General features: G+C 35.4%; 1 pseudogene; it reads right to left on the minus strand.

Moving 5' to 3' along the window:
• Window positions 1–8077: 8077 nt before the first annotated feature.
• On the minus strand, window positions 8078–48650 carry LOC149179310 (bifunctional riboflavin biosynthesis protein RIBA 1, chloroplastic pseudogene; annotated as a pseudogene).
• Between the last annotated feature and the right edge of the window lie 23439 nt (window positions 48651–72089).

Below are 72089 nucleotides of genomic sequence, written 5' to 3' on the forward strand. Positions count from 1 at the left end.
TAATACCATGTGAACCTTTCTTATGGCCTGGGAAGATGCAACATAAATAACAAACATAAACTATGACCATACTATAGATTCTAGATTATTCCTCAGAAAAATCTCTAGACTACAATAGAATTTCATTCAATTGTATGGAGTCTAGAAACTATTTTGAGTATGGACAACTTTCTTGTTTATGTACAATATTCCAAATGTCAACAAGATCAAGCTTTAGAGAAACCACATCCTAAAACCCTATTTCTGGCAAAGGAATGGTAGTCAAGGAACCAGAAGCAGACATCAAAATATCATTGGACTCCTATAAAAAGGACAATTCATAGGCCTTTTATAACTGACTTCAATCTATTTTAAGCCCTTATCGATGCCAAGCAAGAGGATAAGTCAAGAGACTCGTTAAGGATGCATCCATAAGCATACTAGCTTCAGTATTTGAATGAAAAAATCATATATAATAATTATCAAAATATACATAAAAGTTTTATAATAATCAAAGATAATTCCCATGAATACTATAATCAGCATCTGCACAATAATTCGTATTAACATGAGAAAATAGTATATGGCAAGAATCACTTGAATGTGAAATCTTTGTAGATGAACTCGCAACTTGCATTTCTTCAGAATACCTAGCAGTCATTTCCGTAAATTGAGCTAAAACCTATCAGAAGCAAGCCATGCAACAAATTTACTTAGTAAATATTCCTTAGGTGCAATGATTAGTTATGAAATAAACTTTCCACTTCATGGCCAAATGTAAATACTCACCTCCCTATATTCAAATTCAAACCTAGAAAGCTAAATTCATTTAGTCAAAATTTGGGCCTCCACCTCACGAAGTTTCTCTTTTTCTTTAGAAAGTGGTACAGAACAACCAACTTCTATTATATAACTTACACTTTTAAAGACATTATCAACTTGAAAAGGAAAAAATTACATCGATTAACATAAAATTACATCCAAATTGTTTGAGCTTTACATGTATTAACAGTTAGGGAACAATTTTTTTAATAGGTAGATATCAAAACTCCCCTAATTTCTGTTCGATCTTTATTCTTAATACACAAGTACAAAAGTGGAAATCAACTTAAAATGGAGTATTGGATTTCAAAAAATATAAATTTTCTAACAATAAATAACAAATACGTATGTGCCAACCTTTAACACAGTCAATTCACATGGCTAAAAACCATCAAGCTTCTTAAAGAATGTAGCATTTGGATACTTGGAAATTGTCATTTGAAGTATAAAAGTTATGAAATTAGAGAAGAATTTGTTTAAAAGCATAAAAAAGTGAAAAAACATACACACAAGCTATAAATATATTCTCTTGAGAAGGAATACCTAGAAAAATAAAAGGCAAGTCAAAATAAGCATTAATAACAATAATTCTCATGTCTTAATCTTACTGCATTTGTAGTGATGTCTAGATGATAAACTTGGAAGCGTAGGAAGTAAATCCTACTTGATGTAATTTTCCCTATATTTGCACCATTTTCTTGGAATAAATTATGTTTGTTTTAATGCAGATCCATATGAGCTAGAAACTAGCATGACGATGCAAATCAATGCAAAGAACGTATCTCAAAAATATCCATAGAATGAACTGGCCAAAGCACCCTCAAAAAAAAGTAGTTAGGCTCAATCATATAGTCATCACCTATGATATAAGATTCACGCTCAAGGGGAACATGGTTTTGAAATTTAGCTGAGTCAAATTTTGATTACTTATGCAAAAGAACCAAATAATTTCCTACTGCAAGAAATAATAGAAATCAAAACTGAAAATAATAAACAAAAAATAAATTGAAAAGTATGATAGCTCACAATGGTGGAACATTACATCCAAAATGCTCCATTTCTTTTATGTTTGGTTCTAGATAGTATGGATCATGTTGCATGTATTCTAGGACCACTTCATCACTAATGGCCTTCAGAGAGGGTTTCAATATGTGTAAAGCTATAACAATTTTTTCATTGGAACCAGTCAAATTTGCTTCATAAATTGTGGTCCAATTTTCTTTTTAAATTATAATTATATTAATCCATGATACAAATAAATAGATCAGAGGGTCATCACACAAACAACAGGACTACCTGAAAATTCTTGTCCAAGAAAAAGAAAAAAAAGCATATGATCCTGCATGCCAAGAGAAAGGAACTCAACATCATGAAAAAACACAATAAATTTGACTTTCACAAGCACATCCAACTTTTGCTTAGAACTCCTTAAAGTCCTCTCAGCTAAAAGGGGAAGGATCCACCTAAACAATAACTTTACATCTGTGTTTCCAAAAAGAGCCAAAAGAAAACCCTACTGAGTATCACAAGGACAAGAAACAACAACCATACTAAGAGCCACAAGGATTTTCATCTATCACTAACCATCCAAGTGCCTCCAAAAACGAAATCAAGAAATGACAAAAAAATACTTCCTGAAACCATGACCAAAACAATTTCACAGCCCAACATCTCCAAAATACATGTTCCATTGTTTCATCCTTGTGACATGGAACACAAACAATGTCTGTAACACCAATTTTATAAAACCTAGGCTTGATAGCTAACCCTTGTTGGCACAAAATCCACCCCAAATCCTTGTGCTAAAAAGAGGAATGTACTTTCCAAATGTACTACACCTCCAAAATTGATGCAGATGCTTCGATTATCTTTTATAGCTTCCTCAATTTTTTGATAGTGACCTTGAATGTTGGAATAATCTTAGTTACATTTTGTTGAATAGTTTGTGTTATTTGACTAATCCTCATTAAGCCATTTGGTTGTGGCATCTGCATTTTTTTTCTTCAACTGATATATTCACATTCCTTGGTTAATAATATATTTATTTCATAGGTGCATATATACAAATACATATTTTTCATCTATCACAATTTTCACATTGATATTTCTATCATGTGCTTTATGTTGCATATCCTCACTGTATGTGCTATCTGGATTGCATCACATGTTTGGAATTACATCAAAAATACCACCTATAATGTTAATCTTTGCACTATGTGCTATGTAGATTCTTTCATGAGCTAGTTAACTGTTTTATTTTATTACTAGATACTCATAATCCATAATTCCATTGACCAAACATGCAGTGCACATGGTGTTGTATCCTTGAAGTTTCTTTTTGGACTTGATTTTGGGTCATCAGACCATCAAACTGAAGAAAAGTTGAAATATGTGTTTTCCATGTTGGACCTTCATACAATGAAAATAAATGACCATATCACAAATGTTTCATTGCACACAGGGACTACCTTAGAGTAGGTAGCAGACCTTGAAGCTAATGTGTTTATTTAATAATTTTTCATTTTAATCTAGTTCTTTCTTGTCTTTATTTATTTCTACTAATTAATAGTTTATGATGGCAGACTCAAACATCTGTCAGGACAATTCTTTGTTTGTTAAAGAAACCTACAGGTATAATTCAACTGCCAAAGATAGTGCCAAAAAAAGAGCTTCCTTATTCTGCAACTGTGATTACAGTTTCATCTTGGGAGTTTTCACCTCATCGATCTATTAATCCTAATGAATATTTCAGAAGAGTCTGCACCATCCAATGAAAACCCCAAAGAATGAGTCTATATTATTGAAACAATTGATGATTCTTATTTTATAGGGGGTATTGCAGACAAATTTATGTGGGAGTGCCCAGATTCATCACCAGATAAGCCTACATTGCCTATGTCTTTATTAAAGAGGCAGGTATGAAGTTAGACTTGAAGAATTTTTGTAGTGTGCTTTCAGCATGTGCCAACTTGGTAGCTATGGAACGGGGAATGTAGATCCATCAAGAAATAATTAGAATTGGATTTAAGTCTGATGTTTATGTAGACAATGCTCTTATAAACATGTAGGCAGAATGTGGAAGGATAGACAAGGCCCTTGTAGACATGTATTTGACAAGATTCTTCATTGAAACATGGTTTCCTAGAAAACAATGATAGGATATGTAATGCATGGATATGAAAAGGAAGCCTTCAAAGTTCCAAAAAGATGAATCATTCTGGAACGAATCCAGATTCTATGATCTTTATTTGTGTTCTTTATGCATGCTTCCATGCAGGCCTAGTGGATGTGGGTTGCCAATACTTTGATCATATGATTCAATGATATCATATTAAACATGAAATGGAACACTATGGTTTCATGGTTGACTTTCTTGGTCATGATAACCTCCTGTGCGAGTAAATAGGCTTTATTAATAATATGGAAATAAAACTTAATGCCACAGAGTGGGTTTCTTTGGTTGGTGTCTGTCTAGTGCATAACAATTTCACGATCGGAGAGCAAGTTGATGGACATCTCTTTGAGTTGGACTGTAAAAATATTGTACCATATGTGCTTTTATCAAACATCTATGTTGTGGTTGGAAGGTAGGATTATATTTATAGAGTACAAAAAATTATGAAGGATAGGGAGGTACAAAAATATGTCTGGATGCAGTTGGATTGAGGTCAATAAATAGGTGCATGATTTTTGAGTAGAATACAGATTACATCCACAAACAAAACCAATTTATGTGGAGTAGAATATATTACTAGGAAGATGAAAGCAATGGGATATGTCCCCAATACAAAATCTATATTGAGTGATGTGGAGGAGGAGCAGAAAGAAGAGGCTCTTGGTTACCATAGTGAAAAATTTGCAGTTTCGTTTGGGCTCATCAACACATCTCCAAGGACTGTGATTCTAGTTACCAAGAACCTTAGAGTCTGTGTTGACTTCCGCTCTACAATAAATTTCATCTCTAAGATTGTTGCACGAGAAGTTATTTTAAGAGATATGAATTGTTTCCATCATTTCAAGGATGGCCAGTTTTCTTGTGGAGATTATTGGTGATTCCAAGTAAAAAACATGAAAGTCAAAAGCATGTATGGTCTAGAGGAAAACACAGGGTATTCGACATAGTTTTTAATTACCTTTGTCTTGTGGTCAAAGATAGATCAGTGGAATATATTTTAGATCTCTTCTACTACATGTGGATTAAATTTGATTACTTGCATGGGTCTTGAAGGCCAGATTGGTCTTGTTTTGATATCCATAATGGATTGTTCGAAATGAGTTCAAAGTACATAGATTTGGGATTTCTATATTTTTTTCATTCTACATTTGGTGCTAAAGTAACACCTTTCAAGTTTGCAAATAAGGTAATAATATGTTTTAATGATTCCTAGTAAATAATTCATAATTATAATGATGCTAACTATCTCTTTGAAATTTTGTTTAATTTCCAAATATTTAGAAAAATATTGGTGAACAATGGGAGCTTAATGTCAGATACAGAGAAATATTTTGTGTTAGTAAAATTGTTTTCCAAACACAAGCCCTCTGAAATATTAAGACATGTAACACAATTTCATAGCACTCGCTGGTACATGTGAAGTTCCTGGAGTTATCATGGAGCAATTAGGGGCCAAGGAGAGAGGCAGTGGCTAAGCGCCAATATAGATTTCTTCAGAAAGATTTGGGTTCTTAATGGATTATGGAAGATTCAGTTCTTGGGAGGGATCAAGGAGGAGATATGATATCCTTACAAATTTTTTTGAAGTGGGCATTTGGGACATCAACCCCTCACCCCACCCTTTAATTTTACTTCCTACATTAAGTATGTTCATGGTGATGGAGAATGTACCATGCAAGTCATTACAGAAATCTTCATCAAAATTAAAAGTATCACTAAATCCTAGGTAAAGAAGACTTTTCACGTTTTTGGTGCTACTCTTCTTTGCATAGAAAATAGAATTGATAAATTATATATAGGCTTTCCAAATGTTGATTTTTTAGAAGACATCAAGGTCACTTTAGCTACATTGGAGAAAGAGAGAGGGAACATTTTGGCATGGTAAGAAGCTAAATGGAGAATAAACAGTAGAGCCACTTGGCTCAAGGATGAATATGAGAGTACAAAATTCTTTTAGAGTCATGCAAAACGAAAGAAGGTGAAAAATACTATTTGGAAGATCACTAATTTGAAAAGAATAGAATATACTATATTTGATGATATCTAGAGAAACAACACCATGATCAAGGGGAACATGTTCACCCACAATAATATCACTAATAGGTTGAAAATGTTCAACAACAAGAATTGGGGTTAACACTAAAACAATATTTTACTTCTCCTAAAGCCATTGAGGTATGTATACATGTTTGGATATTTTCTTTATTTGAAAAATTGGATGTAGAAGGGCCATCTTTGTCACCTTCTGTAAATTGGTATCTCTACTATTGTCACTCAGGCTCTATTGAGCGATTAAGAAAGAGTGCACCGTCTTTTGGAACAATGCCCAAAATTGAGGCAAATGCTCCAGGTATATTTTATAACTTCAACAATTTTTTGATAGTGACCTTGAATGTTGGAGTAATGTTAATTACATTTTGTTGAATAGTTTGTGCTATTTGACTAATCCTCACTATGCCATTTGGTTGTAGCATCTGCATTTTTTTTCTTCAACAAATATATTCACATTTCTTAGTTAATAATATATTTATTTCATAGGTGCATATATAGAAATACATATTTGTCATCTATCACAATTTTCACATTGATATTTATATCACGTGCTTTATGTTGCATCTCCTCATTGTATTTGCTATCTGGATTGCACCACATGTTTGCATCAAACTCTTTTATTATGTCACTAGTGCTTAGATTCTATTTGTACAAAATAGTACATATCTCAAGTGATTCGCACTTGGAAAAATCTTGCCCATGTCCATATCAATTTATAAACGTTGGAACATATAATGAAGTCCTCATCTTTATAATATTATGAAAGAGAAATAGCTACCAATAGACTCCAGGGTTCCCAATATGTTTTCCTTTTCCATTATGGATAAGGTAAGATAATGTTATTAATGTCTACGAATGACCAAAAAATTAGGTCAGTGGGACTAAAAAATGCATCTAATAGTCACATACTGTGGGAGTGCCAAAGCATCTCCTAGAACCTAAAAGGAGATTTGGGAACAACACTATAATTGGGACTTAGGGCTGAAAACTAATGCAATTGTCGTTGGATTAAATCCATGAAACCATTGCTTTATTGCTAATCCAACAATACCATAGAACCATGACCCTTCACATATTAGTGGTTTCATGGCTCATGGCTCATGGGTGCCATATTAAATCAATGAAACAACTTCTTTATTTCTAATCCATCAATACCATAGAGTCATGAACCTTCCCGAATCGATTTCTCTTATGACTTCAAAGATTAAAAAGGAACAATAAATAAACTTTGGAGCATGGAAAAAAATCTTACATGCTTCAACCCATCTACAAAATTGGTCTTTTATTTCATTTTATCAAACTCAATATCCGTTACCTATTAAATATGAAAATCATATTTTTGTCCCTAAATTCATTTTTCTTTTCTCCTATCTCTCCTATCTTGGCATCTAGAATTATAATAATCTTTACCTTATCCTACCCCGTTGATACTAGATAGGACTAGAACTTCTAATTTTGGTCCTGAGCCACCATGTGTAAGGGAATCTTTGAACAAAAGGATAAAGTTTCCTTTCTTTTTTCCCTTTCCTAAAGGTTGGATGACCTTCTAGATATCCTTGACGAGGCTTGGAAATCATTCTTTGTCCTCAACAAAACCCATATTTCCAACATTTTAGGGTAGTGGTGATACTTCACACTTGGACTTTGAAACCGTTGATATCTTCTAATATTGTTTCTTCTGCCATCTCGGATTAAACCTATTATAAATTAAAGTTGGCACTAATGTGGATAATATATTTCCATTTTGATTAATTTGTCCACACAGATGTCCTTCTTTGATCATTTGGATAATTTTGTCATATTGTGAGTCCTCATTTCTTGTTGAATTCTATTTTGATTGTTATTTTTTGTGCAGGTGAAGTCAATATTTATTGTACATCACTATTATTTGATATAATCATGAAGACCTTGTTCATATATGATGACCATCCATCTCAAGCAGTTGTGGAGCATGCCATATCGAAAGCACTAAGAGAACCAGCATTTGTAAAAACATTTGATGCTCCTCTTGCTCAATTTGCTGAGAAACATGTGAAGGTTGGGTTAAATTTAGTATGTTATAATATTTTTATATTCCTTAGCATTTTTATTCATGGGAGTCAACAAGCAAAGAACAAGCTCCACATTAGCTTCAATATTATCATGGTTTTCATCGTGAAGTTTGTAAGATCGCATTTTGTGTCCCAAACCAATACCACTGTCCTCATGATCACTCAAGTAAACCAACACTCCTATCCTAGCTAGCTCACTCTTTTTCATAGTTAGTGCTAGTTGTTTTCCACAGTCACACCTAGTCAACCCAAAGATATCTCCCGTGAGGAATTCAGAATGAACCCTCACCAATACATCTAGTCCATCACCCATGTTACTCTTAACCATAGCAATATGTTCCATGCCATTCAACTTTGAACGGTAACAATATGCCTGAAATGGTCCCCACATTATAGAAAACCTAGAAATAACATTTTGTTCCACCAACTTTTCACGTTTCCTACTATACCTAACAAGATCTGCAATAGATATCAGTGGTGAATTCTGTTCCTTTGAAAATTTTTGCAACCTTGGTAAGCGAGGCATTGAACCATCATCATCAATTATGTCATAAGGCACTGGAGTAAGATTTAATCCTGCTAATGTTGGAATATCTGCAGATGCTTCTGTATGACCATATCTCTTTAGGACTCCCCCTTCTTTGTATTTCAGAGGGAAGGTATGACCAAGTCTCCTAAAATCACCAGGTTTAGAATCTGGAGACATGAAGACCAAACTTTTCTTCACTCTATCTGTTGTTGATACATTAGTAGTTGTACACTATTTTGCATTCACAGATATTCTAAATGTAGTAAGAATCTTCTCTTCATTTCCTTTGTCCGATACCATAAGTGACACTTCAAGACTTCTTAGGACTTATTCCTTTATGGCAGATTATTTTTGTAGTTGATTCAAGCTAGTTATAGTTTCTACTTTAGTGTCAAGTTCTATATTCTTCACTTTTGTATTATCCATTTTGTTTGATTCGTTTGTAATAGTCATATTTTTTTATGACACTGCAATACACATGAGCTGTGATGGGGTTGCAAGATGTGTTGGGTTGAAGCGTACTCGGAACTTAATTGTTGCTATTCTTGGATTCATTGCAACACATAGGTGACTTAGTCCCATCTTCCCATCGCCTTTCTTTAAACAATCATCTAACTTGTGATTATTACTAGTTGCCTCTCAAGGAGAAATATCAGACATATCAGGTAAAGTTGTAAGGACACTATTAATTTTTCTTGCCAATAGATATTATGGGTCTGTAACAGAAGAAACAATAGCTAGTGTATGTTCAAGGTTGCTAGATGGACTCTCTATATGTAACAGAAGAATAACAGGTTCATACATAGGCATAATATGCACATGCTTCCCATGCCTAACATCTAAGCATTGATGAGCCTGCACTACATCCCCTAATCTTATTTTAAGATCTTATCTATTTTTTTTTCCTTCTGACCTTATTCTCTTCACAAGTGTCATCATCCAGAATAATGAAATGCATATCCTTTCTCTTTTTACTCTTAACAAGGGTGTTATTTCCCTTAAAAAACTGCAATTCTTTCATAGGCTCCTCTTGCTGTAGTCCCCCACTAGATTCTTTACCTGAAAGTACTTCAAGAAAGGCTTCAATATTAGAAACACATGGAAAACTCAAGAAATGATTATCTTTTAAAATAATTGGCCTGTCGAGGTAGATAATTGTGGGTCTTAAAATTGATTCTAGTTGCATATGTGTTTTAGGTAGATCACGTAATGGAAGATGCTTGTCCTGAAAGTCCTCATAAAAGTCCGCCTTTATGATAATGGAATTCTCGATGGGATATACAACATGGAAAATTTCAAAGGCCATGAGTACTGATTCAACACTGGGATTTTGGGGTTCTCCTCTTAAAATGATTGCTTCCATACTATCCACATATAGACAACAATTTCCCAAGGCCTATTCTATGCATGTGGAGAGGAGCTTCAATTTGAATGGGAATAGAAGAGAATGTCTAAGGTGCATATGTATTAAGGCTTCCTCTACTCTGCTGCATCTTGTTCCAAAGAAAACTTCCTAGGTCGTGAAGATGATTAGAAATACTTCCATATAAAGCTAAAAATTCAATTGAGATGTCCCCTTAACTAGAAATAGGGTCATATACGCTTTCAGTTAGGAATAATAGTAATGCTAGATATATCTCCCTCTGCTTTCGATTCAAATATTTCAACAGTGGACTACAATTATTCAGGGTATAGTCTCTTTGGAAAACTGAAGGAGATTCATTGGTTGGTTCATACTTCAAATGATCACCCTCATCCACTGTAAATTTTCTTTCAACATATGTTGAATTTCTGTAGTGTTCAAAACATTGATGTAATTTATAAACAACGAACTCAAATTTACAAAGCTCACACCAATCTTTTCTAAAAAACACTAAGGAATCCTTCTCAGAATAGTTTTGTTTCCTTCCTTGTAGATCAATAAAGGCTTCATTGGACAATGATGTTGTTGTTAATTTCTTCTTCTCAAGTTTTGAGACACGCTTGACCAAAGTCTTATTTAGACCTTCCTCATTATTTACACTATGGAGGTTTTGCTTTATCTACATATTCTTCTTTAGCTTAATGACATCAAAGGCGTTCTTTACCACAAGAAACTATTTTTCAAGCTCTTAGCCAATACCATTTACAGGATTCACATCAATTTCCATATTCTATTTCTTGGGAAATCTTGATTTTGGCTAATGTAGCTTTGCACATTTTTCTTTAGTGGGAGTTAATTGTTCTTTTTCTCGCACATGGGTCTTTTCAACCAGGACTGCACCCAAAACTTCTAATTTTTTAAATTTTGTTTCTACTACTTTTGCTAGGTTTTCTAACACTTGGATCGTTATCTTGTTATGCTTTACAATTTCTCTTCTAATCTCAGTATTTGTTTCAAAATACATAGTCTTTGTTGAATTTTCAAACAAACTTTCACCATATTTAAAAGGGTTCACATATTATGTGGGTAAAGACATTTGAACCATTTTATTACAAAAATTAGAATCCTTGTATGGGCTACAGGAACCTTGGCCAACTAACTTATGACATCCCCGGTCCTTATGGCCACTTGTCTGCTTCTTGTATAGCCATGATCATGCCTTTGATTTGCTTCAATTGTGGCATTTTTGTTGAATTCTTCTAATCTTTGGATCCTTTTTGCTTACTTCTCTTCTAGCCTCTTCCAAGACACTTCATCATGTTCCCAAAAATCTGCATACTTTTCCCAAAAGAATTCTTGCGGTAGTTCCATTTTTACATACCATTTACGGTGGCAGGACTTCTGCTCTGATACAACTGTAATAATCTAGGGCATTTTTTCTGACTTTGTTTTTTTTAAAGAACTAGTGCTTCCAACAATTGCCTCTCTTGTTTTTGGATGACATAAATAATTCATTCAATATATATACATATAAATAAAAATTAAAACTTTAATAAGGGAATATTCCATTCAACAGTGTAATTTTAATCATTCCAAAGTACCGATGTAGGTCCAAATTCCATGCATCCAAATTCCTTTGTAAATTCGACCAAGTTTATTTTTATTCTAGCAATGGTCCCCTATTCAAAATTTGTGCTATCTTATATCAATTCCACAATCCTAAATAACTCTATATATAATAGTTGACTTGCTTCAAGACAAATTGTAACTAAAACCCCTTTGAGACAGTTGTCAACTCTCCTCGTGGATCTTCTCCAAACTTTGACTTAGGATCACTGTAATGTGGGTTGTAATATTTTATTTTTGTTGTTTCTGTTCTCCAAAACCCTTCTGCTTGTATGTTTTTGTGTGTGCTACAACATTTTCTGTTTTAATTTGTAGGGAATTGGTGACTAAGTTTTACTTTATTTGTGTGAGATAAAGCACAATGTTTATAATTACAATATTGAATGCAATTCTAGTTTTTATTACAACCATATAATGTAAATTCCAATCGGATGTAGAAAGGAATGTATATGCAGGAATTTCTACTCATATAATCGTTAGATTGAACTGAAGTCCATGAAAGAGAAAGAGAGATCCACCTTGTATGATGTGCAAAGGGACTTATTGAGAATTGGTTATACTTTGAGCATGAGGGTGTTGTGTTGATCACATTTTTGTTGAGATTGTGATGAAGCCAATGACATCATTTCATATAGTCAGCACTTAACTTGTTCCAATGCTTCCTATGCAAGAAGATGGTGCAGTCTTCTAGGAAGAAAGAGTGATGAGAGATAGAATTATAGTTCCCTGTCAAGGCATTCTGTACACTTTTAGAATTAGAAAAGCACACCTATTTTATGTGTGTTTGCACACAAAAGGGAGGAATTTAGCACTCAAAATAAAGCACATTTGGGGTGAGATTAACTATGCAAGAGAAGAATAACACATTATGGACAGAGGAAGAGAGTCGTCTCTACATCATGTCTCCTTGTTAGATGGAGTCCATCTGTTACTACAACAAATAATTCTTTCACGAGAGTTGCATCTGTGCAAGCAATTTTGGCTTGTGTGCTTTCATAGGGACTAGTCCGATTATGAAAGGCTAGTAAGAGGGTCTTTATTCATCTCCTTCACTAGGTAAGTTATGGTCTTGCATGTTTTTTTGTGTAGTTCATGCATTCATGTTTATGACATTTACAAGCTAGGGATGTCTCGTGAAAATGATTCATCTCATTTCAGAAATCATCTAGGCGAGGCAATGTTTTTGGCTTCACAATTCATTATTGTTTATATCTCAACCATTTCTTGTGTTCCTAAAATGCTTTAGGTCTGTCTTACAAGTGGGTTGGAAAATGGGTGTGTTATTTATTCTCAGAGAATGCTCTTATATTTATAGTATTTTCTTCTTCTACATGTACCAACAATTTTCAAACTCTATTGGAGAGCTGCATAATGGAAGTTTCCAAATGGAAAATAGTGTTGCATTAATTCAAGTTTTACTTGATTATTGTGCAATAATTATCCTCTTTTTGAGGAAAACAAGGTTATCACTTATTTTGGGCCTTGTGCTTTCATCACTCTTCTACATAGGGAGGTTTTGAAGAGTTTTTGAAATTATAAACAATGAAATGACACCAAAACATTTCTAACTAAACAAGGATTAGCATTAATATCTTGTTAGATAAAGGTTTATTTAATATATAAGATATGCTTGCTTAAACCTCTTCTGCACAGAAACAAATGCACAATTGGCTAGATGAATATTAACTTCTTATGATTTTATACATTTTATGATATACAGACAATTGTTCTAGAATTGTACCTTACAATGGTTCTCAACTCAAGGGAGAAACCTCCAAAAGCACTTAGTGAAGCTTTTCAGCCTCTTTTAAAGCACATGGTGCATGAAGAATTGGAAAACTTGTGGTGCCAACTTCAGTTAAGATGTTGAAGCGCAACCCAGAACTTGCATTGGAGGTTGTCTGTCTCCTAAAATTGACAAAACTTGACTTGAGAAAATATGTTGGTGATATTCTACCCACAGTTCTACAACAGACTCGCCACAATAATGAAAGTAGAAGGAAAGAGGCTTTTGAGATAATTAAAACTCTTAGTTTGTAGTCCAGTGATCCAGATGCCATAACAACTATGTTCAATTCCATCAAAGGAGTTATTGGGGGTTAGTCATTACCTTTAACATTTTACTTGATGTTATGGGTATTGGTTTTAGGCATTGTTACCATGATGTTTTTAATTTTTTATTGGTACATTTTGTATCTTGTAGGACTTTTGGTTCTATTCTTTGAGTATTCACTATACTTAGAGATGTATTAATCAAATAGTGTGTTGTGGATGGAAACTTAATTTGTGATGTTATTGATATGAATATGTTGTAGCGGCTACAACACACTCCAAAATTTTGGCTCGCATGCAAATTTTAGAGCCTACCTTGGATCCTACGATCGATCACCCTTGGTCACTTGTTTGTAAGATGATGATTTCAAGCTTCGCTCCTTGATCTTAAGAGTTGTTTGCGTTATCATCTTTATGCAGCATGTGTCATCTTTAGGCATAGGGGTTGTTGTTTTTCCTACAGAGGGAATGTTGTCTTGCTTCAAGGGAATTGTGTGCATATGAGTGGTTGTCATCATATAAACATGTTTTACACTCACCTCATGCACTCTTGTCATGAAGGTTGTTGCATCAAGAAAAGCGTGTCTTATGCATTCTCGATGGTCTACATTGTGTCACTAAGTGTCTGCGTGCTATCAAAATCAAGTCCTGTCTATGTTTACATATGTTTCACTCATCTCACACTTAGCCCTTTTCCCAAGAAACTGAGCCTTCCCAGAAATGTGCACTTTGCTTCTGCAACCATCAATCTTCCTTCATCGCCTGTTGAAACCCCGCAGTGCATAGATACACCAAACTCCTTTTCCTACTGAAACCCCACAACCCATAGAGGCCCCAACTAACACTGCTCTCCAAAAATGCCTAGAGCAGTCCAGCTGCACTGCACTCAGAAATTGCACAGAGGTGTCCTCCTAGGACCTCTGTCCCACAGAAGTGCCATAAGCGTAAAAAATGTACAGTGTTGTCCAAGTTGTCTTGTCTGTCTTGCATGTAGAAATTGCAAAGATGGGCCTCCCATGGCCTCATTTCGGCAACAGTCACTTTCCACTGAAATTGTGTAGATATAACTCTCAGTGACTACAAGAAAAGGTGACATGATGGAATCTCTTCCAAGGAGTTGAGGAGAAGGACCAAGGAATTGAGTAATGGAAAAGATCAGGACCGCATGCAAACTACATCGGATGCATGATCATCTTGAGGGTAAGTATGGTAAGTAAGGAACATCTTTCTAAGTACACCTCTTAGTTGAGTTTGCAGGATTGCTTTTCATTGTCATATCACCCTGCCCTCGGTAACATGCATGTGCACAAATGCTAAAAGCCATCTCATGTGTTTCTTCTACATGTCTTTTGTCCTTTTCACTTGTTTGACAAACTGTCATCTTCGACATGTTGATTTCTATGTCATGCTTGCAACCTCATTCCGGTGATGATGAAGGTTGTGTTTGAGTTGTGTTCGCTATGTACAAATCTATCATACTCACACACAATCTTGTATGCGTTAGTGCAAGTGTCGTTGCGGTCATTCAACGATATATCACAAATTGTCGCACTTGTCTCTCGCACTGTCAGTCTGTCACACTGAGTATTGTTGTTGTCTTGATGGTTCAAGGTTTCTTGTTGTTGATTCATGTTGAGTGTGTGTTTGCAAGATCATGCATGCACAAGTTCATTCATTCACATACTTGGTCATTTTGCTGAAATTCTAACGGCCAGATCACCCCCAAATAGTCAGACCTTCATGGGGCTGCATTGCACAGTTTCAACCCTCAGTGGTAATGCACTGTTATCTACAATTACGCAAAGCTTGAGGTTGTCTCCCAAGCAGCCTACATTGTTCAATCATATAATCAACTGAATCGACTGTCACCCACAACAAAGCATAAGTTGCTCATCAATCCATTTCAATCTGCACTACCCACAAGCACATCAACCAAGCCTCCAACTGGTCAATCAGAGACTTTGACTGGGTAGTGACTTGGGACTCACTCCCCAAGAAAATTGTGCAAAAGCTGCAAAGCATGCCCACTTCACTGACTGAAGAAACTACATAGACAAACACCCTGTGTCCATCATTGTCTCCCTTAAAAAATTGTGTAGGTTTTCCAACGAGTCAGCCGACCTGCTTCTCTCATGAAAACTGCATAGTTTTCATGAGAAGTTCCCCAGCTACTCAGCATCCCGCTCAACTTAGAAATTGTGCAAGGATTTTCAGCAAGCCAGCCTCCCATCAATTGTGCAGTTTTTTCCAGCAGACTCCCGTAGCCCGCTGCCAACTCCCCAGAAAAATTGTGCAATATTTCCAAGTAAGCCTCCTGTGAACTGCAACCAGCTCCTCGAAGAAATTGCACAGTTTTCACTACCAACCCCTCTATTGAATATAGTGCTTCCCTCAAAAGATTGCACAGATCTTCCCTCCACCCGAGTTAGATCCCGCAGACAGTCACGACTGATATGAATTTTCCATCCCAATCTCTAGTGACCTCTGCACAATTTTCACCAGTAGTGCCTGAAGCTCGCATCCTGGTATGAAATCTTCCTTGCATAGTTTCAAGAGCATTATCCTCTCTCCTGGTCACCTACATCTGGAAGTGAAGAATAATAAATCATGGTAGACTAGGATATTTCTGGATTTGATGTCATCTCGTCATGAGTGATTGCAAATATAGGTAGATGGATGAGACATGACGCGATGACGAACGAGATGAACAAGGAGAGCACATGCAAGGATATTTTTTCGCAAATGGATGAACGAGGAATGCATGCAAGGAGATTTATTCATGAATGAACGAACACATGAAGCATGTCAAATTACAAGTGAAGGAGGAACATGTACGTGCAAACATCAAGTGAACACCAAGACTATCAAAGACTTCGCACACCTTGCCATGTGGAGATGAAGCTATGTTACACCAAGAGCACATCCATCACTCAATACCATTGTATCTCCCCATGGACACTAGTAGCAGCATGAACATACCAGCATTATTGTCTCGAGTCGTGTCATGAGTCATCTCGGCCACATCACTATTGTGGGCCATACTGTTGTAATCAATGTAATGTAACGTGGAGTCCAAGAGACCCACATGTAAATCTGAAGAGTCACGTAAAGTTGAAGATTCATGTAAGTCAAACAGTCACACGGTCCAGTTTTACCCTTGGCTCTAAACACCCATCATTTGTACACAGAAAGGACTTTTCACCTTAGCTCCTCCCACATAGCCTTGACATTCTGTAATATTTTCTTTGAGGAGAAAGATGTGGCTCCAATGCCCCGTTTGTGGGTTTAGTCATGTAAGGTGTACCGATGTGTCTTGGAAATTTTACTTAATTAAGAAGCTTGTTAATAGGCCAGCACATTTTCACACATGTATTGTAATTGTTTGTAAGACTATTCTTTGAACACTTGCAATGCATGTCGCTTTAACCTGTGTTAAGACAGTTAAACTATTTTGGTTGTTCTAATACATATGCTTATTAATATGTGTTGTATAAGTTGTTAATGTTATCGTGCCCATGTGGGTTACCTCATTGAACACTAGACAAAACCATTCCCGTAAACTTGTTATAACGACCGTCGCACTCGTGTGGACTATTCTGCTGGGTGTTGTACGTGTTATCCATTCATTGTGTGTTTGTGACTACAACATATGTGTGGAATACTCCGCTAGAATTTATGCATGTCCTTCTGTGTTGTGTGTCTCTAATAGAGTTGGGACTCTTCCCTTTCGACTAGAGACTCACTTCCACCCTGTCCCTTTGGAGTGAAATAACCTTGACACAAGTAACACTATCACTCACTAGGCATGCGAACCTTGATGTTCAAAGACAAAGCATACCACTCTCACGTCCTAAAAAGCAAGAGCTAAGGCATATCTTTAATATAATGGCAACCGGGCCATCATACCGGATAGGATTCCTACACCAAATGGTGTGAGGTCTAGTTGGGACTTCATATCGAGGAGATCCCCAAATGTTGGTGGGTCCAACACCATCAACCAAATGCAATCTAATATATTCATAAGGTTGGAAGGGAAGGGAAATTTACCTTTCCCTACCAGAGGGTTGGAATGCTTAATGCAATTCAAACATTGTCTAGTGCCCCTGTTAACAAAGCCTTCAATATTTTGGCAACCACTATAGCAAGTTATCTGATATCTATTTATAGATAAGATGGTATCTCCCAGTAGCCACACTTATCTTTTATTTTTTATTTTGATAAATGTATGATATCATTATTTTCATTCCCTTTTGCTTAACTTTCTTGGAAAAAAATATAGGGAATGAGGAGGCACACATTGCAATATTGTTGTCTTTGGGTTCCTGGATTGCAAAATCAGCAGATGGCTTTGTACAAGATGTTTCTTCTTTCTTTGCTATGGGACTTAAAGAGAAGGAAAATGTGGGAAGAGCACACCTTCGTAGTCTGAAATTAGCATGCCAAAACTCAGAGATTTTGATACGGGTAAATATTGTGGTCTAGCTCTAATGGTTCATAAGTTTCAAGTTATAAATGATCCTATAGCTTTAAATATTTTGTTTTAAATGAAATATTCCCATATTGAATTTTTTTTTTTGAAGATGTTATTAATTGAATCAATTTATTTGTATTTTTCAACTAGATGATACCTTTGGTGGAGCCATTGGTACAACTTTCTAAAAGTGGCGTTTCTAAGCCTGCACAAAGACTAGAGGGAATGTATTCTCGGCTTCTTGTAGCAAAGTTTGCGGCTTTGGATATGAAAGCTAGTTCATGAAATATTGCTCATATAAGGTCTTTCCTTTCTATCTAGAAAATAAAGAGAAATATAGTCGCACATGTTCACAAGATCGATGGATGTAAATTAACTATACAAAAGTTACAAATAATAAAAATACATCAATATCTAGATTTTGTTCTTATCTCAATGTGACAATGGTTTATTGTACTAAGGAGATCTATCTGGTTTGTCACTACTAGGTGAAGTCACAAGTAGACTCTAATGTCTAGCTGGTGCCTATGATTGGAAGTGATCCTAACATACACTTTTTTAAGAGTCTACTATATCATATCTCCATTACCTTCCTTTGTATAAATTATGTTTATCCCTTATGGACTCATATGTTGTGCATCTTATCAGTATGTGTGTATCTTATAGATGTAAAATATATGAGGCATTCTCCATTCTCCAATCCTCTATTGATTGTTTCTATTTTCCCCTTTGATGCAAACAAGCATTGATCCCATGTGACCATAAACTTTCTTCCCCATGAGAGTGTTATTATGGGATGTAAGATGCATTCATGCATGCTTATTTATGTTTGTTTGCATAAGAGAGAGAGAGATGTGAACATTGATATTTGTTGCTTTCAGGAGCTGCACGACTACTAGGCTTCCATGTCTACATTGGGAATGGAGGAGAGAGGTGGCTCCCAGAGTGGTATTCTGAGAAAGGTGTGCATCTCAATCCTTTTCTATTAGTTTTGTGCCATATCAATTTCGAGGTTATGCTTACCTTGTGGAAATGGAAAAGATTGGATGTTTTAAGTTTGTAGTAGTTTAGGGACCTCTTCTAATCAATGCTATTTGCAAATGAATTTAATTTCTTTATACATTTGAAGTCATCATTGTATTTGGCATGATTAATAGATTATTGACTACATAGTTTGCCTATGAATTTTGATATTATAGGTATAGATTTTATTCTTAGCATTGAGGTGTTGAAAGCTGAAATTTCCACCAAAACGAACAACTTTCAAATACAACACTATGATCATTCAAACTGGTTCCACTTTAAACTCTATTTGTATTTATATATTTTTTAGTATATTAATAATAAGAAATTGTTATACAATTTTTAAAATAAATTTTTTATTAAAATTATCTATGTAGAACCAATTGCTTTTCAAGTTACTTATCTTTTTATTTAATTAATTAAATTGCTTACTTCGTATTTTATTCTTTTAGGATATGATATTAATTTTTTTTATCTTTTCATTAAACTTATTATAATAAGAGCCAGGTGGTGACAATGTGCAAAAAATAAAAAACAGTGACATTGTCACCATGTGGCTCTTGTTTATTATATGTTGTCCTTTTCTTTCCATTTGTTTTCACAAGTTATCGATAGTTTGAGTTTTTTAGCATGTAACTTGGTTGACATGATTGTGCCTAAGCTTTTCTTGAAGGTTGCATACTAAGTTCCTAAAGTGTTTTTTTTTTTTTTTATGGTGACATTTTATTTTCTTTGTTTATACAGGTCATCTCACCACATAATGGCCATTATTGCCCAACTGAAGAAAACTTGTTCAAGTTTCTTTCTTTTCTTGGGAAAAATGACATTGAAATTGCTGATGTTCAGGTATATGTCATATAAATATTTTATAGTTTCTTTTAATTTATATTTTAGAGTTCGTCATCTTTCATGTCTTATACTTTGCATTGTATCTTCTTTCATTTTTAGAAGAGGAACTCACTATTGATGGTAAGAACTAGGAATTGAAGAAAGAGGAGAACAATAACACTGGAGCGATAAATGCTGAAAGAGAGAGAGAAGAGAACTAGTCTAGTGATACCCTTAAGGCCAATATCTTGCATGAGACACACACATACAAATGGATGGTCAAGTATTTAGAGTTGGTGAATTCACCTGCAGTGCCTTGGAAACACAATGATAATATTTTGAAGTGATGAAACAATATTTCATGTGTAAATTGTAGTCCAACCAATATTAAGTTGGAAACTAATATTGTAATACTTGACATTTCATATAATATAATTTATGTAGTTGAAATTATTTATAGTTGTACTTGATATTATTTAGTATTGTAATTAACATATGTAACTTTGCATTTTCATATTAGATGAATGTGCACATTGTATGACATTCTTTTAATTTAGTCGCAAAATCATACTAATTAATTTATGTTGATTAATAATGAACACATAAAATCAATCTAAAACTACTAAATTAGTAGTTTATATTGATTAATGATGAACACAAATAAAATGAATATATGACGACTAAATTAGTCATTTATAATGATTATTAATGAAAGTAAATTAAATGAATATAAATTACTAAATCAATGGTTTATATAATGAATATGAAACTACAAAAAAATGACTATTGTTAATGATAAATTTGTGATTACAAATTATGACTAAATTTTGCATATATACGAATATTAGTAGTTAATTTACAGTATCTTTTAACACGACCAAAATTTAGTGATATTTCTTTGGTCATTAATTTGTTTCAAACAATGACTAAAATTTGCATATATATATGCCTATTAGTAGCTAATTTACAGTATCTTATAACGCGACCAACATTTTGGTAATATTTCTTTGGTCATTAATTGGGTTTATTGGGTGATCATGTAGTAGTATATTTTGTTGTGTATTTGGTCATTAATTGTGACAATTAATGACCAAATTATGAATAAATATACTGCTAGATGATAAAATTTCGATAACCAATTAATGACTAAGCTAAATAAAACTAAATGTTGGTTGCATTAAGATACTGTAAATTATCCACTATTGGTCACCAACTGAAAATAGTCATTTATATGCAAATTTTAGTCACTTTTTAGTAGCTAATTAGCCATTTTGTACTGGTCAAAGGAATAATGCCAAACTTTATTGAATTTCCATTAATTAAAACATTCAGACATATAATTGATGATTTTTCCAGTATAACATAAACTAGAGAAACTTTCTTCATAGATGATAGCTTGAATTGATACATTATTATTATTATTATTATTAACTTCATATAAAATTTACCATGATCAAGCAGTTATACATAATAAAATTCCAACCATTAATAATAGACAAATAATAGAGATCACAGTAAAACAGTGAGGAAAAATATACCAGAAGTTTGGTTAATGGCCAAGGCAAACTCCAAAAGGGAAAACACATCAAGATTTCCTTACTACAGAATATTTTGTTCATGAATTCATCCATTCAAAACAAGACATCAAGATAACAAGTACCTAGAATATGATCTCCCACAAGTGCCAAGCCACCAAGCAATCCTCTCTATTGTTCTTCTGATTTTTGGCCTTCTCCTCCTTCTTCCTTTTCTAGAAAAGAGATAATTCTTGATGAATAGATGCACAGATGAGGATGGGTCACCTATAAATAGTCTCCAAATGAGGGTCAAATAGGTTCCCTCAAGGGGAGAGGCCGATTTTTTCTATGAGGGCCAACTTGGGCACTTATGGGGGCATTAATTTAAACTGAAAATTTTCCTTTTATTTTTATTAATGAAAATACCTACCACACCTCTAATTTCTCAACAACAATTACCTTTGGCTTTGTCTTCCAAGGTTTGATGTCTCTTCCTATTTTAACTCTTCAAATTTCTTCTATCACTAGTACAAAATGAGAGGTTAGTGACTATGTGACTAAAAAAGTTAGTCACCACAATTATATCAAGTGAATTACTACTAGATTTGAGCAATTTTGAGTGATTGAACTAAAAGTGACTAACTTAAACGACTAATTTAGTCTAGGGATAAAATATATGACTAGAATCAAGTGACTCAACTAAAAGTGACTAACTTAAATGACTAATTTAGTCTAGGACTAGAATATATGACTAGAGAATAAGTAACAAAATTAAAAATGATTAACATAAATTAAAAATGATTAATGCTTTACTTGTAAGGACACATTATCATGTTTATACTTGTTCATGTTGGATTTGACATATCTAGGTAACATATCTATGACATAGTAAACACTCTTAAGCTTCACATGAGTACATGAATGTATGAAACACCTTGATATTTAAGCTCTTTAATAATTATGAAAAGGGTTTACAAATTTGCATCATGGTCAAATTTTGTTCTTGATACATTTATTTCTTACATTTTTTTAACACATTTGACATTTTAACCACACCCTTATACAAATCAATGCATGGGAACGTAAAATGACTTGGCTCATAAGGATAACAATTCACTATTTTTAAGATTATCTTAACAGTTTACTTGCCATTTTATAGATGTATGATCTGTTTTAATTTGAAATGTTAAATCTTAACACACATTAAAAAGATAGTGATCGAAGCCCAATAGTACCACTATTGGTGCACTCTACACACAATTTAGACAATGCACACAATTATTAAATATTTGATGTTGACATGATATGGAATTTCTTATTGTTCAGGGGTTCTTTAAAACTTACAATGATCTCTAGTCTTAATGGAAATTTGTTCTAAATACATAGTCATTAATATTTTCACATGCTAATGGCATTGCAAATGGTCCATTAGTTGTTATTACACACTTCAGAATGTTACAAATACATCATTTGGGTCACAATTATACATTTACAAACTACCCAACTCTAAATGGTGACAAATTGATGATAAATGGATGACATTTGAATGTTACCAATGTGTAAGTGGTCCACATTCAACTTTGTTGTCTTCATTGTCCTTAGTAACAACAAAAAGTTTGAATATTTCCTTTATTTATCATTGCAAACACATAACCCTTTGATGTATCCAACATAGTTAATACTAATATTGGTGTATAATCTCTTAATTATGTAATGGTCTCTTGATGATGATAACAAACTCTCAATCTCCTATGCTAATGAATATGATGAATGAATGATCTAATGCCTTACTTGTATAGGCTTAATTTATGATTAATTTTCTATTTTTATTGTGTCGGTGTGTATATGATTCACTAGAATCTCATGTTATATGGTTAATTGAGCATGTTTTATTTTTCATTTTTCAAGTATAATTTCGTTGCATGAATAAGCATAGTTTTATAATTAAAATCATTCAAAATTTGTTCATAATTCATGGTTTATTTGACTATTTGCACACTTATCCCTAATCTTTTACTTTGAGAGTGAGTAGTGTCAAATCACTAGTCTTTGTTAAGGAAATTTCCTTCATTACTCAATGACCTAGCTTAGCTTGATCTTTATGGATTCCCCCCTTAGACAAGGATATCCTTCAGTGTAGTCTAAAGAGTGAGAGAAGGCCACCAAGGTGACATTGGGTGGCTTGCTTGAGAGTTGTCTTTTAGGCATTCTAGGTGGGGTTAAGACTTTTTTCTATGAGAGTGTTTGAGTGACGACACAATTTAGAAAATGCTTACAAGAAAATTAGTTTGCCTTATTGCCATCACCTAAACTACCTCCAATAAAATCATGAGATTTTAATAACATCTAATTTTGATAAATAATTAATTCAATAAAATTAAAAAAAATAAGATTATTATTATTATTGTTATTTTTTTAATATGGAAAAATAGATAACTATATCGAGCTTGTACTTGCATTCAATGCTATCCACTACCACAATCACCTCCAAGTATACATGCATTACCTCACATGTGGTACACTAAGCCAATCTAAGTTTAAACCAATAACATTATAAATAATGCCTTAAGAACCGATTCCATCATCAACTAATCTACACCATGGATCAAATTAAAACTAACTTTTAATATTAAAAAATATAGCCATTTTATTTTATTTGAAAATCAATTTTAGTATCCGATTTTAGGAAACTCAGTAAAATAAAATTTAATGTGAAAAATGTAAGAAAATAAACCATGGAGCAAATTAAAACTAACTTTTAATATTAAAAAATATAGCCATTTTATTTTATTTGAAAATCAATTTTAATATTTGATTTTAAGAAACTTGGTAAAATAAAATTTAATGTGAAAAGTGTAAGAAAATAAAATTTAGTGCGTGAAATGCTATGAAAATAATTTATTATAATCTACTAGCCTATTATAAAATAAAATTCTTTTGCAAGTGAGAGGAGTATAAATAAATATTTCATTAAATTGTTATAACAAGTCGGATGCTACATGTAAAAATTGGCATTTTGATTATGGAAAGCAATGAACATGGACTCATATGAAACAAACAAAGGCTTCAGATTGGCTTTATTGCAACACATGCATGTTAGATCAATAAGCATCTGTATTTACATAATTCTTCCAGTCATCTTCTCACGCTTGCTCGGATCTAAATTGTTGAGATTTCAAGGTATTTTTCACTCTTTGTTTTTTCTTTTTAGCAATTCAATTTCTTGCTTTATTTTTGAGTTCTTCCTAAATTACTCTTATTTTTTCATCGAATTTTTTGTTCTTATTTACAAGGTTTTACCACCATGGTATAACTGTGTGGACTGAAATATAATCGATCACGAAGGAAAAAATGATTAAAATGTAGAGGTGGTAAATTTGGGGTTTGGGGTGCTTTGGTGGTAAACCTTAGGGGTTATAGATCGTAGATCCTTCCGTGATAATTGGCATTGTTTTACAACTTGGCACTGTTTCTGGGATGGTAGCATTGATCTAGATCTCCTTGGTGAGGCTAGATTTTCGATAGATCTGCTCCACATTTTCCTGTGCTATTTTCATTAAGTTGTGTCACCATAATGGTGCCCACTCCTCCCAACAAAGTGTAGGGAAGTGACCTATTTTCTACTGGTTGGGTGCAGTTACTGCCTAATCTTATTTGGAGGGGGTTGGTGCCAGGTGGGGATATTGTTGACTCCCACCCATCTAGCTATACTCATGGAATATGCAGCGGGTGGGGAGTTATTTGAGCGCATCTTCGAGGTGGGATGTTTCAGTGAGGATGAGGTTTGTTCCTCTGTTTGTGTGTATACGTCCAATCCTTAGGCAATAAGGAGTACATTGAACATAAATGTGGAGAATGAGGAAGGTGGAGAAACTACAGTTCTAGCTTGGACCTGCTAAGCATAATCAAGGGTTTAATATTTTGTGAGTAAGTCTAGATTCCACACATTTTTCTAAAACACCATTCGTTTTCAATCCACTTTATATGCATTTCTTTAATAAATTTAGTTTTTTTCTCCTCACATGGTTTCAATCCACTTTATATGCATTTCTTCAATAAATTTAATTTTTTCTCCTTACATGATTTGAAATTCGAGCATTTTTACAAATTATGAGCTTGTTTACACCTCAGATCTCGGATATATCTGGATCTAAGCATTTCTTCAGTATAATTTATTTCTGAATATTATTTCTCATTTGATAAATCTTTTATATAGTGATTTTGCAAATAAAATGTCTAAAATCAATTTTTTTTAGCCATCTAGAGCCAGATATCCAACTATCCATAGGATTAAACATGTTCCATAGCCCGCACGCCCTAGGCTCTGGAACTTCTGAATCTCCCCACATCGTGCTTTTCAAAGAAACTAGTTTTTATTATTTTTAAAAGCCTTCACCATTATCAGTTCTTATTTAGAATCTCTCAAACTTCTAAATCTCCCGAGACCGTGCTTTTCAAAGAAACTAGTTTTTATTATTTTTAAAAGCCTTCCACATTATGAGTTTTTGTTAAGAATTTGGGTATTCTTTGAGTGGTCATTTTATTTTTATCCCAAACTCTTAGACATTTGGACTTATGTAAGTTGGTCATTTTATTTTTATCCCGAACTCCTAGACACTTGGGTATTATTTTACTATCATTTTATTTTTATCTCGAACTCCTACACATTTGGACTTACGTAGATTGGTCATTTTATTTTTATGCATTTTAATAAACTTGTTTTTTTGTTTTTTTTGTTTTTTGTTTTTAACCAAAATTCCACTTAGACTCCCAAACACCTATAACACCTCGATTTCAATAAAGATTAAGAACATTTATGGATAAGGTATAAAGTTTTGTGTAAAAAATTAATGTATTTATGTCAACCTTTTAAATTTAAATTTGTATTATTTATACTTGTTACTATTTATCCACTTATTACTATTTACTTATTATTATTTTTATTTACTTACTATTTATTATTTATTATTATTATTTACTTTTTAACCCAATATGGGGTAGATCTCACATAAAAATGTAAATGTAAGCGTTAACATTTAACATTTTTAATCTAATGTCGGTCTTATTTAGAAATCAATCTAATTATTATTATATATAAACACAATATAAATGTAAAATATAAAGAGGTTTATGAACACTAAAATAATAGGTATTGTAAATAAATAAAATGTCTCTTTATACTTACTCCCAAGGTATGGTAAATAAATAAAAATATAAATAAATTAGAGGTATGGTAAATCAATAAAACCTCTTTTTATATCTAGTCCATAAACCTCTTTATATTAAGAAGACTCAAAAAAGAGGTTTTATTTAGGTGAAGCCTATGGGCCAAATACTATTTTAATACCATGGGCCAAATACCATATTTATAAAATAGGTATGGTAAATTAATAAAAATATAAATAAACGAGAGGTATGGTAAATAAATAAAATATTTTTTTTATATTTACTCCATAATTCACTTTATATTTATGAACACTCAAAAAAGAGGTTTTATTTAGGTGAACCCGATGGGCCAAATTATTATTAATACCATGAAAAAAAACATTATTAACCCTAATATTAATATTAATAAAAATAAAGATGGCAGACCCATGGTATTCACGTGGAATGTAGCCTATTTAAAGGTGGGATTAAACCAACATAGATCCATCTTTACTTTGGATATACTAAGTGTATAGGGTGAAAAATGATTTGATCCTTGGTAGATCCAAAGTAAAGATGAATCTATGTTGGTTTACTTATTACTATTTATTTTTACTTATTTTCTATATTTAAATTTTAAAACATGTGGTATAAATTACATATTTATTTATTTTTTATTTTTAAAATTTAAAATATGTTGTATAAATTACATACTTCACATTGATTACACCTTCAAATATTTATGCATGCTTCATAAATTATATATTTGAATTAGATTATAGTTGTCATTTAAAGCCATAATATACATGCCCTCATTTGAGGCTAATGATGGATGATTGTAATGATAACTTTGAAGGTTATGATTTTAATTTAAAATTGGGTCATTATATAAGGGGAATTATTTTTGTGATGAAAGATGTGAGGCTAGTCATATTGATTATAGTCCATGACATTAGGATCTTAAATTAGAAATTTACCTAAATATAATGTCAATTCCTTAAAATTCATTATGCAAGATGGACCTTAATATTTGACTATAGGAGTTAAGGTTAAATTTTAATCTCTATTTGACTTTATGACATCAAGTTGTCTATAATGACCAATGCAGGAAACATATACCAAGAATGAGAATGATAAATTCTAGTTACCAAGAACATTGTTATAGGAAAACAATGTTAGCCAAGAATGCGAAATCTCAATGTCATTGCCACGTTCGTTGGTTTGACCATGAATATCAAGTTGCATGCATGCTTGCAGAAGCTCTATTCTCATTGTGCTTAAGCTCTAGGATCGAGGGTCATGTCTAATAAGAGGGTAGCAGATGTTCAGGATTTCATGGAATAAGGAAATGCATGTACCAATGAGGATCATATGTTGATACATGACATCCTTTCGACTGTTGTGGCCAGAGAAAATTTTATGGAAGGAAACAATGCTCCATTATTCATTTTTATCATCTCATGTTTCTGAGTTAGCATGCTTCTATTATACCATTTCATTATGCCTATGCCATGTAAAGATCAAATTGAGTTAATTTTACATTTGATTTCCAATATATTCAACAACTGAATATATTTGTTTTCCCTGTGTAGGTTGGATGATGGGACGACACACTCAGAAATAGGGGCAATGTAAAAGCAACACTCCCAAGAGCAAGAGGCTGAAAATAACATTTGCTTATTTTAATTCAATGGCTGTAACTACAGGTTACTTTGTTACCTGATATTTTGAATGCATGATGAAAGGGTCCGCGAGAAAGAAGTATGGAAATCTTAAAAAGGATCTTAACTCATGCTTGGGTTGGTAGTTGGTCCTCCTTTAAGTTATTAAAAACAATCTTCTTATTGGTAACATATTTTCTGTTCAATGGTATTAGTGTCGATATGTATTTCACTCTTAATTTCTGAGTCTGTTTGTTGAAACTGTATATGATTTTCCATTTAAAGAGCATAATATGTTGCTGAAAATGACCAAAGACAAGTGGAATATTGCAAATAGTCCTTAAAGGAGTATACAAAATTCTTCTAAGCTCTGATACAAATATTGGGAGAGTTTGTGCCACTAAGGATTTTTTTTGTAAGTTGTTTGAGATTAGTGCTATATCTTGTTTCAATTATTTTTTAAGTGACAAAATTAAAAATGATTTGAGCATAGGTTATCCATCGATGTTTTTAATGTCATGATTCTTTCACCTCATGGTTATTTTGGGAAATCAAATGTTTTAGGAATGTCTGACAATAAATCGATTGATAGGTAAACAATTTTTTTATAATTGCAATGTCCATTCCATGATATCCTCTCTTTATTGTTTGATTATATTTTAAGTGTCACTTTTGATTTTTCTTTGTATTTTAACTATGAAATTGAAAATACTTGGTATCATGTCCATTTAAACAACAACCAAAGCTTGAATATGAAACTAGTATTACATGATATTGATTGAAATTATGTTAATTGTTTTATGTTGAAATATTTTCATGACTATTAGAAAAGTTTACTTTCATGCTATAATTTGAGCACATGTTGTTTATATACTTGACCAAGTTCATGCGTTAGAGAATGAGATGTTGTTGCAAATAAAACAACAAGGATTAGACATCACACCTCAGATTATTTGTTTTCAAAAGTTATTTATAGCTTGAGATTTTTAGAATGTAACTTAGTTAGCATGATTGTGCCTAAGATTTCCCTAAAGGTTGAATACTAAGTACTAAGGTGCTATTGTTGGCTTTGTGGGGCCTGACCTAGGTTCAACGTTAGTTAGCCAAACAAATCCCTACACTACTGGCCCTTTTGGCATCAGCCTGTGGAGGGCGGACCGAAGTCTCACCCGCAGCAGTATGGGGGGATGCTGAAACCAAGTTTTCGCACCCTGAGATGGTCGTGATGTTGGTTTATACCCTCTGCCCCTACTTTCGCGCAGGTCGCTTAATCCTTAGGGCCCTATCAGTCTACCCTATATTCCGCCCTTCAGTACCTCCGCGAAGGTGAACGATTGACCTTCACGTAGCCTTAACCCGTGGTCTAGGTACTTTTGTACAACTATGATAATGTATTGTATAGGTTCCCAAGTTATCTTAAGTGTTTACTTATCTTACTAATTGCTCACAATTAGCGGCATGTAAATTGATATCGTTACTTGCATTCAATTTGACCAATACAATCACATATATTCGTGCATCAAAGAAACATTGTGAATTAAACCCAAAACACAATATAATCAGATGCATTAACAGGAACTAAATACACAATAATTGCAGAATACTTCTCTTTAATGATATCGTTTAGTTTAACACAGACTCTATCCGCCCCGCACACACAGCTACAGGGGTTCGTGCACTCAGCTGTGAACTTCCACCCTAGGCCTCTGCGCACTTAGATGCAGAGCCTCTACCTACACTAAGACCCGAGAACACTTAGAATTCTCTACCAAAACTCCAATGCTTCACCTCTCTCTCCCCTACTTAGAGCTTACTTACTTAGCTCCTTTTTATACAATCCCATGGTCTGTGGATCTTTACAGTTGACTTTACACTTTACAAAAATAAGGGCAGACAACCCTTTATGACTCTTGATACCTTCGCACTCTGCAACCACAAAATGCGGAGACTTTACAACTTTATTACAAAATTGTCCAAAAACATGGGATTTTAGCCCCAAAACTGTCCTTGGGGGAACTTGGTGACTTGCCCTCGAGTCACTCTACGAGCACGAAGACCTCCCAGCTCAACCTGTATGACGGCGACCTCGGTGGTGCATTGTGTAGTTGCCTGCTTCATTTCTTCAACCAACTACTCTATTTCTGGTCCTGAACTGTCACCCTGAAGCTTCTGCTAAGTCGCTTGCAAATTAGCAAGCTTGCATTCTGTTGTAACATTTTTTGGTTTTGATAAGTTAGAATAAATTAGAAAAAAATGAAAATGTATTTACAAAATGTTAAGATAGGACATGGACAAAAAGAATATTGAATAAAACATGTTAGGGAAATATTTTGATAAAAATGTCCATATCAAAGAAAATGTTAGGGTAGATGCCCTAAAAAATGAAGGCAAAATAAAATGTTAGGTTAGACAGAAAAGAAAAAGAAATGAACTCTAAAAGTGTTGCAAATCTAAATGCCACTACTTTGTTCTAAATTCATTTGAAAATAATAGTTGTGTGCAGTTTGTTTAGATGCCACACTAGGTTATTTTATCCAATTATATAGTTGCATCATAACTAGATTTGTTTTAAATTAAATCCTATAAGTAGAAAATAAATTGGCTCAACAATTTAATCTGCACTAATGGAAGAAATAAGGTATAGATATAGATTGTTTATAAAAATAAAATATTGGGTTGCTAGTTCAAATGCACTCTGGAAGGATAAGTAAAACTGTTAGAAATAGAAGGGTAGGTAGAAATGTGAAAGTTTGAAATATTGAAATGGTTATTTCATAAGTATCGTATCACATCAGATTATTCATAAGGGAATGAACCATTGGGCGAATGAAAGTGCGATTTGTGATAACGTTGTTAGACGACTGCTCATTCCTAACCATAAGATCATATCGCATCACATTATTCATAAGGGAATCAACCATTGGGCAGAAAAAAGTGTGATTTGTGATATGCTATCACTTCATTCATTAAATCACCCAGACCCATATCCGTCACATCTGCCTATCATATCGTGACCCCACCATTCATTCCCCACTCATACATGTTAAACTCCCTCCACCTCACCTCTCATCCCGCACACTCCTTCGCAATTATATGGCCCACACTCCCTTTCGGCTCTCATTCACCGTCCGAAGTTTATGGGGGGGGGGGGGCGAAATGGGAAGTCTTTAATACCACCCATATAAACCACAAAAGTACCTTTTAGTCTTTCAAGACTAAAAGTCCCAAAACCACAAACCGCTCTGTCTTACCGCCGAACGTGGTATCCTTCATAGCCATTACCACCTCACCTCTCATCCCACACACTCCTTCGCAATTATACGGCCCACACTCCCTTTCGGCTCTCATTCACCATCCGAAGTTTATCAGTTGGGGGGGGGGGGGGGGGGGGGGGGGGCGCGAAATGGGAAGTCTTTAATACCACCCATATAAACCACAAAAGTACCTTTTAGTCTTTCAAGACTAAAATTCCCAAACCCACAAACCACTCCATCTTACCGCCGAACGTGGTATCCTTCATAGCCATTACCACCACCCCACGTCACCTCCACATCACTTTCCACTTCATATCTCCCGTCCAATCATCGGCCACCTATCTGTTGACCATTAATTTCCCCTCCCGTGCATTTATAACCAAATTTCTGATAATAAATCCATTGAATAGTTAATGAACTTTCAAACATTCTGCGCCACCCTTCCACTCCATTTTTCTCTTTATAAGTACTCTGCCATACATTTCAAAGGTTACATAGTTAACTTCTGCGACTGAGAGTATTCTTAAAGCCTACCTGCTCAACATCTCAGCCATTGTCCGACATTATAGTAGCCATTTGTTCTGTTCACAATCACACCTTCCAGGTCCACTTGTCAGTTACCTATCTCCACTCTGTTAATTCCTTTTACCATTTTGTCATTTAAAGTCCGCAGTTTCATTTGAAAAAATTCCTCCCAAGGGAAAAGCAATTGTAGAAGTTTCAAATCCTCTAATTCAACCACAGATTTATTTCCACCATACTCCATTAGTTGACAAGGATTGAAAAATAATTGAGAATTCTTCTCAATTTAATTTATTTGAAATTTATTGCTGGTGGGAAGAGCAGCTAATTGACCAGAGTGATGAGATTGGGCTCTGGGAATCTCAATTACCCCACTATATTTTTCCACAAATACTCAAAGCTCCAGAATTCATGAGAAAATTCCATGAATCCTATGATCCCAGCCAGAGAGACATTATCTCACCTATTGGAGAAGTCCTCTATCTTATTAACACTGATTCAATTGAGAAAATGTTGCATGCTCCTGCCACTACACCAACTCATCCTTTATCTCGTGAAAACCTCATAGAAGCTTATAACAAACTAGACTTTATAAAGAGATCCTAGACCCTCGAACTATTTTTAGCAATTGTTAGTCCTCTACCAAAGAGAAATCCCCCATATGATTCATCTATGTTTCCTGATAGAACCGGGCATATCACTACTATCCTGTCCTATTTGCTTGGTTATCACTTTGATCAGTCTGTCAATGAAGCCATCCTTGTTTTCTTATCCATGTTCTCTTCTGATTCTAAGCCTATTGTTATTTATGATTTTGGTAATTTCATAGTTGAAACCATACATGAGAAGTTTGTCAAATTTAACACTGAAAAAGTACTCAAGTATGCTTCAGTACTTGTGTATCTGTTTATATATTTTCAGGGGGACAAATTCCCATTTTCTTTGCAGAAACTTGATGAAGAAGGATCGCCACAGTCAGTGATTTTCTGGACTTCAATGGGGATGAAGGAGAAAGAAGAATTCACATACAAGTAGTTCATAGAACTATTTATTCATCTAGCCCTCAGCCTTATGAGCAGCGCTCCATTACCAAGGATCAGGGAAGAGATTGTCAAAGAACTTCAATTCATAGATCAGGCTGCAATAGGAGATTGGTATTGCTACCAAAACTACACAGAAATTAGGGTTTTTGGCTGTGAGCTTCCGCCATACAAATTGCCAAAATACCTTCCTGTTAGAATCTTTGCACTGGTGTACTTGAGGCAAAGATTGAATGCAGATGAAGTGCATTTTGTAGCTGCCAAAAAGAACTTGAAATTTAAGTTCAAAGCTTAGGTTGGTCCCTTCATTTGTAATACTAGGGCAGCAGGGGAGGAAGTTGATAAGCTTCTAAAAGAAATGAATTTTTCTCTCAGATTTTCTTGGTCATATGACCCATTGGGAGTCATCTCCAAACTCATAGTGGAGAATAAATTCACACCCTATCATCATATAGCTAGGCCTGAGATAGAACAATTCAAGAATCATTTGGAATGGACAGAGAATACCCTCCAGGAGGCTGAGGAGTAGGTAGTCTCTACATCAAATATGAAAACTCCAATTGCACAGGAAAAGACAACCAAGAGAGGGAGGGAAGAACACTCTTCACCTATAATAGAGGCAACAAGCCAAGACTTCAAGGTTTTTCACAGGAAAAAGAAACAAAGAGTCTCCATGAATGGTGATTTATAGTCTGGTGAATAGTCTATACAATCTCCAACTCAGTCCACCACTTCTCATGAACATCAGATAGTCCAACATGTTGGTGTCATTCCAGAGAATAAAGAGGAAGACGTCTTGCATGTCTTTAGTGAAATCAAAAGAAAGAATGAGGAATTGAAGTTGAATACTTACACCCAGTTCTGGAAGCATTCTTTCAGCTCTCAAGCAAGGCTTCTTTCGGTCTTTGACTCTGAGAAAGGGAAGATGCAAATGGATTTCTTACAGGCCCAAGTTCCTCAGCCCAGGACTATAGCACAATATCATAAACACACTTCTTTTGAGTTCAATGTTCAGGATGTGCATCTAATTGATCAAATTGAAATGCACAAACAAACTGGATAGATGATTTCTTCAACCCTAACAAACACTACCATGAGTCTGTCAAAATTGCAGGTTACATTGGCCAACATTCAGTCACAATTAAAGTTGGAGAAGGTCTCCTCATTAGCAAAGGATACCAATATTTAGTCCCTGGAAAATCTAGTGCTAAGGATGGGATATGATCCATGAAACATAAATGCTTTAGAGGAGCTCATTAAGAAAAAGAACACTGAAGTTGCAACACTAAAGAAACAGTTGAAACTACCAGCACCTTAGGATCCAATGGCCAAAGAAATCAAGGAGACAGAGACTCAAAAGTCAGACATGATGAACCTCATCATAGAACAGAATTTGCAAATAAAACAAAAGGAGGAGCAGATGGAGAATTTGGTTAAGGAGAAGGAGGAAGCTATCAAAAACATTCAAACTTCAACATATGTAGTTTCACTTGCAACAGTTTCCATCACCAGAGTTTCTACTACAACCACTACATCAGCAACAAGTACATTAGAAGGAGATGAACATCTTATTGAAGTTGTTGAGAACTTGTCTATCCAGACAGGAGAAATCAATAAATTGAAGGATGAACTAAAAGAATTACGGCTTTTGAAGTCTATATTAGATAGTACACACACAACTGAAACAAATAGACTTAAAGGCCAAGTGGAAGTGTTGAAGAAAGAACTCACAGATTCCTTCATAGGAAACAAGTTGGGTTTAGCAAAAGAAATTATGTGGGAATAAATCACAGAGGCAATCAAGGAGATTTGGCCCTCCATTAAGATAATATTCAACCAAAAAGATCTTTTGGAGAATGCTCAGGAAGAAGTGGAATCCATATATAGGTAGCTGGAGGATATGCCAGAGACTGCCTCTGATCAAATTTCTGAATTCCAAGGATGATTATGAGCTTGAGGAGTTAAGGATAAGTGACAAAACTGCAACAATATTAGAAGTGAAGAATATCATCACTAAGAGAAATCTCAACCTTCAGCTAAAAGAAAAGTGCAACAATGTTAACAACATGGTTTAGAGATTCTTCAACAAAATTAAACCTTTGATCAGCACAGGTTTCCCTTCTATGATGGTTATTAATGATAAATTGATGCCAATTGAGGATTATGTCAAGGATTTAACAGAGGTGGGCACCCATGCAGCTTCAGTAGCCAATATCAAAGCATCAGCAACACCATCTCTCATAGTAAAAACACTCAGGGATTCTTTCTTCATCCTGGATGAAATCAAGCATATATTTTTGGTAAAACCCACTTTTACTAAATATACCGAGATGGATGAAATCTACAGGAGAGTAAAAAAGATTTCTATCCCAGATAAGAAACGCTGGCAATAATTAATAGATTTATTGGATTGAGGATAATGGAATAACATTCAGTTTTTGTGGGGACAATTAGCCAACTCCAACCATTTTTCAACTTTTTCAGCAATAGTCATCAAATAGCACAACACCAAAGCAGTGCCAGATCATTAGATAGTTTTATTTTTGATTGTGTAAATAATCTATTTTTGTAAAAGCATTTTAGGATATTTTTTGTCCTATTGTTGTATAAATAATTCTCTTCATGAGTTATTAAGGGTTGCACCCTTGAAGAAGAATTTATAGACATCTGATGTAATTAATATTTCTAAATCATTAATACGAAAAAAAGGATTCTAAATTTTGTTTTGCACATTTTGTGTTTCCTGTAAGTGTTTCCAATTTCATTCATTATGTTTTTCTTCATATACTTGTGTCTTGCAGAGATAACTAGGTAGGAGTAATTGTATTTCAATTTATTCCTATAAGTTTTCTGAACTGATAATCTATAAATAGATTGAATTAATGAACTATTTCTTTAATTAATACCCTCAAAATTAATAAATCATCAACATCTTTTGTAAGATCATGGATATTTTCTCAAACCTGTAAAAATGGTTTAAAGGTTTTCATACTTATGATTATCTAGCTTTCAATTTGAAAACTGTGGCAATCATATTACTTTTCTATTTCTTCTCATCATCATAAAAGCTATTTCACTGTGTAAATATTTATAGCAGCCCTCTGCTGAGATATTGATATTATTCAAGAGGTTAGGCACATCAGTTCTATATCTGTTTCATCCATTGGTCTCCCAAATTAAAACAAAACCCCAAAACATTTATCTTAGATGATCTGGCATAATAGCTGACCATTATTATCTCAGAGGTACAACATCAAACTGGCGCTACTGTCGGGGACTCAAATTTCATTAAGTTTTCCTGGGGAAACAATATGTATTATATTCCTTTAAGGTGATTAAAGGTCTAGAAAGGTTAAAATCCTTCACCTGGCGACTCCACTCTCCCAAACTGGCACCTTTTAAGCACACCAACTCTCATTCAGAGGCTGACTTAGTTGATCCTCTGTCAGACCCTGATTTTTTTTTGAAAAAAGCCAGTTCTAAAAGGGGACATCAACCCTCTTCTTCTTCCTTTTCAGTCTTGTAGTTTGAATATTTACCATCATTTGTTCCTTATAGTAATATTCCATCCAATCCAGATTACTCCCACCTATTACCTAGGGTTGCTGAACTCTTAAACAGGGGAGTTGATTTTAAATCAACATTCCTCATTCATTCATTTGAAACTCATCTAGAACCCTCACTACCACTAGGATCACCTAAAACTGAGTCTGACTTGGGTGTCAATTTACCAGAATACAAACCAACAGATTTCATATCCCCTACTACTTATTCATTTCCTCCCACTTTTGGACAACCTGAAGCTTCTACTTCTTAACAACCCAAAGAGACCTTCTCTGTGTATTCAAACCCACTCTTTGAAACAAAGGATGGTAGTAATCCACAGGTCTAGAAGTTAGTTCTTAAGACTCCTTTGACATCATTCTGGAGATCCCCCCCTTCTTCACCTCCAACTAGTTCTTCACCCCCACAATCACCTTCTTCAACCCCTTCTTCATCTTCTTCAACCTCTTCATCCACCTAAACACCTCATACACCACCTCTCACTATGGCTTTCCAACCTATTATACAGGCTAGATATGCAACTTTAGTCTTACCCCCTAATCTCAATGCACTCCCAGCTGGATACTTGAAATACCTTCCCAGGTATAATGGAGAAACTGACCCTTATGTCGAAGACCATCTTCAATCCTTTTTAGACTTTGTAGATAACATGAATATTGAACAAGAATTTTTTTACATGAGGTTGTTTGTACAATCACTTGAAGGAAACGTAAGAATTTAGTTTAGGCAGTTGCCTGCTAATTGAATTAGAAATTGGGAAGAACTTACAAATATATTTCAAAACCAGTGGGGTGTGAAAAAAAATCCTCTTTACTTTCTTACTGAGTTTGATGAACTTAACAGAAATTTTGGTGAACCTGTATCAGACTTTATCAAAAGATTCAATAAGCTTTATCATAAAATTCCCCCTGATTGTAAACCCCCTATAGCAACAGCAAAGTCTAGATTTTCTAAAGCCTTTGATGATGATTTTGTTGTTATGCTGAGAGAGAGAACTTCAATAACTCTTGAAGATATGCAAAAAAATGCTATTGAGGTAGAAGAAAATAGGGCTGCTTCAACTTCTTTGAAAGCTAAAGAGAAAAAGGCCCAAAGAAAACTCAAATCGACACCAGAGGCTTCTAGTTCCTCCAAGACTGAAACTGAAGATTCTAAAATAGATGAAATAACTTCTCTTCTTAGAAATATATCTAATAGAATTTCCAAGATTGAAACTCAACCTAGGACAATTCAGCAAATGGTTTCCAGACCCCAAAATCAAAAATCGAGGCCAATATAAGAGAAATCCACAATTACAAATTCTTCAGAGACCTAGTAATGATCAGTAGATTCCCAGTCCTTTTTTGATAGATAATCAGCAACCTGATGATAGTACTATGACCATCGTTGAAGATATAAATAATATGGATACTTCCTTTGATCAAACAAGCATTATTCCTCTTACACAACAAAATCAGGTTTAAGAAGATCAAGAATATTCATAGGTTTCTAAATACCATGCCTTCTTTGAATTTTTAATTGCAAAGTCGAACAAAAGATATGACCTTAGGCCTAGGCCTGGCCCTGGAAGACCTCCTAAGGAAACTCCAGTAATTGAACCTCATGCCAAAACTACTCAAACTCAAACGACTTTTATCACACCATTAGAACAGCCAATTGATATTCCTCAAAATGAAAAAAATGCATTGACTACATTTAATGTTGAAAAAGAGTTAAAATCTCAATTCCTCTTTCAGAAATTTCTAAAAACCCTGGGTATAAAAATCAGGTCTCCAAATGGATAAAAAATACCTCAGTTGATGCAGAAGGTGATATCATCAGTTTGCAAGATGAAAAACCAACAATTGTTTTTGGCCCAAGCTCAGATATGATAGATGAAATAGTTCCTCCTTTCTATGTAACTCTTAAGACAAATGATTCCATGTTGTATAATTTTCTGCTTGATTCTGGAGCATCACATAACCTCATGCCAAAAAATATCATGGATCATTTGAAACTTGACATAACTAGATCCTATCATGACTTGTACACCTTTGATTATAAAAGGGTGCCTTGCGTAGGATTGATTAAGGATTTAGTAGTCACCCTTACCCAAATTTTGATGAGAAGTGTAGCACTTGATATAGTTGTCATAGATATCGCTCCCAAATTTGGAATGCTCCTTTCTAGGTCTTGCTGTGCCAAATTAGGGGAAACTCTTCAGATGGATATGTCTTATGCTACTATTCCAATTTATGGGGGAGAAAAACTAAGATTATATAGGGAGGTGAGATTTGTGCACACTGTTTGCAAAACAAACCAGCCAAGGAACCATCCCATTTATGCAATTGACCAAGATTTTGGTTGCTTTCAACTCTCTTTGAACTAAGTGCATGAAACTCAAGTTAAAATTGAAGATGTAATTGAAAGTCCAATACAAAATCAAACTAATATATGGAAACTATTCTTTGATGGCTCCTGTACAAAAGATAGATCAGGAGCTGGAGTAGTTTTAATATCACCAGAAAAAGAAAACATTACCCAATCATGTAAGCTCGACTTCGAAGTTACAAATAATGTGGCTGAATATGAATCTTTCCTTTTGGGATTGCAATTAGCCAAAAGCTTAAAGGTTCAAAAATTAAGTGCTTTTACTGATTCAGAACTTATTGTCAAACACGTTAGAAATATTTTCCAGGCTAAACAACCTAGACTTAGGTCTTACCAAAATGAAGTATGGGATTCAGTTGAAAACTCCTTTGATGCTTTTAATTTGACTTATATTCCAAGAGATCAGAATATTCATGCAGATGTCTTAGCTATTTCTGCTAGTTCATTTAAAATTCTTGATTAGACTAATTTACTCTACCAAATACAATTCAAGTATAGACCATCTATCCCTGACAATCTAAAACACTAGCAGATATTTGAAGATGATGAACACTTGAAATCCTTTCTGCAAGTTGTAGATCAATTTTCTGTTCTACAAATTGATGAAGATAGATTCGAAATGAATGAAAATACAAGTGAGAATGATACTTCACATTTCAGTTCAAAAATTGCTGATCATGACAGTATTCAATTGTCTAACAATTTTATTCCCAAAGGCTTGATATCTTCAGAAAAATTGTTTGATCAAAATGATGTCCTCTGAAATCCTCAGTCCATTTCTTCAGAAGAGGACATAGAATAAATTAACATTGGAACAAATGATGATGTCAAAAGCGTCAAAATTTGTGCATCTCTAGACCCTGAGATTAAAACTCAATATCTTAAGTTACTTCAAAATTATAAGGATGTTTTTTCTTGGACCTATGTTGATCTAAAAACTTATGGCACTTCATTAATACAACATAAGATCCCTTTGAAGCCAGAAGCAATACCTTATCAAAAAAACTTAGGAGGATTAATCCAGCCCTTTTACCAACTGTCGAAAATGAAATTAAGAAAATGCTATATGCCTAGATCATTCTCCCTCTTAGATATTCTAATTGGGTTTCAAATTTAGTTCCTGTTAGGAAAAAGAATGGAGAAATCAGACTTTGTGTGGACTTTAGAAATTTTAACAAAGCATCATTAAAGGATAATTACCCTTTGCCCAAGATGGATCAGTTACTTCAAATGGTCTCAGATGCACAAAGAATATCAATGCTTGATGGTTTTTCAGGTTATAATCAGGTAAATGTTGATCCAGCAGACAAGGAAAAGACAATGTTCACTACACCTTGGGGTACATTTATGTACGCTAGAATGCCATTTGGCTTATCAAATGCTGCAGCAACATTTCAGAGAGCTATGGATGTAGCTTTCATGGGTCAGGTAAACAAATTTGTGGTTATTTATCTTGATGACATTACTGTTTTTTCTAAATCTGATCAGAAACATCTAAAGCACTTGATCAAGGTTTTTGACAGGTGTAGGAAATTTGGGATATCATTGAACCCTAAAAAATATATGTTTGCTATCAAATAAGGAAAACTATTGGGCCATATAATCTCAAAGGAAGGAGTGGTAATTGATCCCAAGTGTGTGTCTACCATTGAAACATTGACCTTACCTAGAAACAAGAAAGAAATTCAAGCTTTTCTGGGTAAGATTAATTTTTTAAGGAGATTCATCCCAAATTATGCAGAGATTGTAAAATATATAACTGACATGCTCTGAAAGGATCATGAAGTTAAATGGACTATCTCTTCCAGACATGCATTTGATCAGATCAAGAAATCTATCTCCGAAGCTCCCACCTTGGCCAACCCTGATTATACTAAACCATTTAGTATTTTTTCTTTTGCCTCAGAAACAACCCTTGTTGTTGTTCTATTACAAAAGAATGAAGATTCCCATGACCAACCCATATCTTTTTTTCATTAAAGTTATGAGAGATGCTGAGCTTAAGTATGACATAATCGAGAAGCAAGCCTATGCCCTCATTCAAGCCCTAAAATCTTTCAGTATGTATGTCCTACATTCACTTATTACTACTTATGTTCCTAATGGTGTAGTAAAAATAATTTTAACTCAACTTGACACTAATTGGAAAAGAGGTAGGTGGATCACTCAAATATTTGAGTTTGATCTAACTATCAAAACTACAAAGCTAGTAAAAGGCCACGGATTAGCCAAGCTTCTAGAAGAATCCAATTGAAAAGTGCTTGGAATCAATTCTATTTTAGAAGTACAAGGGAATAATCCACAAGAACCTTCTATCCTTGCACAAGGGAAGAACCCACAAGAACGTTTACCTTCATATCAGATTAGCCCTTTACATATTGATGACAAATTTCTATTGTCAGATTGGTATCAAGACATTGTAAAATTTCTCCTCCATTTTGAATGCCCACATCATTCTCCAAAGCCCAGTGTAAAACTCTTAAATTGAAAGCAATTAAGTACTGCATCATAAATGCAAATTTGTACTAGAAAGATCCACTCAACATTTTGTTATTATGTTTCACAGAATCAGAAACTAAAGGAATCATTGATCAGTTTCATACAGGATTTTGTGGAGGACATTATGCTTGGAGAGAAGCAACATACAAGATTTTAAGGGGAGGATTTTATTGGCCAACATTGTTCTTGCATGTATCGAAAAAGGTCAGAGGTTGTGTTCCTTCTCAGATGTTTGCTGGTTAGAAATAACTAGCAGCTCTTCCACTACTACCATCAATAATCTCAGCACATTTCCTTCAATGGGGATAATATTTTGTTGGAGAAATCCATCCCACTTCAAGTAATTAGCACTGATGGATCCTCACAGCAATAGAGTACTTCACTAAATGGGTAGAAGCAATTTTGGTAAGAAATGCTAACGATTTGGTGGTAATTAAATTCATTGAAGAAATATCTTATCTAGGTTTGGTTGTCCAACTCAGATTGTCACAGATAATGTAGTAACATTATCTAGTGTTAAAATGATTGATTTTTGCCAGAAATATCAGATTTTGTTACATCATTCAACTCCATACTACCCTCAAGGTAATGGCCTCACAGAATCCTCAAATAAAAGTCTGGTAAAGTGCTACAAAATCTTGAGGGACTATATTCCACTTATCATGTAAATGGAAGGTTTCTCAAACATTTCATTCAATACTGAGAAGTTGGAATACATTTCATTGTAAATACTTCGGTTTCTTTTACTTTTTAAGTTGTCAGTGAGATTTTTTATAGTAAAGGACTCCATAGCCTAAGGAGAAGGCACATGGATCTACAGGTTCTCTGCATTCTACAGGAGAAAGCAGTCCCCAATTGGAGCCAATGTTGTAACATTTTTTGGTTTTGATAAGTTAGAATAAATTAGAGAAAAAATGAAAATGTATTTACAAAATGTTAAGATAGGATATGGACAAAAAGAATATTGAATAAAAAATGTTAGGAAAATATTTTGATAAAAAATGCCCATATCAAAGAAAATTTTAGGGTAGATGCCCTAAAAAATCAAGGAAACATAAAATGTTAGGTTAGAAGGAAAAGATAAAGAAATAAACTCTGAAAGTGTTGCAAATCTAAATGCCACTACCTTGTTCTAAATTCATTTTGAAAATAATAGTTGTGTGCAGTTTGTTTAGATGCCACACTAGGTTATTTTAACTAATTATATAGTTGCATCATAATCAGATTTGTTTTAAATTAATTCTCATAGGTAGAAAATAAATTGGCTCAACAATTTAATCTGAGCCAATGGAAGAAATAAGGTATAGAGATAGATTGTTTATAAAAAGAAAAAATTGGGTTGCTAGTTCAAATGCAATCTGGAAGGATAAGTAAAAATGTTAAGAACAAAAGTGTAGGTAGAAATGTGAAAGTTTGAAATGTTGAAATGATTATTTCCTAAGTATCGTATCGCATCGTATTATTCATAAGGGAATGAACCATTGGGCAGATGGAAGTGCGATTTGCGATAATGCTATCAACCGTTGGATGATTGCTCATTCCTGACCGTAGGATCATATCGCATTACATTATTCGCAAGTGAATGAACCATTGGGTGGATGAAAGTGCGATGTGCGATAACGCTGTCAATCGTTGGATGACTGCTCATTCCTGACCATAAGATCATATCGCATCACATTATTCATAAGGGAATCAACCATTGGGCGGAAGAAAGTGCGATTTGTGATATGCTATCACTTCATTCATTAAATCACCCAGACCCATAGCAGCCGCGTCTGCCTATCATATCGCGACCCCACCATTCATTTTCTACTCATAAATGTTAAACTCCCTCCACCTCACCTCTCATCTCGCTCCTCCACAATTATACATCCCAAACTCCCTTTCGGCCCTCATTCATCGTCCGAAGTTTATCGGCGGGGTGGGGCCCGAAATGGGCAGTCTTTAATACCACCCATATAAATCACAAAAGTACCTTTTAGTCTTTCGGGACTAAAAATCCCAAAACCACAAACCGCTCTGTCTTACCCCAGAATTTGGTATCCTTCATAGCCATTATTGCCACCCCAAGTCACCTCCATGTCACTTTCCACTTCATATCTCCCGTCCAATCATCAGTCACCTATCTGTTGCCCATTCATTTCCACTCGTGCTCATTTATAGCCAAATGTTTGTTAATTAACTTGTTGAATAATTAATGAACTTTCAAACGTTCGACACCACCCTTCCACTCCATTTTTCTCTTTATAAGCACTTTGCCATACATTTCAAAGGTTACACAGTTAACTTCTCTGACCAAGAGTATTCTTCTAGCCTTCCTGCTCAATAGCTCCGCCATTGTTTGACATTATGGCAGCCATTTGTCCTATTCACAAGCACACCTTCCAGGTCCACTTGTTAGTTACCCATCTCCACTCTATCACTTCCTTTTACCATTTTGTCATTTACAGTCCAGAGTTTCATTTGACAAAATGCCTCCCAAGGGAAAAGCAATTGCAGAAGTTTCAAATCCTCTATTTCAACCACAGATTGATTTCCACCATACTCCATTAGTTGACAAGGATTGCAAAATCATTGAGAATTCCTCTCAATTTGAATTATTTGAAATTAATTACTAGTGGGAAGAGAAACTAATTGACTAGAGTGATTAAATTAGGCTCTGGGAATCCCAATTACCCCACTATATTTTTCCATGAATACATAGAGCTCCAGAATTCGTGAGAAAATGCCATGAATCCTATGATCCCAACCAAAGAGCCATTATCTCACCTACTGGAGAAATCCTTTATCCTATTAACGTTGATTCAATTGAGAAAATGTTGCAGGCCCCTGCCACTACACTAACTCATCCTTTTCCTCATGAAAACTTGATAGAAGCTTATAACGAATTGGACTTTACCAAGAGATCCCAGACCATGGAACTATTTTTAACAATTGGTAGAGAAATCCCCCTTGTGATTCATCTATGTTTCCTGATAGAACGAGGCATAACACTACTATCATGTCCTATTTGCTTGGTTATCACTCTGATCAGTCTGTCAATGAAGCCATCCTTGGTTTCTTATCCATGTTTTCTTCTAATTCTAAGCCTACTGTTGTTTATGATTTTGGTCATTTAATAACTGAAACCATACATGAGCAGTTTGTCAACTTTAACACTGAAGAAGTATTCAAGTATGCTTTAGTACTTGTGTATTTGTTTATATATTTTCACGGGGACAAATTCCCATTTATTTTGCAGAAACTTGATGAAGATGGATCGCCACAATTAGTTATTTTCTAGACTTCAATGGGGATGAAGGAGAAAGAAGAATTCACGTACAAGTAGTTCATAGAATTGTTTATTCATCCAACCCTCAACCTTATGAGCAACACTCCATTACCAAGGATCAATGAAGAGATTGTCAAAGAACTTTAGTTCATAGATCAAGCTACAATAGGAGATTGGTATTTCTACTAGAACTACACAGAAATTAGGGTTTTTGGCTATGAGCTTCTACCATACAAACTGCCAAAATACCTTCCTGTTAGAATCTTTGCACTAGAGTACTTGAGGCAAAGATTGAATGAATATGAAGTGCATTTTGTAGCTGCCAAAAAGAAATCACAATTTAAGCTCAAAGCTCATGTTGGTCTCTTCATTTGTAATACTAAGGCAGTAGGGGAGGAAGCTAATAAGCTGCTAAAAGAAATGAAATTTACTCTCAGTTTTTCTTGGTCATATGACCCATCGGGAGTGATATCCAAACTCAGAGTGGAGAATAAATTCACACCATATCATCATATATCTAGGCCTGAGATAGAATAGTTCAAGAATCAGTTGGAATGGACAGAGAATACCATCTAGGAGGCTAAGGAGCAGGTAGTCTCTACATCAAATATGAAAACTCCAATTGCACAGGAAAAGATAGCCAAGAGAGGGAGGGAAGAACAATCTTCACCTGTAACAGAGGCAACAAGCCAAGGCTTCAAGGTTTTTCATAGGAAAAAGAAACAAAGAGTCTCTATAAATGTTGATTCATAGTATGGTGAACAATCTATACAATCTCAAACTCAGTACACCACTTCTCATGAACAGTAGATAGTCCAACATGTTGGAGGCATTCCATAGAATAAAGAGGAAGACATCTTCCATGTCTTCAGTGAAATCAAAAGAAATAATGAGGAATTGAAGTTGAATACTTACACCCAATTCTGGAAGCATTCTTCCAGCTCTCAAGCAAGGGTTCTTTCAATCTTTGACTCTGAGAAAGGGAAGATGCAAATGGATTTCTTACAGGCCCAAGTTCCTCAGCTCAGGACTATAGCACAATATTAGAAACATACTTCTTTTGAGTTCAATGTTCAGGATGTGCATCCAATTGATCAAATTGAGATGCACAAACAAACTGGACAGATGATTGCTTCAACCTTGACAAACACTACTATGAGTTTGTCAAAATTGCAGGTTACATTGGCCAACATTCAGTCACAATTAAAGTTGGAGAAGGTCTCCTCGTTAGCAAAGGATACCAAGATTCAGTCCCTGGAAAATATAGTGCTAAGGATGGGATATGATCCATCAAACATAAATGCTGCAGAGGAGCTCATTAAGAAAAAGAACATTGAAGTTGCAACACTAAAGAAATAGTTGAAACTACCAGCATCTAAGGATCCAATGGCCAAAGAAATCGAGGAGACAGAGACTCAAAAGTTAGACATGATGAAGCTCATCATAGAACATAATTTGCAAATAAAACAAATGGAGGAGCAGATGGAGAAATTGGTTAAGGAGAAGGAGGAAGCTATCAAGAACATTCAAACTTCAACAGATGCAGTTTCTCTTGCAGCAATTCCCATCACTAGAGTTTCTACTACAACCACTACATCAGCAATAGGTACAGTAGAAGGAGTTGAAAAACTTACAGAAGTTTTTCAGAACCTGTCTATCCAGAAAGGAGAAATCAATTAATTGAAGGATGAACTCAAAGAATTACGGATTTTGAAGTCTATATCAGATAGTACACACACAACTGAAACAAACTGACTTAAAGGCCAAGTCGAAGTGTTGAAGAAAGAACTCACAGGTTCCTTCATAGGAAACAAGTTGGGTTTAGCAAAAGAATTTATGTGAGAAGAAATCACAGAGGAAATCAAGGAGATTTGGCCCTCCATTAAGATAATATTCAACCAAAAAGATATTTTGGAGAAAGCCCAGGAAGCAGTGGAATCCATAAATACTCAGCTAGAGGATATGCTAGAGATTGCCTTTGATATAATCAAATTTATGAATTACAAGGATGATTATGAGCTTGAGGAGTTAATGATAAGTGACAGAACAATAACAATATTAGAAGTGAAGAAGATCATCACTAAGAGAAATCTCAACCTTAAGCTATAAGAAAAGTGTAGCAATGTTAACAACATGGTTTAGAGATTCTTCAACAAAATTGAACCTTTGATCAGGAAAGGTTTACCTTCTATGATGGTTATTAATGATAAAGTGATGCCAATTGAGGATTATGTCAAGAAGTTAATAGAGGTGGGCACCCATGCAGCTTCAGTAGCCAATATCAAAGGATCAACAACACCAACTCTCATAGTAAAAATACTTAGGGATTCTTTCTTCATCCTGGATGAAGTCAAGAATATATTTTTGGTAAAACCCACTTTTACTAAATATACCGAGATGGATTAAATCTATAGGAGGGTAACAAATATTTCTATCCCAGATAAGAAAAGCTGGGAAGAATTAACAGATTTACTGGATTGAGGATAATGGAACAACATTTAGTTTTTGTGGGAACATTCATCCAGCTCCAACCATTTTTCAACTTTTTTAGAAATAGTCATAAAACATCGTAACACTAAAGAAGTGCCAGATCATTAGACAGATTAATTTTTTATTTTGTAAACAATCGATTTTTGTAAAAGTAGTTTAGGATATTTTTTGCCCTACTGTTGTATAAATAACTCTCTTCACGAGTTATTAAGGGTTGCACCCTTGAAGAAGCATTTCTAGACATCTCATATAATTAAGCTTTCTGGATCATTAATACCAAGCAAAGGATTCTGAATTCTATTTTACACAGTTTGTGTTTCCTGTAAGTGTTTCCAGTGTCATTCATTATGTTTTTCTTCATATACTTGTGCCTTGGAGAGATAACTAGGTATGAGTAACTGTATTTCAATTTATTCCTATAAGCTTTCTGAAGTGATAAGCTATAAAGATAATGAATTAATGAACTATTTGTTTAATTAATTCCCTCAAAATTAATAAATCATCAGCATCTTTTGTAAGCTCATGTATATTTTCTCGAACCTGTAAACATGGTTTAAAGGTTTTCATACTTATGATTATCTAGCTTTCAATTTGAAAACTGTGGCAATCATATTACTTTTCTGTTTCTGCTCATCATCATAAAAGCTATTTCACTGTGTAAATATTTATAGCAGCCCTCTGTTGAGATATTGATATTATTCAAGAGGTTAGGCACATTAGTTCTATATCTGTTTCATCCATTAGTCTCCCAAATTAAAACAAAACCCCCAAAACATTTATCTTAGATGCTCTGGCATAATAGCTGACCATTATTATCTCAGAGGTACAACACATTGAATGGAGGTCGTGACCAAATAAGCTTCGTCCAACCAGGGCTTCAAGCACGCCTTCATCACTGCCTCTTTGTGATGCACTGCATCGACCTATTCCTTCAATGTTTTGGCCTTCTGCAGCTTTGCCAGTCTCTGTGTGAGAGCGACAGTGCATGTTGTACCTTTTACTTCGTCATAGCACTACTGTAATTCTTGCGCCTCTGTCTCCAGCCATTGTACAGTAGGATCCTCCTGGAGGCTCATCAGGACCTCGAAAGTCTGTTAAAAAAGCCACATGTAGTCTGCTACTGCATTGTCTACTGCTGCTATCGCCTCTGTGACAGCAGTTGCATGCTGCTCCTTTACTTCTAGCGAAGTTGAAGGCTGGGCCTTCAAATGTAAATCTGCAATCTGTTGGTTCAGCTCCAGTTGAACCTTAGCCAACTTTGTGCAAGCATAATACACCCCTATAGCAAGCTTGTAGACCTGTTCATCTACCTCCGCATCCTCAGGAATGGCCAATTCAGGGACCATTCAGCAGGCTTCCCTGACGGCCTTAATCATGCGCATATTTTTCTTAGTAAGCTCCACCATGGAAGTGAGGGTGGTGTCTCGCTGCAGGGCCATCTGCACATTATTAATCTTCTACTCACTGATTACCTACAAAGCATGTTGTTTGCGGGCCCTCAACTCTACGATCACTCCATCCTACATTAGGTGGAGTGCCTCGCCAGGGAGCACTACAAAGTTCAACCCCACTCCCTTGAGGGCGTTGACAGTGGGCCTGTCAGCTTCATTTTCTATGGTCAGTTCTCCATCTAGCATCACTATCGCTCGGGAGTCCTTTGTACGCAGCATCTCGGGAACATCTGAAGTACCGATAGCAAGGCTACTGGACACCGTGCCAACCTGTGAGGCACGGATCTCTAGCTCATGCAGACCCATCTGGATGGCCCCCAATAGTTGTTGTTGTTGCTGCTCAAACTGTTGTAGTACCTCCGCAGTGACATCCCACACCATGTCTCCAATGTCATTCAAATTTCCCTCTGTTAGGGTGATTGGGTCCAGCGACATCTTACTGGCCTTGGATTTCTTCTACAGCCCCCCTTTTTCTTGTTCTCTTGGACGCTTGATGGAGTACGACGCCATCTGCGGGTCTGCTCCATGCTACTTTGTTTGCTCATCCGTGTCTTCTTATGTTTCAAGTAAAGGCGACCTTGCATCTTTGTCAGATCCACGCTCTGTTTCTCTTGTCTACTTTTTTGCCCACTAGGCGGCATCGTTCTCTGCCTGGGCCTTGTCAGCAGCCTCATTCTTCCTTTTCTTAGCTAGCTGCACCATCTTGAGCTTGGCCTTCTCCTTTTTGCACTACGTGGCAAACTTGCTCGACCCCACCACTAAGTCTGAGGCAGTGTTGGGAATGGTTTCCCCTAAGGACAATTTTGGGGATAAAAGCACATGTTTTAGGAAAATTTTGTAATAAAGTTGTAAAGTCTCCGCATTTTGTGGTTGTGGAGTGTGAAGATATCAAGAGTCATACAGGTTTGTCCACCCTTATTTTTGTAAAGTGTAATGTCGACTGTAAAGATCCACCCATGGTCCATGGACCATCAGATTGTATAAAAAGGGGCTAAGTAAGTAAGCTCTAAGTAGTGGAGAGAGAGGTGAAGCATTGGAGTTTTGGTAGAGAATTCTAAGTGTTCTTAGGTCTTAGCGAAGATACTCTGCCGGCCAACGATCAAGAATTGCACCAATCGCGTCGTTTGTTGCCAAGGCAAGTCATGCCACATTTGCTCAGGGTCCTTCCATGCCCTAATCGATACACATTGAAAGTCTGCCTTGAACTCCATGTACTCCTGCAGTTTGGCAAATACAGTAGGTGACAATCACAGTTCGCTGTTGATAGCCATGCGCATGTTCATTTCCATCAGGATCTAGAAGATATTACTATCCTTGATGTGCTGAGAATCCTTGGTTGCCCACAAAGAAGCATACTTCGCCGCTTCTAGAAGGTCTGGCACGACTGAGGGGAATTGACTATCTTCCAGTAGCTCCCAGGCTACCAGAACAATGGAAAATAAGACCCACGCATAGTGGAAGGTCTTGTTGAGCTCCTATACCTCATGGCAGTTTGCAAGGAACTCACCACAGAGATAGTGCACCCAATTAAACAAAACTCCTTCGGTGCATTCGGCCGCTAGAGCGACAACTGGTGCTGGCACTTCATCTGTGTGACACTTCCTCATAACTTTTCTTGACAAAATCTCCGTGGCCACCTTGACTGCAGGATCTCAAATACTAGAGATGGCATAGCCTTGCGGCGTCTTCACAAGCTTGAATTTCTCCTTCATGGCCTCCAAGAGGGCCTGCTCGCCACCTTTTCCGCCAAACATCATAGCCAGATTTTCCCCTATATAGGGCAGTCGCGTGATCCTATGGATAAGCCTGTTGGTGATGGGTATCGACTCTTCCAACCACAGACACCCATCATGCACCAAGTATAGCAGCTGCTTGATGACCAATACTGTAAAGGGGGTGCAATTGTAGTGTGACACCCATAACAGGTTGAGCAGACATGCCTTGTCTACTCCCTTGAGCTAATTCCGCAGTTCCAATGTAGTCATGCTGGTGGTTTTGTAAACAACATGGTGCATGATTTGTTATGTCGCCAAGTGTGAGAAATTTTCATGGTCAGCGAAGTCCCAACTTTCCAGTTTCAACAAAGGAACCAGCCCCAAGCGCGGTCCTTCAAAGATAATTTAGTCCAGCAGCAGAGGTGTGTGCAAGGTGACCTTGCTTTCATCAATATCCTTTGGCACTGTGGTCTTGCCCTTGCATGGAGGGACGTACTCGGGAAGCTTAGTGATAGGGTTAGAACCCTCAACTTCAACTTCCTCCACTTCCATCCCCAAATCCTCATTATCCAGAGGTCCTCAATCTCTTCCTCCTCCAACTCCAAGTTAATAGCTTTGCCCTTTTCTTATGCGGTGGGCTTGTCTTTCTATGGATTTCTTCTAGGTGACGCGCACACTGGTATCGCAGCCTGCTTTCCCTTCTTATCCTTCGCACTCTCCCTGGTCAAGGTGGGCTTCAGTCTAGGCGTCCGTTGTGACTTGGAGACTTCAGCTAATACCTCTGCAACCTCTGGAGCAGCTCCCTCTGCCTCCCTAACAACTTTTGGCATAGTCCCGTTGGCTATCACAACTTCGGTGTCCATAACTTTGGATCTGGGGATAAAATCATGGATGAAATCATGGTTGGACTCTGGAAATCGATAAAAAACTGGCCAGTCAAGCAATTCTTCGAAGAATGCGCAGGTCATGCATGTCTGAGAGCTCACCAACTCAATGTTCAAAATGCCAAGTGTTTTTTGTTGGGCCTCCTCCTGTAATTTATAAGCCATTTTGAATTCAAATCCAACCATTCCCCCCATATTCAGTTCATTAATGTTGGATTGGTGGCAAATTTCCAAGGATCTTACCTATAAATTCTATCTTAAATGCCAACCGCCCGCTCCATTTAGCCACATTCTTATCGTCAAATCATGAACAGTGACTCTAACAGTCACTTTCCGGCTGACCTTCACAATTTTTCCCTAGTAGCACAGCTCTCTTCACATTGTCACGAACCATGTGACCTTTCCTCATTCTGCACAATCCTCCAGTCGCGCAGCTCCCCAACCCAGGCAGTGTAGTTTATAGTCTCGTGCCTCCTTTCAGTTGCCTGAAGCGCTAAGACTATGCTACCTTCATATAGTCACCTGGCCGGATCACCAATGTATAGCTTTAATCTGCTACCATTCACTTTTCCTAAGAAGGGATCTTCATTCAATTTAACCAACTGAACTACTCCACCGTCAGTAATCTGCTTAATGACATAGGGCCCTAGCCAATGCATTCTGAATTTCCCTGGAAATTTATCAAACTTGTTGTCATATAACAAAACGAAATCATTTACCTTAAAGGTGCATATCTTGATGTGTCGATCATGCCATGCTTTTTCGCGCTGCTTTTGGACCTGTTAGTGAAATCCAACCAAAAATCTTTCTTCCTCAAGCTCAACAAGTCGCACGAGCCTCTCTTCCAGGGCTCTGCGATCCATGATACCCGTGAGTGCTGCTATGTGCAAACTAGGCATAATGTATTTAATGGGCATCATTGCTTCAACCCCATATGACAAGCCTAAAGGGTGTCTTCCTAGTCAAATTTTTGCATGTCGTTCGATAGGCCTATAGCACTGCGGGTATGCGCAGGTCCCAATCACTTCCCTGAGCATTGCAAACCTTGGCTAGCACGTTCTCTAGTACTTGTTGAATTCTTCCACCATCCCATTAGCCTGTGGGTGATAAGGTGTGCTTTTCTAGTGATATACCTAAAATTCCTCCATTAGTGCGTTGATCGTTTCATTCAGAAAGTGTGTACCATGATCACTCATCAAAATCTTTGGACACCCAAATTGTGTTAGTACATACTCAAAGAGAAACTTCACATCGGTCACGCCTGTGCAGTCCTTCACAAGTTGTGCCTCCAACCATCAAGTCAAATACTCTGTCGCGGTGATAATTTATCGTGCTCCCATTTTCGTCCCATGGGACTGAATGGGTCCCACAAAACCTATTGCCCATTTCTCGAAAGGTTGTAATGTCATATGTGGGTTCAAAGGCAGCTCATCTCTCCGCGATGGCCTACTAGTCCTTTGACACACATCACACGCCTTTCAGTAAGCTTTGGAATCCTGATGGAGGGTTGGCCACCACAACCCTGCGTGTAGAATCTTCTGTGCGGTCGCTCTTCCTGCATAATGGCCTCCCACAACACCCCCAGGAACGTCCTCAAGGTTACTGATCCTTTCAAACTCTAGTACATATCATCGTAATACTTCATGAGACCCCATTTTTTACAAATGTATGGCAATGACAGAAACGCCTACTGCACGCACCACTAACTCCTTTTTTTGCTAGACGGTGTAGCCTTACGGGGTGATTCCTGTCGTCAGGAAGTGTATGATGTCTTCGAAGTGACCATCCGCGATGCACACTGTAAATAGCTGTGCATCAGGCATTCCCTCCTCCAAATTAGTGGGCTCTTCCCCCCTTTCAATGTGTGACAGATGGTCTGGTCCCACGTTCAGTTGTCTAGGCTTCAAAATAACTTCAAAATCATACTCCTGGAACAATAAAAACCACCTACAGATTCTCCCCCTCAACACAGGCTTATTGACCAGGTATTTCAATGCAGAATGATCCATATACATCTTAAAATGTCCACCCAACAAATAGTGTCTAAACTTCTGGAGCATGTATACCATGGCTAATCCTTCGCGCTCAGTGGTGGAATAGTTCTTCTCAGCCTTGGATAACCTTCTACTTGTGAATGCTATAGGATGGTCCAATTCTCCTCCACTAGCCTGTGTCAGTACTACTCCCAATGCTATACATGACGTGTCTACATGTACATGAAACTCCTTCTTCCAATCTAGGAAGACTAAAATCGGCGTAGTGACCATTTTTCCTTTGAATACATCCAAGCTTTTCTAACAGTCCTCATTCCAATAGAACGTGACATCCTTTTTCAACAACTTCTCCATAGGCACAATGATCTGGGCATAGCCCTTGATAAACTTCCTGTAGTGCCTAGTGTGTCCCAAGGTTGCGTGCAAATGCTTAACACTCCTCAGACCCTCCAAGTTAAGTATCTCTACGATCTTTGCGGGATCTACCATCAGTCCCTATCTACAAACCACATGACCCAATAGAGTCCCAAAAGGAACACAAAACAGACATTTCTTCAGATTGAGCACAATTTGGTACCTTCGAAAGGTATTTAGCATTAAGAGAAATCTTGCCACATGGCATTTCACCAACCCAAACACATTCCAGTCATCAAAGTACACCTCCAGAAACTTATGAATGAAGTCTTTGAATGCAGCAATGACTACATGCGAAAAAATTGCAGGCGCATTCTTTAATCCGAAAGGCATTACAGTGTACTGAAAACATCCCCATTCAGTCACGAAGGTTGTCTTGCTCCTATCTTCAAGTGCGATTTTGATCTGATGGTACCCAGAAAACCCATTAGTGAAGGAGTACGCTTCATGGCCACCTACATCATCCAATACCTCATCAGTGAACGGAGTCGGGAAAGGATCATGCATGCAATCATCATTCAACTTCCTGAGATCTACGCATATCCTTATTTCATTCTTCTACTTCTTTTCCTGTACCACCATTAGGCTTACCCAATCAGATTCTTCTACGAGGCCAATGATGCCTGTCGCGAGCATCTTGTCTAACTCTAAGAAGACCTTCTCCTTATACTTTAGATTGAGACAATAAGGTCTTTGCTTAACCGTCTTTTTGTTGGTTTTTAAAGTGATCTTCATAACGCCCAGGTCTCCTATTATCCCCTTTAACTCCGTAAACTTGGTAAGGAACAAATCCTGGTATTCACGGAGCAATTCGGCAACCTTATCTACCGTCGTGTCATCCCAGTAATCTCCAATATTCACGAATTTGGTTTCCGCCTCCGTATCAATATTTACCTGTTTCATTTTTAGTGGTGCATTATATCAGGATTCTCAATCTATGGTCCATCGACCTCACGGTGACCCTCGAATTCAAGGATATTAATCTTTCATGGGTCCTCGTCCTCTTCTTCAGCAGTTACGTTATAGCATTCCAGTGCGTGGCTCAGCTGAGTGGTCCAATCAAGTTGAACCAGATCCAAAGGATCCTGTGGTACCCTAAAGATTGATTCTTTAACTTCTTGTAGCGCTTCGTCAATACAGTCAAACCCACCTTCAAAGTTGAATGTCATTATGAAACCTTCATGTAGAATATCCATTAGCTTTTGCCATGGTGGAGCTCTGTTTCCAAGTACAAGTTCATCGAGATGACATCCAAGGTGTGACAGAACAAGTGCACCCATTCAGGTTAGGACTTCGCTCCATAGGCCTTAGCCCATTTGACCAAGTGTGAGCACCGATCATCCTTCCCGTCGTACTTGTCTATCACTCATACCTTTATCTTCCCAAAGCGTTTTCTCACCATCCTCCTACACTCGTGCCAATCATCAAAACTACCCTTGTGCATATCCCACCATCTTGCAGGTGTAATGTGCAGTGCCCAGTCCAAAGCCTAGAAGTGCTGCTTGTCTGGTACTTCCCTCTCAAATGCATCCAAAAACACATCCACATCATTCAAGCCATCATAAGTGGGCAGATTTCTTACCTCTAACAACACATAGCGCAATGACCAAGTCATCATATTACAACTCAGTGTGGTTACTTCATGTAGTCAATTTTGCGAGCGCTCTAATTATTTGTCCGAGTCTAAGTTGCAGGAACTCTCACAATCCCATGTAATTCATCCATATGCTACCAGATTCACCCAATCTTGGTCTCATGCTGCTATCTTATATATGCAATCGAAATCGTCATCACTTTCATAATCGCGGACTAGTTCAGTATAGCGTGATCCTTCAGTAGGATCTAAGGGTACTATTATGCAAATTGATTTCTTTTCAAATATTATCTTTCACTTCTTTAGGTTGTTTACGCTATTCATGTCAGTAGCCCAATCAATGCCAAGGAGCGCAGGGTAGGGATTGTTGTCATCCACAATTTTCTATTACTTCAAAATCAGCCAATGTGCTCATGCCTACAGTGCGGGTCTCCCCATCCACTCCCAAGTCTACTTTAGCAAAACATTCGCGTATGACCCCAGGTCCAGAATAACCTAATCCATTTTTCATACTCCCATATCTGCGTGGTCAGTCTCATGTCACGTCCTATCCTTGCTTTATGCTTACCAATCTTTCGTACCACGTGCGGTCCACCCAGAGTGTTTCTAGCGCATCTATTTATAAGTTTATGTAACCCCTTCATAGCCTTGCTATCGGGCAGCAACTTCATGCAGGTCTCTAGAAAGGTTGTAAGCATAGCAGTGTCCATTCCCTGAATAGGGTTATCCCGAATCCTTGAGGTAGAGGCCTCATAGAAGCTCTTTTTTGCTTCCATGAACATTTTGCGTACGCGCTCCAAATCAAATTCAGCCTACTTCTATGGAGCTTTGCTAACCGATGCATTGTCTTCGAGTTGTTTCCCCTTATTGTTGTCCATTTCAATTCCACTTCGAAACATTATATTCGCATTTGGATCCTCTTCGTAAGGCTCAACCCTCATCATCTGTAGGTTTCGAGTCGGCCGTAGTGGTAGCACCCCTTTCTCGTGTATCCTCGCTATCATTGTAGTACAGTCCTCCATCTCATGACCAAACTAAGTATAATATTTACACGACTGATGCGTTGGGTTAGTGCATTCACGAGCATAGTGTCCTAGTCCTCCATAATTGTAACAAATCAGCTATCCCTGAGCTCTGCTAGGTCCTCCTCGGCCTCAGCCTCATCCGCGCCCTTGAAAGCCTGTTCGCGCCATCCTAGCTCTCTGGTCAAGAGGCCTCATTTCTTCCTGGAATCTATAGGCAGGTGTTTTGTCCATCATCAATTCATAACTTCGATAGTTGCTCTCATAATGTCCTATCGGCTTGCAAAAGTTGCAGAACAGTTGTTGTAGGGCTTGTACAAACTTCTGTAGTAAATGAGAGTTATCAGTCATATGTTTCCCTGCTACCTGACATATAGTGCACCACAACGCAAGCCCCACGCTCGGTCCTACTTGAGCTTCCTGCTTCAAAGGCATCGGTCCTCCTCATGCAATATAGTTCACAAAGACCAGGTAGTGGACTTTGTCATGCCCCTGACCTTTACATTTTAGGCACCATATCTCTTTGTGCACCTCTGGTCGAACTTTTCTGTCCTGCTTCAAGCTTTGCATTTCGAGGAAAAGATTTTACAACTGTGCATGGATTTGCTAAACCCCCATATTCAAATCTTGCATTGGTGTTTCATGCAGTCTTATTGCAATCTCCAAGGCCTCTGCCTAAGTTGTAATCTTCTGTTGTGACAGTGCAACCCTTAGGTGAGGCAGGAGTGAAGCCGTGAACCATTCGCGGTGTTTTCCATCTATTAAGTTCATATTATCTTCGGGGATTTTACACTTCAATCTCTAATCAAATTCCCAAGGTGCCTCACTTGGTTTCATCATGATTTCCTTGAACCCCACAATTGACTGTGCCTCAGAGTTAGGCCTACTGAAATATTTATTCAGCGTGGTCTAGATCTCTGCCAACCCAACATTTGGGTTATCATTAGAGTACTTGATGTACCAAGTTAGCGCCTGATCCTGTAAAGCACTAACCAATGTTGACTTCTTGATGTGATCATATGTGATGCCATGAAATTCCCATACAGCTTTTACAAGGAACCAGAACGGGTCTGGGTCCTCATTTCCCAAGCTGTTAAACAAAGGAAGCTTCACTGAATTTGCCATGTTGAATTGTGGTGGAGGCAGCTGTGGTGTGGGTGAAGTTGTAGGGGGCAATGGTGGTGAAGGTGGAGGTGGTGTGGGTGGAGGTGGTAGTCGTGGGAACCCTCATTTTATCAACTGAACTGCATTCACAGATAATCTTGCACTACTCCCTCTTCATCACTCAAAGGAGGTGAAATCAATGGGTTATATTCAAGACCCTTTCTTTCTTCGTTCCTGTAAGTCTTTCCACTTTGTGTAGCTCCAAACATTAAGGTAGTTGCATAACCCATTTTTCGCATAATAACATCTTAATCCAAGTATTCAAAGACTTCAAGTACTTACCTCGTGGACCTTTGAAAAAACGTCGTTCCTCCTCATTGTAACTGACTGAGGTATTGACCGCGAATTGATTCACAAACCATCCTATGATACAATCAAGCTAATGATCGACAGCACGTGCTATCTTATCCTCAGAGGCTTCCAGTCTTTGTACTAACTTCAAGGTCTAGATAATAGGACCATCAAGCCTCCACCTTCCTTAGCTATCCTTTAGCTTCGCGATCCACTTGTATAACTCAACTGGAAAGGAAAAAAAAATATCTCATGGATTTCTGTATACAGGTACCTGTCTAGCCATTGTTCCTTTGTCAGTTGTGGATTTATGTTCTCTTATGCCATGAATTCGTGGATCTTCCAATCCAACCAGTCTTCGACCTCTTTCTTAGTTGTATTCTAGTGATATGATGTCACACATCTCTTATGCAGATTTTGGTCCAGAAAATGGAACCATTTGTTGGCTTTGTGGGGCCTGACCCAGGTTCAACGTTAGTTAGCCAAACAAATCCCTACACTACTAGCCTTTTCGGCATCAGCCCATGGAGCGTTGACTGAAGTCTCACTCGAAGTAGTATGGGTGGATGCTAGAACCAAGTTTCCACACCCTGAGATGGTCGTGATGTCGGTTTATACCCTCTGCCCCTACTTTCGCACAAGTCACTTAACTCTTAGGGCTTTGTTAGTCTACCCTTTATTCCGCCCTTTAGAACCTCTGCAAAGGTGTACAATTGACCTTCGCGTAGCCTTAACCTGTGGTCTAGGTACTTTCACACAACTATGATAATGTATTGTATAGGTTCCCAAGTTATCTTAAGTGTTTATTTATCTTACTAATCGCTCACAGTTAGCGCCACGTAAACTGATGTCCTTACTTGCATTCAATTTAACCAATACAATCACATATATTCGCACATCAAATAAACATTGTGAATTAAACCCAAAACACAATATAATCAGATGCATTAACAGGAACTAAATACACAGTTATTGTAGAATACTTCTCTTTATTGATATCTTTCTGTTTAATATAGACTCTATCCACCCTGCACAAATAGCTGCAAGGGTCCGTGCACTCAATTGCAAACTTCCACCCTAGGCCTCTGTGCACTCAGCTACAAAGCCTCTACCTACGCTAAGACCTGAGAACACTTAGACTTCTCTACCAAAACTCCAATGCTTCACCTCTCTTTCCTCTACTTAGAGCTTACTTACTTAGATCCTTTTTATACAATCCCATGGTCCGTGAACCATGGGTGGATCTTTACAGCCGACTTTACACTTTACAAAAATAAGGGCGGAGACTTTACAACTTTATTACAAAATTTTCCCAAAACATGGGCTTTTAGCCCTAAAACTTTCCTTGGGGGAACCATTCCCAACAACTATTTTCTATGGTGACATTTTATTTTCTTTGTTTATAGAGGTCATCTAACCACATAGTGGCCACTATCGCTCAACGAAAGAAATCTTGCTCGAGCTTCTTGCTTTTATGGGGGAAAATGACTTTAACATGTTGATGTTGAGGTATATGTCATATAAATCCTTTATAATCTAGTTTAGTTTATATTCTAGTGTTCATTGTATTTCATGTATTACACTCTGCACTGTATCTTCTTTTGTTTTCAGAAAAGGAACTCAATATTGATGGTCAGCAGTAGGATTTGAAGAAAGAGGAAAACAATAACACTCGGGCGAAAAATGAAAAAAGAGAGAGAAGAGAACCAGTCTAGTGATACCCTTAAAGCCAATATTCTGCATAAGACACACACATAGAGATTGATGGTAAAGTCTTCAGATTTGGTGAATTCTCTTGCAATTATTTGGAAACATAATGAAAATGTTTTGTAGTGATGAAAAGGCATTTCATGTGTAAATTGTAGTCTAACCAATATTAAGTTGTAAACTCATATTGTAATACTTGACATTTCATATAATATAATTTATATGGTTAAAATTATTTATAGTTGCACTTGATATTGTTTAGTATTGTAATGAACATATGCAAGTTTACATTTTCATATTAGATGAACCAATGCACATTGTATAACATATTTTTAATTTAGTCGCAAAATCATACTAAATTAAAAATAGGTTTAGTAATAGAATTAACTAATTAGAATAAATATAATATAATATATTATGAGTTATTTATTTCTTTTATTATTAAAGATAATGAGGGTAATCAAAATATTTTTAATTAGATTTATTTAGGTTCATATGAATAAAAAATGATTCTTTCTAGTAAACTAATAAATATTTTGAATATAGTTCCTAGGTTAAAAATATTTTTAAATTAGATTTATTTAGGTTCACATGAATTAAAAATAATTATATCTAACAAATTAATTAATGAATTAACTATCTCTTGGACCACTCAAATATAGTTGTTACCTTGTCCCTATGGTCAATTATAGTTGTTTCTTGGTCAATTATAGTTGTTTCTTTCTAACTATTTGAATGATCTCTCTCTATTTAAGCTATGCCTGGATTTGGTTATTGATCTTGTCCTGACGATGAACCACACTTGTTGGTTCGAAGCATGTCGACAAATGAATTTTGATGTGATTATCTCCAAAAACCTGTCTCAAAAGTTTGATATGGATCACAAAAGCCTCAATTCAATAATCATACTAAGTAATTTATGTTGATTAATAATGAGCACATCAAATCAATCGAAAACTGCTAAATTAATAGTTTATATTGATTAATGATGAACAAAAACAAAATGAATATACAACTAAATTAGTTGTTTACAATAATTATTAATGAAAATAAATGAAATGAATATAAACTACTAAATTAGTCATTTATATAATGAATATGAATTTACTGAAAAAAATATAAATGACTGTTGCAAATGATAAATTTTTTATTACAAATGAAAACTAAATTTTGCATATATATGTCTATTAGTAGCTAACTTACATTACCTTATAACACGAAAATTTAGTCATATTTCTTTGGCCATTAATTGGTTTCAAACGATGACTAAAATTTGCATACATATGACTATTAGTAGCTAATTTATAGTATCTTATAACACGACCAACATTTTGGTCATATTTCTTTGGTCATTAATTGGTTTTTTCGGGTGACCATATCGTAATATATTTTGTTGTATATGTAGTCATTAATTGTGGCAATTAATGACTAAATAAATGACTAAATTAATGACCAAATTTATGATTAAATATACTACTAGACGATGAAATTGAGACAACCAATTAATGACTAAGCTAAAAATGGCTAAAATTTGGTCGCATTATAAGATACTGTAAATTAGCCACTACTGGTCACCGACTGAAAAATGGTCGTTTGTACAAATTAATAATTATCACAATCCCTAAGGATTATGTGTAACAAAAAGTATGGAAGGTTTTCCCAAGGGTGGCCTCCTAAAATTGGGAGAGATTTTCAATTTCCAGCTATTGATCTGCATCACATATCAAAATTTTACATGCTCTGTGTGAATTTCAGGTTTTGTCTCTCATCCCTTATGAATGTAATGCTTGTCAATTTCAGTTGAGCAGTTTGTCTCAAAATTTTGCAACTATACATGCACAAATTTCTGATCATGGTATCCATGATTCCATATATCATAAACGAAACAATGAAATTTATTTCAATTTTCCTTGAAATATGTACACAAGTTCCATGTGTTGGAGCTTTGTCCTCGAGCAAAGTCATTTGATCTTCCTACATTTGGAAATAAATTGTGGTAAAGTGCTACGACTTTCCAGTGTTTGGATTCTCTTGATATATGTTCCCATGTCATCAAATCTATAGTATTGGAATTCTACAAGAAATTTAGCTTATATACTACTCAACATTAGGGCCATCAACTTGTTCCATGTTAGTCGATGCTCCATAGCTTTATGCACAAATAATGCTTTAAGTGTCCATTGCATAGAAAATGTCACTCAAAGATTCCTTGAAAATTTAGTCACTCCAATCCGCATTCTCAAACCTTTTATACCATCTCCACACAAGCAGAGAAAATCAACTTTTCTCTTTTCCCAACATTTTTCTGTTGTATCTAGTAAGGGTTTGAACTTTGAATATTAAAAATTGCTCAAGAGACCCCAGAGCAACCAGTTGTTGTCATCAAAGTGATAGAAAAGTGATATTAATAGAGAATATGAAGAGAATTATGCGATCCAAAGACAAAAATGAAGGAGTGAAAGTCCCAACCTTATGATTAAATCCCTCCTCTTTTACAAATATTTCAATACTATTTGATCCTATGAATCATCCCATGTGGGCCCACAAGATGTAACATCTTTCTTCTATAGAATGATGTTTAACAATTTTTCTTTGGTCCTTGAGGCTTGAAACAAACTCTTCCCAATTTGTAAATTCCATGGTAGCATTATCCTAAAAATGATGATTTTCTAAGTAGCAGACATTATTATCCCTACTGTTGTAATCTAGAATGCATACTTGAATAAGAAATTAATTTCACTTGATGTATTTCTTCCACCTTCCTACCATTGAAAAGAACCAAAATATTCTTATCAACGACATTGTTAATTGCATTTAGCATGGCTTATTGATGCCTTCATATGAATGAAAATAACCCAAAAAATATTTCAACGCAACATACTTGACAAACCTCTTTTACCCTGTGTTGTTAGCTATTGTGCATGTATCACTTTCCAGTACCTAATGTCACATGGATAAACCAAAAAGTCTCCATTTCAAAAAAACCTCACAATAAAACTTAAACAAGGAATATATTGAACTCTATAAATAAGGTACATAGAATTGAAAAAAGGAACAAAGTTGCCAGGCAAAGGAAACAATAGTCTCATTTCAATATACATAGCTTATATGAAATTGCATTAATGTACAAATTACCAAAATGGGTTCATGGGACACAAAAGTAGAGTGGGTAATAATATTAGAGATAGCCTAGAGAATCTTATCCCTAAAATGAGAGAGGGGTCACAAATGACATAGAAACCAAATGAAAGTGGGGTTGAACTGAGAATGGGTAAAAATTCAACAACAGATTACACCTTTGGGAAGTGATAAATTTAAGATTTTAATCATATCCTGCACTCATAATTTAAACCATAAGATATAGGAAACTTAAAACTTAAACACCAATAAAAACAATAAATTTTGAATGTCATAACCACCCACACATCACAATGAAATGATGAACAAAAAGTACAAAAATTTGAATTCTAAATCCTGCATTTATATTTTATTGACTGGAAAGAACACAAATTCTCATCTCAAAACAGAATAAATGCAATCACCCACCCTACCTTCTTTCATAGATGAAGAAGAAAGGATCACAAATTTAGAAACCCTAAATTTAGAGGTGAACCCCAAAACCTAAATTTAATCTAGTATAGTGCACCCAGAATAGTTGGAGGTTTCTGAGATAGAAGGGCCCAACAGCTAGAGTAATTATCACATAAAATCATGGGCAACCTCCTAGGTATCAATGACCTCATCGAACATACAAATAGTTGAAATAACAACTATTCTAATTATGGATAAAAACACAACTATTTACACAAGAGAATTTAACTGAAAATATAAAATCATGTCTAGAAAAATTGGCTAATGCTGAAAAGAGCCTCAACTTCTTATTATTTCCACTGCATCACATAGATGCTCTTGTTACTATTGTTGTTCTCTCATTATATACACAGAACCAGTAGAAGTGCGACATGTCACCGGAGGCACAACTACCTAGCAACACGGGAAAATATAACACTCAGTCTTTACAAGCAAGGTGTTCTCCATCAATCCCAATGTATCCTTGGCATATCAAACTTCCCATTTTTTAGGGGCTTCATCAAAATATCTTCAACGTGAAAATTTGAAGGAACACTAAGTTTGTCAAAATTTGAAGCATGGAATTCAAATTTAGTTGAATCTTAAAAACCCATATAAAATTTTCCAAACTTCAAGATAAATTCAACACCATATTCAACAATGACAGTAGGTATTAAACAAGGAATGGGTATTTAACAAGAAATAAAGGAGGTTCCAACCATCAATTTGGGATTGATTACAAAGATGCTTCCTGAAATTTTATTCCTCATTTGTGAGAATAGAAATTCCAAATTCTTGTGATCTTCTCATTGTCAATACAGTGTCTTGTTTCTCACAATTTAAGAGATACAAAGGCCAACAATATGTTCAAACATCAACATGACCTCCCACTCATTTGCAACTTCCACATGATCCTCAATTGATTGACACACCTTTGGTAGGATGCTTCATAATGCATATAAATATGTAAGATATGATTCCTAATATTTAAATTATAATTTTAGAACGATAACTGGGGACATTTATATTTATAAAAATTGCAGTACTACCTAAAGTGAGATTACATGACAATTAGGTTACAAAACTTTGAAACAAAAAACTATGCCAATTACGTGTCTCTATCTTTATACAAAATTTTCAAGTATTTCTTGAAACCATATGTTCTGTAATACAAACCTAGAATTATAATAACTTGAAAATAGAGGACGTGGAAACTAAATGATGCTTCCAACCCTCTACACAGAGGTTCAAATCCTTGCTTTATTATTTTCACGTCCTTGGCAAGTTGGCACACCATTTCATCTTCCCTCAAGTTGAATTTTTCACAATTTTTTATTAGAAGCCCCAGATTGATTTCCTTTTCTCAAATTAGGGACCATATTTCTAAGAAGATTGCATTATGCTTCCAAGAATACTAATTTTTGCTTCAATTCCACAAGATTCCCCATAATTGTTGTTATCTGAGAACTTACTTGGTGGTCATTTTCATGGATTTTTGAAGTGACTGTAAATATAGATATCCTATTGCATTAAATATGTTCCTCGTGGTTTCTGGGAACTCTTCTAATTTCATGAATCTCTTTGTAATCCATCAGGTCTACCCAAACACCAATATCCTCAACTAAGTTTCAGGTTCCCAATTGAAATCCATTTGATATATGTTCCATTTGTTTTGAGCACCTATTTTTAAGATTACTCTTACTATATCTAATCTAACAACAAACCACTACAAAGGTTTCTCCAAAATAAATTACATGTTGACTTACCTACAACTAAAGAAATCAATATATGAATTGAACATTCCATGTGACTCAGATTGCCACACACTCATGTCCCAAACAATGCTTGTAATTCTTGTGTTGTAGAATAGAGGACGCTTCTAAACATACAATTGAAAACTAGAAGACTGCAAGCTCACCGGGGAAAGGACCAAGGAGCATCCATTCCATTCAAACTCATATTAAAGGAGACATTTGGCCTCAATATTACCCCATTGTTGGAGTGACTCCAAGGAGGGGTATCTCTTGGAAACTTACAACCAACAATAAACAACAAACCAAACACAATCCAAATTAAATTGGCATGAATTCTTCCACCAAAACACACAAAGGTTGGATCTTGGATTCCCATCAACACCTTCCATGTAACAGGAACCTAACCCCACCTTATTAAGCAGATAAACTACCATCCTTCATTTTAAGTTCACATGAATTCATGGCTCCTAGAATGCAGATGACAAGACTTACATCTCTTCACATAACTAGTTTGATGCTCAGTATGAAGGCCAATCCTATGATCCATGCAAAGGTTTAAATGCTTGATGCATGTATTTTAACCCATATATACCAATTGAGGATTATGGCATTGTTTAATGGTGCCATTAAAAATAAGAAACCCTTGCTTTAAGGTGTCACATTTCTAGTGTGTTTTTGATTCAGAAATGCATACTTGTTTCCCCATATATTGCAAATTAGGATTAAATTATTTAATATACACATATCAATATGGAAATGAATGAGAGCATAGTGAAAAGAAAAATAAATTACAATCAAAGAGATAACAAATTGTTGTAGGATACTACAACAAAGCATAAAATGCATAATGTAACAGAGACATACAAAACATTGAGACCAAAAAACAATGACGAACATAGAATCACATACAAAGCCATACAACAGGAAGAGGTTTTCTAGTCCAAAGATGAAAGTAGTAGTGTTGAAGCATTCACTTTCCTAGTAACGACAAAAGGAAGGGAAAAATCTTGTCACTTGACACAATGGCAATGATTCACATTTTATAAAAGGAACACCTCTTCTCATTTAGGAAGAATGCTAAAGATAAAATAATGTCCAATGACATGAAATTATTTGTACATGTATGGTAACCATCATAGAAAGAATCAATCGACAAATTTCAGTCTTCAATAATGAGGTATCCTTGGCATAGAACTTCAGTGGGTTCAACCAAGTTTATATACATAAAAAATTATCAAGAACATCATGGAGAAGACTTTTGTGACATGAAAAACAAACATGTAGTAAGAAGATGTTGGTAATGCTTTCTAGAAATATTAAAGTAGTTCTCTATGACAAATGTGACATACCTGCCTCTATAAAGAAACAAGGAAAATATATATTTGAACATGTGAAGTGACCCATAAATATTGTCAAACATAAGAAAGCAACCATTCTACATGCAATGTCATTTAAACGTGTTGGAAATCTTCTTTATTATATGATGTTGAACTCAATGAGGAATGTGATTAGCAAAGATTTGAGTGAGAGTATTGTAATATGAAGATTCATACCTATATAGCCATTTATTTAAAGTATAAAAACAAGAAGTGAAACTAAAAGGTAAACAGAGGCTTGATAGGAGAAGATGCATAACATGTCAAAACTAAATTGTTATTATGTAGTTCTAACAACGCTAGACACACATTAGGAGTGCACAAAAAGGTAAATATCCAATGACAAAGGGAAATTTTCACTTCTCATCAAAGCTAAAGATCAACTGGAGTGTTGAATCCCATATGGGAAAGTTGGAACCAATGATCCCATAATTAAGTTTCAAGTTTCCTGCAAGCAGCTTGTAAGAGTAAAGGACGATATTCCCATTCATTTCCTTCAAACACCTAAAGATTTTCTAAGACCAAAATATGTTTATGGTTGGAATGGAAAAAATGAAGAAAAAGAAAACTATCGTCTAACACAAATAAAAATAATCCCACTAGAAACAAAGGTGAGAATATGAAAATAGACAAGGACAACATAAGGATATGTTATTACTATCCCATAATTCAAAAGTAAACATTAAATGGAATTAGATGCAACCCATTTTCCTTCATTCACAATCTCAATCACTACTTTTCTATCTCAAAACATTTCTATTTCTAAGACTTCTCTATCTTCAATTTCCTTGAACTTCTATAAAGGATGTATAGTAGAAAGTAAACCTTGAAATATATTAAGAGTCACTAAGAGAAAATAGATGTTAGAAACTAGAAGCAATGATTTATAAAAATAATGTGATTGAAAAATCAAACCTTTTGAGGTTGAGAAACCATTTTCTCATTTGAAAATTTCTCCTCCATATCACTTTGTACATCATCCTCGTCAGGCTCAAACCCTTAACAACGTAAACTTTTAAACGATAACTATAAACTCAAAACGAGAACTTTAGCCAAAAAAACCCCAAAAAAACATGAAAAATAGTGCTAAAAACAAAAAGTGTGTATTCTAGAATGATGTTTTTTTAAGGGTTAACTTTCAACATATTTAAAAAATGGTAGTAAAACCAATTTTTTTTCTGCAACATAAATGAAAAAAACACACTAATGTTTTTGGTGGAATAACATTCTTCTTTCCTAGGTATAATTTAGACATTTTTTAGTAATGACAATAAAGATAAAATAATGGGATCTGAAACACATTAAAATTCTATCAGTTTTCATCCATGTTGTTAAACATATAATAACATGACATTAAAGATCGCTAAAATTCTAATTATTTTCAACCATAACTAATAGATATATATATATATATATATATATATAGATGGATGGAAATTTTTCAACCGTAGAATTAAAAAACTCTAAGTTTCCAACACATTTAAACCATGACATTATGAAAAAATTACATGACTATAATAATCAAAATGTCAATACTTGTAGATTGAATGGAACATAAATTATATCTCTAAGTTATTGTTGCATTGTAGATATTTTAAACAATAAAACTCATCATAATTAAAACATATAATTCAACAAACATAAAAATGAATCATAAATTCATTTAACATCATATGGAAATCAAATATTTTATTTCAAGATACAATGCAAACATCAAATATATAAACTGTCTTAGACAATTATTCAAAACCACTCATATTTTCTTGCACACAATCATAATTCACATCTCCATATGAATGACTAGATGCAGGTGAAGATTTTCCATATTCTTCTCTTTCATTAACTAGTGCCCCATTTGAGTCCACATGGATGCCCACCATTTCAGGTTTCAAAATTCTTCTGGATCTACAACTGGTTTCAATAGACTCCCATCTCAACATTGTTTCTTCTGGTAACAACCTCTTCAAAATCTCTATTGTCTTGAAGCAAAGAGTTCCTCTCTTTGTTAAATTGAATTCATAAACAAGTATGTCAACATACTCCAATTTTTTTATCAAATACCATCTTTGGTTTGTACACACCATTCAATGGGTGTGTATTTTTCGCATACCAATGTACTTCAACACCTGCAACATCTTCATTTTCTATAATGGCCTTTATAACCTTATAAACCCGGAATGGATAGTCACTGGAATCTACATATTCTAGCACTGTGATCATGCAAACCTCCTTAATATCCTGTACTGAACACCTGTAAAGGTCTTCCATGGCTTCACGTTGTGCACGAGATCTTTTGGAACCAATACACATTTTTGTTTCCTCTACCTGTGAAGAATTAATAATACCTTGAGATTGTTGTTGTTCAGCAATGTTTCTTTCCTCATGTTCATTTGACACAATTTGTGGCCAAATAAATGGATATTTCAAAGGTATATCTTCATTTTTTGTTCTTGAAATGATATCACTTTTATTATTGAAAAAATACTCCCACCAAACTGAATCAACAATATCAAATTACTCATATGTATATCTAATACTTTTTTAAATTTCTTCCAGGAAATCAAAATAATTTATATCTCTATTTTTCCTGTGTGAATTATGAACTTCAGCAACTGATTGTAATAACAATATATTTGACACAAATATTGGATGATCTAGAATGAACTTCAAAAATTCCAAACCTGATGACGGCGTGCATTCTGCAATAGTTGAATACTTCTTGCCCCATATTAGTGTTTTCCATCAATTTTTTTAATATGAAATTGATGTTGGAAGCTAATTCCATTAAGTTGTTCGATGCATTTATCCTCACCATGTGATCCTAGAATAAACCTTTACATGTCAACAATTTCTTCCAACACATCAAAAATAGGCTCTTGCGTGTATGATTTCTTAATACATTCAATTAATGGTGGAAAGCTTCCAACATCCTTCCTCCTCAACATGACTAAAAAACAAATTAATATCTTATCAATATGGTCATGAGTGTGCCCAACAAGAAGGAAACCAACCTTTACCTTCTGAAAAATTATCAATTCAACAAGCATGTTTAGATATCCAGAAACAATCTGATTTTTGTTTTCACGACAAGTGTTGTCCAATTGTAGATACAAAACTTTGGGAAGAATTCCAGACCAATGAGAAAGCCATCATGAATTATGGTTATTGTCAGATTTGCATGATTATGAAATTTTGGAAATTTGAAGTATACCCTTGGCAACATATTCCCATTGAAGACCATACAACCGACCAAGTGATACTGAATAAAATTTTCCTCCTATAAATTTTTGGGTGTGCAAAAAAAATGTGGTAGAAGTGATTTCTTTTGTTCCATACCATCAATTATCAAACCCAAATATTTATTTTGATTACCATAACACTTATTTTGATGCTTGTCCAACTTTTTCCTTTCACTTGTTTGTTGTTCGTGATGCTCTTGAGGCACTTTGACAATCGAATCTACACAATATAAAAGAATTTAATTAATAAATACATTTTCATAGTTAATGACTATACAATTTTAAAAATTAATGTTCTGAACGCTTACCTCTTTCTGACCCTTCACATTTATCCCTTTTTTATTTATCCTTGACTTCTTATGAATACGAACATTGTTGAATTATTTCTTCCATATCTTCACAAAATACTGATATGTAATAAATCGACCATTTCCTTCAACACCTTCTACATATTCTTTATATAAGTTGTAGATTTCTCATCTTGAGAAATTATCTGGAATATGTATTGTATCTCTATTTGGCATACACTCTCAATGCTTTGAAAATAAGTCTTTCATCCCTAACATTGCAGTATTTGATAATGGCCCAAACTATCATTTATGATGTACTTCTGAATAAAATGTGTGATCCTTTTCCAAATTTTCTTGGATTCTTGACAGATGAATATTACCCATTGAATGAAACATTTTGAAATCATTTCTACAAATAAATAAAGACCAAATATGATAATTATAACTTGACAATGTAGATTGCATGCAACCCACTAAATATGTATTTTGCATGCTTTTATTCATTGAAAAATATCGCTTCCTTTTCTCCAATGCAAACTTGAAATCCATATGTTTCAAGACATCCTTTTGAAAAAAATTCACTTGAAATGAGATCATTGATAGAAATTCTTCTCGTGAGATGTTCTGGTCTACCACTTGTATAACTAGAATACCTTGGATTGATACGAAAAGGTCCGCTCCTACTCCTCGATACAATATTTGTTGGCAATGTCTCCATCATGAATCATCATCTGTACAAGCATTTTCATCATCATTAGGAGGAATATTATCCTCACTATGATCATTTGTGCTTTTGAAATACTGATGTGGAGGATATTCTTCATCTTGCCCTTCGTCAATGCTACCCTCATAGTCCTTAGAATTAGGACTAAATGGAAAATTTGACTCAATTTTTTTGGATATTCTTAATCAGGTGCATTATCAATGTTGCTCTCATAGTCCATAGGATTAGGACTATGTTCTTCATCCTACCCTTCATTACTACTACTCTCATAGTCCTTAGGATTAGGACTAAGTGCTTCATCTTGCCCTTCATCACTACTGATCTCATAGTCCTTAGGATTAGGACTAGGTGGAAAAGGTGACTCTCTATTTACTCAAAATTCATCATCCTACCTTTCGTCTCTACTACTCTCATAGTCCTTAGGATTAGCACTAAGTGGAAAAGGTGACTCTTAATTTATTGGAAATTATTCATCCTGGCCTTCATCACTGTTGCTCTCATAGTCCATAGGAATAGGAATAAGTGGAAATTCTGACTCTCGATTTATTGGAAATTCTTCAGCCTAGCCTTCATCACTGTTTCTCTCATAGTCCATAGGATTAGGACTAAGTGGAATCTATGACTCTTGATTTATTATAAATTCTTCATTCTGAATTTCAACACTATTTCTCTCACAGTCCATAGGATTAATACTAAGTGGAAACTGTGACTCTCGATTTATTGAAAATTCTTCATCCTGGCCTTCATCATTGTTTCTCTTATAGTACACAGGATTAGGACTAAGTGGAAACTGTAGCTCTCTATTTATTTGAAATTCTTCATCATGCTCTTCATCACTGCTTCTCTCATAGTCCATAGGATTAGAACTAAGTGGAAACCGTGACTCTTTATTTATTTGAAATTCTTCATCATGCTCTTCATCACTGCTGCTCTCATAGTCCATAAGATTAGGACTAAGTGGAAACCGTGACCCTTTATTTATTTGAAATTCTTCATCCTGCCCTTCATGAGCGCTTCTCTCATAGTCCTTACAATTGGGACTAAGTGGAAGATTTAACTCTTTATTCATAGTCAAAGAATTTTTGTTATATTCATCAATATGAATAGAGTTATTACGTGACGAAGATGTTGATGCTTCACAAAGTTAAACTTCACTAATAGAAGAATACATGCCTTTTAAAAAGGAGGTTTAATGATACAAATTCACTCTCCTAATGATAATATATATCTTAAAGAATGAAAATTTCCCTCCGAAGTTTGCCTCTAAAATTTTGCACCGAAAATTTTCCATCCAAAAATTTGGTTTCATGTATTTCCCTCCAAAATTTTCTTCTACAATTTATTGAAAAATTTTAACTAAAATTTTCTTATGAAATAAATCTTTTAAACTAAATCTTTAAAAAAAAATTGTAAAATAAATCTTTTACCTAAATTAATTTTTTACTTAAACTATATAGAATTTACTAGACAATTGAATATTTTTTTAAATTTTTGTTGTATATTCTATCACACATTTAAAATAAATTACTTTATCGCCATAACACAATTTATACGTTAAATTTTTATAAAAAAAAAATAAAAAAATTAATACCACAT

Source organism: Pinus tabuliformis, chromosome 4_1 (assembly GCF_031772625.1).
Source record: "Pinus tabuliformis cultivar Carrire ecotype Pingquan chromosome 4_1, CPIR1, whole genome shotgun sequence".
Lineage (NCBI taxonomy): Eukaryota > Viridiplantae > Streptophyta > Pinopsida > Pinales > Pinaceae > Pinus > Pinus tabuliformis.